Source organism: Epinephelus lanceolatus, chromosome 21, assembly GCF_041903045.1.
Source record: "Epinephelus lanceolatus isolate andai-2023 chromosome 21, ASM4190304v1, whole genome shotgun sequence".
In the NCBI taxonomy this organism is placed as follows: domain Eukaryota; kingdom Metazoa; phylum Chordata; class Actinopteri; order Perciformes; family Serranidae; genus Epinephelus; species Epinephelus lanceolatus.
The window spans coordinates 14,231,759-14,284,441 of NC_135754.1; the positions used below are offsets into that span (position 1 = coordinate 14,231,759).

The following is a 52,683-nucleotide window of genomic DNA, read 5'->3' on the forward strand; positions in this document are numbered from 1 at the left end:
CACTGTCGCAGCTCAAAGATTGGCAAAGCAGCGCACACAATCAGCAAAAGGAATCTGCTTTATTTCCTGTAGAGGAGGAAGGAGCCAGGAGGTGAGCCGAGGACATCGAGAACTCTGTGACCCCTCTTTTATCACCACCACCATGACCACTGCCGCCATTACCACTGGCATGTGTGGTGTGTGTGAGTGTGGTGTGTGTGGACAGCTGGCGTTTGTTTGTGTTTACATCTGAAGAGAAGTGAATTCAGGGAGGCGAAGATAGCAATGGCCGCAGAGCCGAACTCTCTCTTTCAAAAGCTTTTCTGTCTCTTCTCTGTTTCGGCTTTCATCTCTGGCCCCCTCTCACTCCAAAACATCAGACGGACTTCTTAGTTCTCAGACACACAGAGAGAGAGAGAGAGAGAGAGAGGCACGGAAAAAGACAGAGGTTTGTTCAACATGACTTTGTAGTCTGGCTGGGTGACTGTATTAAATCCGCCTGGCTGAGAGGTAGCCAAGCGTGAGATTATGATGCATCCATCTTCCCACTGTCATTATTTAACACACTGCTCTGGTGTCTCTACTTCTCACACACACACCAATGCTCTGACTTTATGTCTACAATATGACTAAAATGTCATATTCAATCAACGCGTAAGCCGATATACTCACGCTACAGTAAACCATGCCGCTTAGGTTGACATACAATATTTATTTAGGTTCACAAAAATGATAAGTTAATTATCAGGTAGTCCACAAATATTGTGGGAATGGTCTCATACAGTCATACAAGTGGGGAAACATACATGAGAAACCATTTAGGAACAGGCCCACCCAGAAATGCTCTGATTTAACCAAATAAAGTATGAAGCATGGAAAAAGGATGAACTCAAACATTAGTCTAAATAATAAAAAAGGAAGTTGCTTATTTATTCATTATTATATCCATAATTTCCCCATTTTTTTTGCTTTTAAAAAAAGACCTTCGGCTATTCAAAATATCTCTTCTCACTTTTCTTGTATCGAATGAAAAATAATTCAAACAGGACGAACTAAAAAAGGGGCAGACCCTGTATTTAAAATATTGCCGTATATCAGGGTCATCCCTGAACTGTCCCTCAGCAGTATCAATGGACCAGGGACCGGTCAAAACTAGAGACCTAAATGTTGTAAAAACCCCTCTGGAGGACAGTATCTGAGGGTGTGTATAGATATATATATGAAAGTAGTCTGTAGTGTCCCCAAATAGCCTGCGGTGGGCTTCCCGAAGCTGCCCCACACCCATTGTCTTCTCTTAGTTTCTCATATCCGACAAAACACGTAGTCTAATTTTACTTTTACAGTGAGACACTGCTGATTTGCTGAGAAACGCTCATCTGTTGCATCTCTATTAGATCTGGGAATGAGACCCACCATCCCGCCCTCGTCTCCAACTCAACCCCCTCCCATAAACATGTCTCAACCTCATGTATGTTTGCTACAAAAGATGTTACACGTTATGAACACATCATGCAAAGTGGCAATTCTGTTTACAAAGATGGAGTAGTCGTGTTTTTTTTCCTCTCTTTTAAATCTGTAGCCGTTTTAGCTGCGTTTGATTCTTTCCCAAAACAAAAAACTGAAGTCCCACCCATATTCAAAACCACCTCCCTTAACCTTTCAACAAAAAACAGAAAAATTAGCATTATAAACGATATTATATTAAACCATGATTTCTCATTTTTCTTGTAATAACCCAAATCTCTAGGAAAAAGAAAGTATACAGTGGACAGCTGTAGTCTGAGTCCAGGTTTAAAACTATGTCAGGAAAAGCCATTGCAGCAAGGATCAGTTAGCATAAACCAGAGTGGCTGCTGCCTTTAAGAAAAAACCTTTAAAAACGTGTCCTGTGGCGGCAACGGTTGGTTTAAGAAGAATCCCTGATTGGCTGAAAGAAGTCAGGTGACCACCAGGTGAGGTAAGAAAAGTCCCACCTTTGACGATGGGGATGACAGTATGGAGGTGTTTTCCTCTAAACGCTAATATGTGTGTGTGTATTTGTGTGTGTGTGTGTGTGTGTGTGTGTGTGTGTGTGTGTGTGTGTGTGTGTGTATACATTTTTGATTAAAAACTGACCACCCGCTCACATGCGTACACACTCACACTCAAGTGCGTGTTGATTTTTGAGTCAATCTCAAAACACTGCATTGCAAGTTCCTCTCTCCTCATGCAGCACAGACAGTTGCAGAAACACAGAACACCAGTGGTGAAAAAACACTGGCTGAAAAGATGGAAAAAAAAAAAAAAAAGAAACTAAACAAAAAATAAACAGAAAATTAAGTTTGCTGCCTTGAATGTCCTTGAACATCACATAGAATCCTTGGGCGTGACAATTTTTTAAAAATTTCTGTTTTTTTTTTAGTTCAATAATATTTCTCTTATCTATGCATTTACTTAGGAAAAACTAACAAAGATTTCAGTTGCTCTCCTCTCTTATTACTATGTGTGTGCGTATCTTTTTTTTTCTATTTTTGTATTGACGTTTGCATTGGTTTTTCTCCTCTTCTTAAATTGTCCAGTTTTTCTTGGTTTGCGTAGTTTCCATCTCTTTCCACATCCATCCGTCTTTTGGGAAAAAGAAAAACCCATTTCTACCCATTATCATCTCCCACCCCTCCCCGCATTCAGCAACCCCCCGTTCTCCTCCCTCCCTGGGGTGGGAAAGGGGGGGGGGCATTTCAGTCCCATGCTGCCCTTCATCTCTCAGCCTCCATCGCTACACTAGCCTTCTGCTCAGCGCCTGCGTGAGGGTTCACGCCCGTGGGCCAGGCGGGGCAGGGCTGCGTGGGGGGCTGCCCCTGAGTCCAGAGTCCCTGTGGAGGTTGCGGCACATTAGGTACGTTTGGTGAGAACCCCCAGTTGCCGACCTGGGGGGGCGGGGGGGAGGTGGCCATGGAGGCGGCCATGGGACTGCCGCCGCTGCTGCTGTTGAAGCTCTCGGACGCCTTCAGCCTGGAGAACATGGTCAACGCGTCCGGGAAGTTGGGGGGCGTCGCTGGTGTGTTGGCTGGGGTGCACATCTGGGGATGAAGAGGGAAAGGCTTTTTTTAACACACATTTCTTAAACATGCCTAGTCCACTTCTACTTCAATTACCAGCTTTGATACAAGGAGTAAAGAAATCAATTTTGATTATCAATGATTTATCAAAATTCATTTTCCCTTAAAAAAATACCCAAAATTCACTGGTTTCTGCTTCATAAATGTAAAACCTGGCTGGTTGCCTTTGTCATTTATGATAGTAGCTGCTCTTTTAGCCGTGGGTTATTTTGTACTTTGAGGATAACAGCAAAATGCAACCTGTCTCGTAGCTGCACCACATTCTGTTTTATTTAGACTGTTACCAGTGGATACAGTGGCATGTTTTTGTTTTCTATAGAGATATCCTTCGGCATAACTGTTGGTTATCACTGTAAAATAATGAGGCTACAAAGACACAACAGAGTGACACAGAAACCTGCTTGATCAAACTCTGATACTGCTGTAGTGGAAAAAACATGTTCTGATTAAACTGAGGCAGTCATCTTCAAGAAAATGGGCTCACTAAAAATAGTGTTACAGTAATATGGTTTTAAGTGTATGCCAATTTCAAGGTTGCACAGAATTCACAGGAAATGGCTGAATTTGCATAAACTGTTGCGATCACAACACTAACTGATCACTTCTGCAATGTACAAAATGAAGTACAGCACATGAGGCAGTTTAAACTGTTTAAAGGCGGACATCACTTTAAAGGAAGCAAACTGTTTTGTATATCTGAGGGAGAATTTAGGGGAATCCCATGCACTCTGTGCTCCCCCAGAGGGTCCTCATGATGACATTACAGTACTTTGTTTACATCCACTTCCTGTTCCAACTATAATACGGCGTCCAATCTGATCTAGCAGGCTACATGAACTTTGTCAGCTAATCTTGCTTTCTAGACACACAAGCAAAAACCACATGTGGAAACACACCATGTCTCCTTGGCTTTAATATATCCCCTGTGCTCTAACCTGCTCCGACCCTGCTTTGTGCCAGCGCTGTTATTGTTCTGCTGCCAGGAGTTCCTTTAGTGGCCCACCCCGAGCACACACCATACACGCCTGTGCCAAAAACAACACTCAACGTACCACCGTGCAGCTAACGGCCCATGTGAACAACATGTTTGGCTGCTCAGAAATAGTAAGCCTTCATCATCGTCACCCTTCTCATACACTGCTCCATGGCCTGCTTCCTCTTCGGCGTCCCCCGTCCGTTTGTGACCAGGAAAACAACAACCTGTTGTATTCCATAGGGAAGCAGAGGTGGAGCCATGTTTTTAGCCTGGAGGCTTGTCATCTAAAAATAAGAGCCTGAGCTGAGAGGCCAACAGGCCAGGCATCTACATGACAAAATAACCCTAAATCACCAGGACACAACAATGGAAAAAAACAGCTTGGCAACTCAAAGGATTGTAAAATGCCTACCTTACACTAGCCGACATTGTAACAACTTTTAAAAGACTAAAGTCTGACAGATTTTCACATCGAAAAACAATGTGAGTTTTTAGTCTGAGACTGCAAGACTTTGCCAAGACTGGGGTTCTTGCAGGGTCATGGTTTGAAAGACTACAACAATGTCCCTTTTGAGTTTATTTCCTATCCTGCTCCAGGTGGAAAAAATTACACTAAACTCCCTTTACGAAATATGACATATTAACAATTCCTTCTGTTTTAGCAAAACGTATGTTGAGAGCATTCGTGTCAGTTTCTGCATCAATATCTGCGTGGAGATCATGGGAATGAGGTGAACTGTTTCAAAGATTAAGATTTCTCACTAAAATAAGTGCCGACTGGTGGATCAGACACACGCCGAATTGAACATGGACTAAAGAGGACTCCACGACTCCACCAGTTCTCAGAGAAATAAGACTTATCCATGTTCTTGCACCTCTCCAGAGTCCCCTCCATGTTTACTGCCTGGTCTGTTGCTTCCTTTTTGGTGCTGGAGAGAGTGCACCTATTGGCTGTTGAGAATCTCATCATTGAACTTCAGTATTTGCATGAGCCAAGACTAAAAACTTATGAAAACATTAAACATGTTTGATTTTTATTGGAACATTAAGATGAGAAAAGGACAGCTCAAACTGGCCACCTCACATCAAACAATCAACTGAGTAAAACCCAGTGAAATCGCTTGACAAGTTGTTTGGTGGAAGGCTGACATAAGATGAAATGTACTTCTGATTCAATTACAACTGGCACTGAAATTAAATCAGCTTTGTTAACCATCTATTGTGCAGTTTGTACGTTCAAACCTACAAGCTGTTACTTAGTAAACCACTGCCTTGTACAGTGATCGTGCCCTTTAATTCTCCCCTGAGCATCTTCAAAGTTAATTTTCTTCCCACACTGCAACACTGTCCAGATAACATTTTCCATTTTCTCCAGATTTAGATTAAATGCTAGGTTGTTTGCTTAAGGGGGTCATTTTCAGGAATTGGGAGTCATCAGCTCCATGAATCAACTATTGGGAACAGCAGCTGCAGTCACACATGATGAGCACTGGAAAAAAAATGTTAACATGCTGAAGAGGGAAAAAAGCTGGAGAACAACATTCCCTTTACTGACAACCAGAACTCAGGCTGACCCGTGGTATCTAATCTACCCTTGGCTCCGACACCCAGGATGCTCAGATTGTGACACGCAGCCTTAGCGCGCAAGCAGCCTTCAGAAAAACAACAGCGGGACAGGAACACCATTCCTCCCTTGTGGGTGTAATCGGACCACTTTGCCCCCTAAAAGTGCTGCGGCTTGCAGGTTAGTCCTGCGACTGTACAGCACGAGGCCGGGCCGGGCCGAGCCGGGCCGAGTTTAGAGGTTCTCAGAGTGGCACACTGTTATGAAAGGTGAGTGTATCCACTGTGGCACACTGTTATGAAAGGTGAGTGTATCCACTGTGCACTCTAACAGGAAACGCTGGCTCATGTCTCTTAAGCTGTTTCCTGCGGTAAAGGGATACCCTGGAATGCTGAAGTGACCTCCACGATCCTTCCTGTTCTTGGTGGGGGGAAGCTACTGGTTGTATTTCTTGGACCTTGTGATCAGTTAAGAGTCTGTGTGACTGGTACACAGGTAGAAAACAATAAATGAGGCCTCCGCGCTTACTGGCCAGGAATTTAATCTGCTGACACATGACCTTTCAGGTTGTCCAGTCAGACCTTTACATCTAACATACTACTATATAAACTCAAACACAGATGAGCAGGTATAAATATACATCTGCAGTCAGCTCAAAGACTATACAATGACTTTTAAATACCTATTTTTTTGGCTTTTGCTCTATATTTAACAGCAGACAAAAACAGGAAAGACTGAAGAGGGAGGCTGACGACAAAACCAACTTCAAACACCGTGTTCTGCGTCTCACAACAGCCCACCTCACACTCCCCACTCATTAAATAACACAACACACCTCTCGAGTGTCGGCATGTGAGAGTGTGTGTGTCTGTCTTTGCAGGGGACCTTGGACAGAGTAAAAGACGCAGACGGCATCGACCCACAGGGAAGAGGATCTGGTCCAAAGACACAGCAGCTGTCTTCTCAGCCGGGCTGTCTGAGTTTGGATCTGTGTGCTTATCGGACTCTTTGCCACTGATGAAAGCTTCAGCTGACCCCAGGCCTGTCAGCATGTATTCAATAATCATCCACATGCATACAAAGAAACACCATATCTTTTAATTTCCAAACAAATGAGACTCTAATAAAGGATATGCAATACATCTGCTGTTATTACAAATCACAAGTGTCATGTTTCAGTATTCAAGCACACACAGCACCAGAGGTAAAAACTTTCCTACACAGAGATTAAAGCCGTTGCTCTGGTGCAGCATACTGAGGAAGCAGGTTACTGTGTGTTTTGCCTTTGTGCGTATTAAGCAGCCTAGTAGCAGATTAACTCTCGCTGCGCTGAGGCAATGACAGAGAAACACTGCACGAGTGGCTGAGGCCGGTGTGTGCAGACTGAGGCTCAAATCCAATTGGCTGCTGGACAACTGACAGGCACGCAAGCTGCAACGTCAAGGTTAATATTTCAGGTGAGAAAATCACTACCTGTGTGCACTGTACATACACACACATATTAATGTTAGGGGTGTCTACACAGGCTTTTGCAGTTGCGTCACACACACAGACACACACAGACACACAGAGACACACACACACACACACACACAGGCAATGCGGGATGTGAACCACGTGTTCGCCGGGAGATATGTGTAGCTCAGTTATGGAATGGGTTACTTGATATGTAAGGAGAGAGGAAGGAAGAAGGATATTTATTTGGTCTAAACTACTTGCTGGATGTTGGTCAAAAGACATGCATACTGTGGGTTCAGTGAGGTGGTTTCTAAAAGTAAAAATACCAACATTTGTCTTTTAAGGTGATTTGTGTTCGCTATGGACTACATGAATACTACACATTTAGGATAATAACAGTAATGCGGTATGCAGTTTAGATCTGTTATTTTACCACATAAAGCGACAGTACACACCAAAATAAAAAATATTAATAAAAATCATAAATATTTTTCCTCTTACCTGCAATGCTGTTTATCGGTCTAGATTGTTTTGGCGCAAGTTTCTAATATAATGGCACTAGATGGCACTGGCCTGTGGTGCTCAAAGTGGCTATGGATACATTTGAAAAACTAAACAGCAATGTCTCTTTCCAGATATCATGACCGGGTTACTCAGAATAGTCCACAGACCTTGTTGTGAACAGTTTCATATAAGAACTATTTTCTGTCTAACAAATTATACCCACCAACTGTATCACTGTGCAGAAGGAAGTGTGCATCTACTCATGGACAAGAAGCTCTTGCTCGTTACAGCGCAAGACGTAAACATTAATGGCGTCCTATACAGCTGACCTGTAATGTTAGCTAGCAGTAGATGCACACTTCCTTCTCTGTGGTGATTTGGTCTTGGCAGGTGTAGTTCAGTAGAAAGACTAGAAAAGCACTCGGAGAGCGCAGACCTCCGCAAAGCAGCTCGGATTTCCCGCCATTTTATTATTATTATTATTATTATCCACTTCGCTTCAACCGATCACTACCAAAATTATCATCTGTTTCTTGTCCCATTATCAACCTTTCCTGAAAATTTAATCAAAATCCGTTCAGAACTTTTTGAGTTATTTTGCAGACAAACAAACAGACCAACGCCGGCGAAAACATAACCTCCTTGGCAGAGGTAAAAATAGTCCCCACATGAAACTGCTAACAAGGCCTGTGGATTAGTTAGTAATTAAGAGTAGTTCCATTATATTGGAGAGAAGGCAGACATCTCTACAGCTGATAGCTCCAACACTTTGCAACTTAAGTCCCGTTTATACAATGATGCAATTTTTTGGAAATGGCACTGACTCCGTTGTCATGTAAACTTGCAATATGCAGTTCCTCTGAAAACGGAGACTTTTCGCACATGCGCATTACGCTTCCAGTCACTTGGCATGCGCGAGAAAGTCGACCATCACAACAACAATGGCGGACTCCCGAGCTCTGCTTGTGCTGCTCACCCTATTGAATTTATCAACGCTTCTCCATCATAGTGTAGATTTACTGTAGCAACTCCACCTCGTCGTCTGTCCACGTTTGTGCAGTTGCCATTTTTTGTTTATACACCGCCACTCTGTAGAAGTAAGCGTAAGCGTCACATCGCCAACTACTGGCCTGGCATGTATACTGCAGCGTTTTTGGTCATTTTTGCCGATCCGTGTGCACGGCGATTGTTATCTAAGCGTTGCCATCTAAACACGGCACTTCTTTCAAAACGAAAATGAGAAACGATTCTGTTTTCAGTGGATCGTTTTCGTGTAAACATGGCCTTACAACAAAACAATCTAGACTGACAAATAGCACGTGAGAGGGAAACTATGAACTGCCCCTTTCATGTTAAACCAGGACAGAATGTCAGTCTGGAAGTAGAAAGGGTGATTTGCTCCATGTGGTGTTGAAATAGAAAAATGACTTTTTCTACTTTTTTTTCTGGGAACTAAGTAATACTGTGTTTAGTAAGACACAAAACAGAAACTGATTTTATAAATATGGCGACACACAATGACTGTTGGCTGTTCACATCTAAAAAAAGTAGCCAGTTACTTAGAAAAAAACCTAATAGATGATAAATGGTGAGGATAAACTTAAACACTGTAGCATTTCTTCTTATATTTGAACATTTTCCCTGAAAAATATGCATGGAAAAAAAGTGGATGAACTGTTACTGGTATCTGATGCATGCATCTGCTATATAGCAGTGTCTTGTAATCTCATATGGGAGGCCAAAATATTTGGTGTTGCACTGAAATAAAACCCTATAAAACTGCACAAGCAGCAACTATGTCTGGCTCCATCATGAACTGGGAGTGCAAATTTACTCTACTGGCTTTAAACATACAGTGAAAAGTAAAACCAAGCAGTATACACAGCTGTTTATTCTGTGGGTGCATCTAAGTTCAATCAGAGATAATGTGAGAGGTCTTGTAAGGTAAACTCATTTTCAAAATTGAGGTTACTGTGACACATTTAATTGTCTCTACTATGAGTTGTAATTTGAGAAGAGTCAGCTCAGTTAACCAAAACAAATGGCTGTCTGTAGGCTTTGTTAGCTAGTTAACAATCCAGCAGGATCGTGTAGGAAAAAAAGATGAATAAAAAAAAAGATCAACTCCCACTCAGAACAGCACAGAAATTTACTGCCATGTTGTTCCTGTTGAGAAAACCAAAACTGTATGTTCAGAAACACAAGCAGATGTTAAAAGCTGTTGTTACTGCGGACCTTAAATATTACAGACTGTGTGTGTGTGTGTGTGTGTGTGTGTGTTTAAGTGCATGCAGAGGCACACAGAGCAGAAAGTGTGTTACAGCAGGGAGGTCTCACCATTTATTCAAGATATACAGATGGAGAGGCAGGGGAAATAACAGACAGCCAGAGCGAGTTTGTGTTCAAAACAGAACCAACAGAGAGGGGTTGCCATGGCGACTGTTGTTATGAGGAAGCAGCACAGATCTCCTGTTGACGGGACGGGGCTGAGGCATGACTGGCTCTGTGGTCACAGCGGCCCGGCCCTCTCTTCAAGCCTGTTTGCCGAGCCCAGCATGAAGAACGCGAGGTTGATGGGCAGCGACCACTCTAAACATGCCTGGCCCAGGCTGCGGCGAGGCTCCACAAACCTTAAACACTCCTTCGTTTGTGTACATGTGTGTGTGTGTGTGTGTTTGTCCACAAACACAGATGAGCTGGAGTTCTTTCCAGTCTAACCAACCGCATTCCTCAGAAATATCGAGTGTGTGTATGTGCCAGGCTGAGAAGAGAAGCTCTCTATCCTCTCGCATGCTTGCGCAGAGGGTCCAGTTACGTCTCGTGACCCCAACTGACCCCCTCATGTAATGTTTACCTCGGTGCTCTCTACCCTCCACCACACACTCACATCCTTATTCGTCTCACTTCAGTCTCTCTGGATGTTTCCGTCCAGCTGTCACAGGAATTTTAAGCCAAATTTTGCACCAAAGGAAATGTGATCTGCTTGTTTCCATTAACTTGGTTGAAGCAAATAAACAGACTTCCTTATTTAGCAAAAATGTTAAATCCAAGTAAAACTGAGCAAGATACTGTTGTCAAGCTCCAGCTAATGCTGGACATTTTTATGTTATTGTTATGATTTATTAATATTTCACAATGTCAAAAGCTAAATCTAATCAAACCCTACATCAATACCTAATTTGTTTCTTAGCTTAACTTGTTTTTTTTTTTTGCCCAAATTAGGCATATTTGATCTGATATTGCTGTAAATATCCAAGATTCTTAAAGACAACTTACGATGGGAACCAACCGTCTTTTTCTCCTGCGTTCCCTCTGCTGTGAACATTAGTATGAACCTATAACGTGTCTGTTTTCTCTCCCTTCTCTATCTTTCTCTCACTTCCCACTCCCTGTCTTCCTCTCCCTCCAGCCTGTGGCTTCACACACTGTAAGTCAGCACTTGCTGCAAACTGTGCTGAGAGATCTGTGAGACATGAGAATCACAGTGAAGCACGCAGACCTTAACTTACTGTTCAGTACGGTGTATAGTATCTGAACAAACTGTCACCAGGACAGGCTGCTTTGTAGCTGAAAAATACTCTACCATAAATGTGATGACATGCAAAATGACACTCATCTTACACCGAAAACAAATACAGGTATGTATGTATCAATTTGTCGACTTGTTACGAGCTAATTCCTGTCCTTTTCAAGATAATAAAATTACTTCAGGGTGTCTACAGGTATCAGAAACATTTTAAAGACCTTTTCAAGATCATTTTTAATCAAATTCAAGACTGATTTTTTGACAAATAATTGCTTCCTTATTCAAGCATTGCAGCTAAGTACAAAGGCTAAGTAGTTTATATTTGGTCCCATGCGAAGGTAGGTTTTATGTAGGAATATGGTTATTAGAGTGAGTTAGATTAATCTACATTTTGGCCAAAGGTAAATGCAAGTGTAAAGCAAACACACAGTTCTCATTCTGACAAACAGAAATTAAACAAAAATGCTAAAAATAAGACTTTTTAAGGACCTGTGACACCCTGATCTGGAGTTCGGGTATTCAAAATAACACATGCTGACTTTAAGAAAATGTTTCTTCACTACAGCAAGTCTGTCAGGCTGTAGAGCTGGGTTGAAAAAAATTGATTTAATCGATTTGAATCAATTTTCCTTTAAATGGCACAAATCCATTCATTAATTAAAAAATCGATCTTTTACTATAACTATTTTCCTCCGTGGACGTGTTGTACAGCCGGTAGCAGACTGCAGCAGCCTGCAATACTATCAACCCAGGTAGTCTCGCGAGATCAGCATTTAGCACCCGAGGTCATGGCGAGAGATGTCGCGAGACGGCCGGACACTGAATGAAAACAGAGCAGTAAACAATAGTGGGAGCGCGTCCACTGAAGGCATGGGTCTACGGTGCATTTTTCTCACTCGCATTTTCCCCTAAAAATATAATGCTAATAATGTACGCATGTTTATTAAATGCACATTAGTTTCACAGAAAAGATTAACTGTAGCCTCAGTTTGTACCTCATACAGATCTGCTGGTAAAGTTAACTTAGCGTTAGCAAGCGTGATAAAAGATGGCAGAGAGGCGACGTTGTGCAAATAAACCAAAGATTTATTAATTTTCTGTAGCAGTAAACACATGGGCCGATAACAAATGTGTTAACTAAGTTAACTATTCTAAAGCTTTACAAGCTATTCAGGGCTGCCGACGATAACATTAACATGACAAACAGCAAGGCTAACGTACTGACGCTACTCAGACACACACACATACCGGACAGCCTCTCAGTCCTTAGCTGCTAACGTTAGCTCATGTACAACACGGGAGCTACCACACAGAAACTTTTACAAAGGGTCATAGTGTGCTTCTAGTGACTGTCAAATCACAAGCGAAGTTGTTTATACTGCGGACACGGAGAGCGGCGTGCCTGATCTCATGGGACAAAGATCCTCTGAGAAGAAAGACGGTTCACTCTGCTCTGGCGCCAGGAACAAACTGGGAGGCAAAGATCCTCTCTGAGGAAGAGGGCTCACTTTGCTGCAGGGTTCACCTACATATATTGTTTGTCTTCTGATACAGTCAATGTGTGCACCACAACCACTGTAGTGTATTGCACAAAAGCTTTATAAGACGGTTACAGGCAACAAATGTGTGGATGTCCTTTGTTTACATTTTTGTAGCCACTTCATTTAAATTGTCTGCCTTGTGATTAGATTTAATTTAAAATATTTATTTTGTATGTGTTGGTCAGGTGATGTTAAATAAAAGTACATGATGACTAATGTACTGCTTTGGGGTCAATTCTTAATGTAAACAGTATTTTTAATAGTAATGCACCAGGTCAGAGGGTTCCTGAAGGTTAAATATACTTCGTTAGTTCTCAGAAAATATCTTAATATCCAAGCAAATTTTGTATCATAATTGAAATATACTTGACTGAATCGATATTGAACTGAACTGAATTGAATTGAATTGAATCGAATCGTGAATCGGATTGAACTGAGTCCTTGAAAATTGAATCGAATCGATCTGGAAAATCTGAATCGATACCCAGCCCTATCAGGCTGTAAAATAACACATGTTGTACAACTGCAAAAACAAGGCAGAGAGTCTGCAGTGATGGCTTGGCTCCTGTGTCTGAGCCACCATACTGTAAAATCTCCATGTTGTCATCTGGTGAACCCCAAAGCAATGTATGGTTTGAGGAATTCAGTATTTTGTTTGCTGTTTATATAATCTATTCAAGTGTTCTTCCCATTATTAGGGACAAATGTGTAGGATAACCTGGAGTCACAGCTCCACATTGTGTTTAACACAGCATTCCTCTCCTTGGCTGCAAAACAACAGGCCACATCATAACCCTAAACTCTGGGAGAAATTTAACTCATTGCTGATGAGTCTTCCTGCTTGTCTTCCAGCAGTGTTACTGGAACTGACCTCATAACACTGGGCAAAGTCAAAAAGGCACTTAATCCAACTGTTCCACTGAACCCGTGATACAGTACATAAGACTATGAATGAGCAGCTCAGGGGTGTAAAGCTGCACAATACTGAAAAAGAACATGGAGGCATAAGTATTCTGGTTGAGAAAAAAAGACAATGGACAGGAGGCACAAACTGCACCTCTTTAAGCTGGTGTTAAGTACTGGATGTGTGGGAGGATGCTTGGGTTTCACCGGCATCAGGTCTGGACTAGTCTTGGATGCACTCACATCATGCATGTTTATATGCATTCAGAAATATTCACCCCCTTTGTTTGGTTTGTTTGGGCATGTGAGAACAATGCCATTCAAACCCTGCAACACTGACAATGCAGGTCTCTGTCCACTTTCAAGAGTGCTGCAATCGAGTATGTGAGACTGGCATGAATCCCACGAAACAATGTTTTATGGGCAAAAGAGGATGAATGTTGACCGAGCCAAGAATTATGAGACAAATGGAGGCTAAACTCGGCCTCCTGTTGATATGAAATGCCTCCACAATGTATCAAATTACTGGCAGGGAGCACAGACAAGTCCGTCATGTTTAGCATGGATTACGGGAACTGGAATTAAATGTTTTGTCAACACGCTTCCAAAATATGTAACCTCAACAGATGACAGTTTACCAAGTCTCTGTCCAATAAACAAGCAACTTTTGAGTCTGTGTGGCATTCAATTACTGGCATTCAGGGCCTGATTTACTTGTAATTTGGCAGTGAACATTTTAATAAACAACAAACAAAGATGCAATGAAATCAACTTCTCCATTTATGGACTGCTCAAAAGACACACTGTAGATGTGACTGCAGTCTAATGCTACTGCTCCTGTACTGTCATTAATGTAATGGTAAGGCTGATTCTGACTGAAGCCTTGTGAGGACTGTGGAAACGAGGACTAGGAGGAGAAAGGAGTAAAAACAGTGAAAGAAATGGGTGAAACCGACAGAAATGCAGATAGGAAAGTGAAGGGGATACAGGCCAAACAGGAGCCAGAGGGAAAGATGGAATAAAGGAGAGAAGGCCGGATGAATAAACCATTGGTGGATTAACTGTTCATGATTCTGCCTGCCTGTTAAATGTTTAAGTAGGGAGCGGTCTTATGGTGTGTATGTGTAGCCTAGCACTGCCTTTTTGTTTGGCAGCAGCAGCTCTGCAGTCGGATCCTGATGCAACCGTGACCTACACACAAGTATGGCAGCTATGCTAACCGTAACAAGGATAATGAGAGATTAATAAATGCTTGGATATTAATAATAACAGATGACCTAAATGTGCATTTGTATGCCTGAAAAAATCCAGATAAATATTTGGATGTTATTAATGATACTTGAAATTGAATTTGAGACTCATTAGACACCAAAAAAAGGCCTGACAGCTTAACAATGAGTTTAAAACTCACTACAAAGCTCTGTAAATGTGACAGAAGCTGCAGATTCAGGTGACTTGCTTTTATCAAAACATCAATTACAGCTGCTTGAAAGCCTTGAACTTTAACAAATTATTTCAAAAACTTCAAATTCACTGTTTCAATAAAAGATATGACCATTTGCTATAAAGTGAGGATTAAATGTTCTCACCCATAGGTCTGGGTGATATGGAGAAAACCAAATATCACACTATTTTTGACCAAATACGTCAATATCAATATTGTGACGATACTGTGGTTGACTAAGTTCAGAAAATTGCATCACATTACTGTAGTGCAACCTTCAAATCCAGGAAACAGTTATGATATTACAACATCCAAAATCTAACACAATATCTTGTCTCATATCAGGATATCGATACTATATCAATACATTTCCCAGCTATACTTATGAAACCACTGATAAAACACAATTAAAACAAACCACTGCTGGCTTAACACACTGACAAACTGATAACACGTTTCCAAATTCAACAAATACTTCTACATATTTCAGACCCCGTGCTGGACTTCAGGTGCTGATTATAAGGAGGGAAAACACTAAACAACATGACCTTCGTCCATCTGTTAGCCAACATCTTCTCCATGCTATGCATTAAAACTGACACTCTTTACACATGTATCAGTAGTAGTGGAGGTAAGCACTAGTAAACGTCACCACTCAACAACAACAACATCAAACTAAAACCAGACAAGCAACTTTGTGTGTTTTTATTATCCCATCACATAGCTCACCAACAGGAGGTGACAGTCAGGTTTGTAAGGGAGTGGCTAGATGTGAGAACTAAATGTTTCCCTCTTGAACTAAAAAAAGGAGGCTGACAGGTGCTACTGAATGTTTCAAGAGGCCGTCCACCCCCTTCTCTCTTCACCCATGACCCCTCACTCCTTCGACTTCACCCAGCATCCAGCAGCTGAGCCCTAACACTGTATCTCTCTATGTTTGAGTTAATATACACACACAGGGACGTGGTTGGATTTACGCTCACGAGGGACTCAGTTGATCATTAGCCAAGCTGCACTCTGTTTTCATGTATATTATCACACTGGATAATATAGGAAGAAGAGTGAAAGCCAAACAGAAGAGCAATGAGAGAAAAAGAGCAGAAACAGAAAGAAAAAGAAAGCAGCAACCGACAGAAGATAGGAGAACTGGGACTGAGCGGAGCGTGTGTTCTGTTTGACCAACTGCACACACTGCACTGCTCACAACAATGGCTAACAGGCTAACAATAGTTGTTCAGTGGCCCACTCATATCTAGAAAAAGGAGTATGGCCTGTCGACTGGTAGCAGTCTGGCAACAGAAACTACTGGGCCAAAGGTCATCGTGAGAGAGAACAAAACACGATGACGATGCAAACACCAGGGTTCAGCTTGTCAAAAGGTACCACTCTTTGGGCAACGCATGCACTGTAGATCAAATTTAGTTTGATCATGCATGCAACCCTTATAGTGGGTTTTCTAATCAGTGTCAGCTTCCAGTTTCAATTTGAAGCACTGAACATAATCACAAAGGAATTTTATCTGAATAATAAAAATTTAGAGATCTAATGTAGGAACTGAAGAGCAGAAGTCAGACAAAGGAGGGTCAAATGGGAACTGGTGAGGAGTCAGGGGTCATGAATGTGAGGCAAGAAAGCAGGAAAGGAATGGAAAACACTGAGGAAGGTGACAGCACAGGAATAGTGGGAATAGGTAGCAGCAGTGAGATGACAAGAGCCTGGCTGCAGCGCTACAGCTAACCTGAGAAAACAGGCCACAGGGACACAATGTGACAACACTCCCTTTATGCAACAGAGAAAGGTTCCCACGTGCTGCTTGTGTTTCCTTCGCCATAGGCCTAACCCCTGCATGTGTGTGTGTGTGTGTGTGTGTGTGTGTGTGTGTGTGTACACTCAGTGACTCCAAGAATCAGTGTGAAACTCAATCTTACTCCAATGCTCATAAACACATCTGGTCCTCGCAGCCATCCCACATGGATTCCCATTCCCGGAGTCCCCTGAGCCAAAGTTCCTGTGTGTGTGTCTGTGCACACGCCTTTGTGTGTGTGTGTGTGTGTGTGTGTGTGTGGTTAGGGTTCTGGGAAGCCGTGCTCCTGGAAACATGTAGGGCAACACGCTGGAACATGCAGTGCACAGGCCAAGCCTCTTCAGATGTGGCTAACTGCTTGGCATGGCTGTGCGACACGCGGGTATAGAAAACCACACACACATATACATATCCAGGCGCAGACGAATGCCCATTAACAACATTAACAGATCTAGACATGATTGAATTTGAGACACAATGCTGCCTGCACACCCAGGGGATTCTAGTGCACACACGTACACCCTCATGAAATCAGACTTAAACATACAAACAATGGGAGAAAGCAAACTGGATTCACCTCATTCTGAACTTAATGAACTTCAGTGAGTAGTGTCTGCAGCCGGACAGGGAGCACCTTGTTTCTTGTGTGTCAGAGACACAAAGCAGCACAGTGTTATTGTATCTTCTACCCAAATACTTCGCATTGCCTTGCTATTAGGCTATTTTACCTTAAGGGACAGTTCACCCACAGATCAGAAATACACATTTTTCCTCTTTCCTGTAGTGCCATTTATTAATCTGGATTGTTTTGCTGTGATTTGACGAATGTTGGAGATATCGGCCGTAGAGATGTCTGCCTTCTCTCAAATATACTGAAACTAGATGCCACTTAGCTTGTGGTGCTCAAACCCAAAAAAGTACGGTGATACGGTTGGCCGGTGTAGGTCAGTAGAAAGAAAATAGTTCCTACATGAAACTGCTCACAACAACGTCTGTGGATTATCTTGAGTAACCAGGTCTTGATTCCTGGAAAGAGACATTGCTGTTGAGTTTTTCAAATGTATTTTTTGGCCCTTTGAGCACCACAAGCTTACTGCCATCAAGTCCCGTTTTATTCAAAAGAAGGCGGACATCTCTACGGCGGGTATCTCCAACACTCTGCAACTCATACCAAACAATCTACACTGATAGAAAGCACTACAGGTAAGAAGAAAAGTATGTATTTTTGATTTTGAGGTTAACTTTCCCTTTAAGTTCTCACCAAACACCCTGGCTTGCTTGTTTCCATTGATGCCTCACTACTATTTAAAAACCATTTAAGTATATTTTATATAGTTTAGTTAGCTTTCCTGCTCCCCTTCAGTGAGATGATAAACGGAAAGAGGCTGAGATAGAGAAATAGGAGCCGACAGTCGCTCATGTTGTCATATCCTGATTTATGAAGGTAATTATACCTCTGCTCTTCTGCCCGGGCACACCACACACTTCAAGATCTCAGCGAAATCTCACATGGATGAGAAAAGTTAGGATTTCTAAAAATCCCTTCCTTAAAGCCACACCCTGACACCAAAACCTAATGTTTGTAGTTACCAGAAACACCCCCTCAAACACACACACACACACTCCTTTTTTCTTCTCCTGGGTGTTTATATTGCCAGGAAACAGCCTTTAAACAACCTCACGCCCACTTTTATCACTGCCCTGCAGTGCCCAATACTATTCAGCTACGTCACTGTACCCAGTCAGTGGTACTGAACGTTGCCCTTCATAAAACCCTAGATTCATTCAACTTGTGCATGATGCTTGTGACCAACAGCAATTACAGCACAATAAAAAACGGTGATCATTCAAACCATGGAGCTGTTTTTTTCATGACTCCGTGAGCTGCAGCATGTAGGCCAGCCTGGGTTGTGCTCAGCAGTAAAAGTTCTTCAAATGGATACAGATGAAGATTATTTACTGCTTTTGCTAATATATTTAGGTAATAAGAAGGTGAAAGCTACATCCACGGAACCTGGACAATATTTTGCAAGAAAGGAAAGAGAAACTGCGGTTAAAAAAGCACCTAGTGTTTCGGGGTGAGAACAGGAGGATGATATACTGTAGGAGTGCAGATATGATTCAAGCAAAGAGGAGAACGTGAAATATTTCTACAGAAGATTATTTTTACTACCCTGACCTATAAAAGGCAACATACTTTAGCATAGAGCCACAGTCCTGACTTTACTGCATGGCTTCCACATGAAGACCTCCCTATCTGCTTTTTAATAGCCATGACTCGAGCAGAAATTACACACATGTGAAGCAGGCTTTGTGGCTTAGTAAGGTCGTTTCTCTGCTTAGTCACATGATGGGGGGGGGGGTCACATGTTTCCAGACAGCAGTGGAAGTCATCCATCTACTTCCTCCTCTGTGGTCACATGAGGATTCATTCACTTTATTGTGGCTGTATGTGCCCCACATGGAGCGATTTTAATCATGGAAACGCTGATATCAGTGTTAAGCGTCAGTGTTTTTTCCTTACAAATTCACTGACACATAGTGTACTACTCTAAGTAGTACAGACAGTTACACTGTGTCCACACTGATCATTTAAGAACCATGATGACTGAAAATATATTTCCCAAAGTTACTCATATGCATCTAGTTCCTAGGAAATCTTTCTATTTAATTTGCTCAGACTTTATATAGGCACTTCATTTAAAAAATGTCTTAAAATTGGTTTGGCACATTCCTAAAAAATATATGTAAACAAAAAAGGGCACGGGTACGAGAATGTGTGCATAATATTTGATAAGAGGGATTAGCATCAAACAGCCAGAAGCAACAGAAATACAACTCTGATATATCGTGTATTCCAAGTAGGAGTGCACATGCCGATGTGCTGTGCTGGAGGTTGTAACCGCTTTGAGATTTACGCTAAAACAAGATGATGAGGACAGGGCATGATAATAAAACTCTCAAACAGGAAACATAAATGGCTAATTGAATTCTCGAGCCTTATGTTTTGCGTCTGTACACAGAAAGAGACAGCTCGCGATGGAGGGAGGAAAGAAGAGTGAGAGAGTGTGTAAACTAAAGACAGAGACAGGGTGCTGTGTTTTTAGTTACACCGACACCTTCTGCTGTGAAAGGGTCCATTTTGGGTCGGTGTGAGCGCTGCATCCTGCAGGAATGTGTGGCGGTTGCCGTGTTAGTCAAGGCAGGGTATGTGTAGAGGAGAAAACTGGGAGTAGACAGCAAGGGGTTGCACACAACTCGAGTTGGATGGAGTTTCAGTGTCTGGGTGTCCATCGTGGAACATACAGTAGATGTAAGCTTTGATAGCTGCAGTCAAAGCACAGACATAAATGGACAATCTGTTCAAGATCCATCATGTGGCTGTGTGGCTCTCACAGAAACAGACGCACTTAACATACACACGCATAGACAACAACAGAGTCCTGAATGCGTGTCTGTACAGAGATTGTAGCTCTTCTACATCATGTGCCAAAGCATGGGCACTCCCCTGGGTCTGGGATTGCTACTAAAAGGAAATAATAATGACATGAGCTTTATCCAAATCCCTCCCGCCTTCACAGCATTATTCAAGACTTCGCTGATGAGTCGGCTAGCTCACCTCATTATATGATATTTGATACAGGGTATAAACCTTTGACATACGATGCACAAATTATGCATTAGCAAAGCACAGGTAAACACAATCAGACCTGACATGGCGCACAACTTTAATGCTTCCTAGTCGGCTACAAATCCTCACCAGACAAGGTTCGTTTGGAAATAACTGTATTTCTCAAACAATAGCGCTTTTGTATCCAAGATAATTTATGTCCCATGATGCCAAAGTTGGATGGAAAAGCAGGGCTTAACAATAAGGACTGTCTGATTGCCAAGGGCAGGTGGAATGACATGTCGGGCTTGTAGAACTGGCCACTTACTTGCCCGTTCAGGCAAGTGGTAAAACACAATTAAAACCCAATGTTTGTTTCAGGATGGAAATAGCTAAGGAGTGAGCCATCTTGCATGCTTATCATCTCTGATTCAGCACTCCAAAGAAATTAAGGGAGGTAAAAGACAAAGTTTATGAGCTGAAGCGCAAAGAAGCATTTCAATTATACTGCAAACAGAAGTTTAGTAGGGTGGTGTTAGATAACGTGGGTGAAACTCCAAGTATGTATTGCGTAGTTTGCTTGCAAGTTTGAGAGCAAGGCAGATAAAATGGGGTCATTTTTCATGCAGTTAACTTAAGTCTTTCATGGTATTTCATTTCATTCTCTGATTCCAGCTAATTTCTGGTTTCTTTACTCCTCTATGACAGTAAACTGAATATGTTTGGGTTATGGACAAGATTGGACATTTGAGGACACCATCTTGGGGTTTGGGAAACACCAACTGACATTTCTCACCATTCTTGGACATTTTATAGACCAAATAACTAATCAATTAATCGCAAAAATCATCATTAGATTAATCAACAATGAAAACAATCGCTAGTAGCAGCCTCAGTATAAAAAAAACCATTAATGGTGAACATTAATGGTGAACTCTGAAAAATGATTTGGTATACCACATTCAACTTTATACACTGTTGGGCTTCAAAAACAACAGCATAAACCAGCTCATTAAACAGTATCCATAAACTAACTGACCTACATGACGTCCTAGCCTGCCTTGCTGCCAAGCCCTGCACATCTACAGGCTATCTGTTGGGGCCCCTAAGGCTGGGGCGAGGCCTCTAGCCAAAATAGCAATCTCAAGGATGAGTTCAGTTTATGTTGTAACACAAAACACTGACGCAACGGCATGTGCGACAGAAATGTAACCTAATGTTCATGCTTAAACTGGAGAGAGAGATAGAGCGAGTGAGAGTGAGAGCAAAGTGGATTAGACCTGTATACCAACGAACACTGTGGCCTGGTAAGCTGCAGGAAGGTTGGACACGCTGCCCTACTGTAGTACTGTTGTGACTCACACACAAACACCCACTCTCTGAATGCACAAAATACAAATGTGGCGCACGTTAAGCTCAGAGACGCATGCATATGCTGCCATATGCAAAAAAAAAAAAAAAAGGGAACGTGAACTTGCGATTATGCAAGAACATGTCGATGTAAAAACGCCACAAACACGCGTAGGTGCTGTGCGTTCTGACTTTCATGATCCAGTGTCTGCAGCAATCAAGCTCAGCCCTATTTGGCAGACAGAACAGAACAGCTCTTGGCGGATTGTTTACTCTCTAAATTAAAGTGAGACATTTCATGAGCTAAATAGAGGAGTGAGATGCTCTTATTTACTGATCAGATGATAAAGAAGGACTGGCTTTCTTCCTTATAATAAAGCTGCTATAAAAGCGATCCAGCCCAGCGTGAGCTGTTTCTATGCTGACTGGCGATACTGCACTACTCGGAGGCTATAAATGCACACAGGCTCTCACACAATGCAATAAAAAAACCAAATCCTCTTTTATCCCTATTTCACTTACTTTCCTCTAGGAAAGCAAAAAAAATGTTTAGCAGCTCCGTGACCATCTTTGCCACACAAACAGTGAACCAAACACAAACAGAGCGTGAGCTTAAAAAATGATCAACAGTTTCATCCAAAAAAATAATAAAAAATATCCCCCCATGTCTCTGTCAGGCTCTTCCAGAGGGCAGCTGTTGCTGGATGCTGCCATGCATGCAGCTGCAAACAAAGGCTTGTGTGCTGCCAAAGTGGGCTGCTGCTAAAAGCCCAAATACTGCTAGCGTTTCATAATGTTCAACCCCTTAGTGTGTATGTGTAGAGTCTCCTGCAGCCTCAACGCCTTCCACTTTACTCTGCTCTCTCCTCTCTACCCCTTAAAGTCCCCAATATGTGTGGTGCTGTGGGCTGCAATAACCCAATCAGGGAAAACAGCCAAATTACCAGAGGCAAATGCAACTGCACGAGGGTCTATTTGTGAGAGGCAGCTGTCCTCTTCCTGGAATTAGACTTCTTTTCAGTCTTACCCAGAAACTGAGGGGCCCTTCCTTCCTTTATGCACTCTGGCTAATACAATGAAAAATGGGCGAATTTCATACATCTACATCTATCTGCCTCCCTCCCTCTTCTTTCGCATACATACACACATAGTCTCTCCCTCTCAGTGTGGCTGCTGCGGCTGCATGCCTGCCTGTGTGTTTATTTCTGGAAGCTCACAACATGGCCGACATGTGCTTTGTTATTGTTAGTACAACATCATCCCTCTTGGCCTATAAGGGCTGTTTATCCTCCCCCATCCCACCCAAAACAACACAGAAGCCTTAAAGAAATACTAGCTTGAATTTAGGGTTTGTTATAATCACATAAACAGAATAAATAGTAAAAGATAAAGTATATAATCATCACCGCCGCTCCTCCTCGCACTCACCATTTGATGATGATGGCCATATGGAATATTTGTTTCTTGAAAAAAGGCACTGAGAGCAGTCTAAAATGAAACACACAAAGAAATGAATGACATTTGGTGACAACGTGTAAGTTAAGAGCATTAAAATAGCTGGGGGCAAAGAATTCAGGCAAACATCGCCTCATTTCTGCTCATGTACATAAAACCCAAACAATACAGCGAGCCTGCGGCGAAGACAAATGAAAGCTAAATCTATATTAGGTCCACCGCAGAATAAACAATCATGTACTCTTGTTGTAGGCTCGTCGATACAACACGGCGGTCATCTTTATTGCATAACAGCACTCGCTGGCCTCGCCTGTACACCGCTGTCATGTGTCGGATTATAGTATTTAATCTAGAGTAAAGTCTAATTGGATATGCTAGCTGTGTGCTTCGCCCCGCTGCGTTACCGTGTACTCCCTGCTGGTTTAGTCTGGCTAAAACACCAACATGTACACTTTAAATACAACAAAAGTTCTGCTTAGTAAGTGGGCCGACTTCTTTGCCACCTCAAGCGGACACATAGCTAACAGTAACGCTTTGTTTTGTGTTTGAATTGCACGAGCTTTAAAAAAGTGTCGCGAGGCAGACAGGGCGAGCTCCGGAGGAAACTAACGGTCGGGCAGACATAAACATAACGTCTAACCGGACCGTGTGGCTAAATAACGTAACCCCCGCCGCCTTTAACACTGAACCCGTATAACTGTCTGTTTCTTTTTACCTCGAACTGCCAATGTGCCGCTTGCAAAAGCTGCTTCGCTTGGTCTGCCGCACAACCCGCCGTCAGGACGAACTGATTAATCATGACTTGATGTTTGAGTTCATCCATTTTCGACGAAGCCCGTGTCCTACTCGCGGCGGCTGGCTCTGGAAACAGACTTTCGGACCCTTTTTTCCTTTCTTTTCTTCACTCTAGTTGTATTCCGTTCCTCTGCCTCAGTCGTCCACCATTACAGCCGGTTGAGCAAACACAAATATTTACTGTAGGAGCGGTGGAGGAAGGAGCACCGCGTGATTGACAGGAGGGCGCAGCCAATCACGGGAGAGCATCGCCGGTGGGATTTGTATGCTGCGAGCGGAGGGTCTCGCATCCGCGTGTGTTTAACCGTCTCACGCGGGGTTATTTTTACACTTAAATAAACGTCAAACGAAACAAAATCATCACAGTGAGTGCGTTTTAAATTTTAGAGCATATGTGGTATTGAATTCACCGCAGAGGAGCAATATGCCCGCTGGAGTAATCTCAGAGAGGGTTTGTTTTGGACTACAACTCCCGTGAGCACGCGCTTTGTTTGTAAAGCTCCAGAAGGCAGACTTTTGTGAATGACGGCCGCTCTCGTCCAATTCCCAGGCGCGCTGTGTCACTATCTTGCCAAATATGGTAAACAAATTCACCATCGCCAATTACATCGCTCGGAGTTAAATTAGGGACAGCCGACAGTCATGGGTGCATATTCAGAAGCGTCGTGTCTGCTCTGCGCACTTCTTCTCATAAACCACTTCTCTGTGTGTGTGTGTGTGTGTGTGTGTGTGTGTGTGTGTGTGTGTGTGTGTGGGTGTGTGTGCGTGTGCGTGTGTGTGCGTGTGTGTGTATCCCATCACTGCCGCAGCTTATCTGCACACATCAGCGCGGACTGCGGCGGTATTACGACCTATTCACATCCCTATTCTCCTTTGTTGCAACAACAGAGTGATTTTCATCTTCCCATCTTCACGCTTGCTCGAGGACACTACGGCAGCTCGGATGTTAGGTGACTCCAACTGAAGCAGGGTTATAATAAGGACGAATGGCACCTCTAAACACCCAGCTTCATCCAGATGGCCATAAGGACGCATATTAACGACTTAATCACCCTCTTACTATAAATTACTGAAATTAATGAGCGTAAAATAATGAATCGTTAAACAAAATAGGGCCATTTATTCTTTTTAATGGCAGTCAGTGATAAAAAGAAAGGAGAATGCACTCGTTTGTCACTTGAAGAAAGACAATGAATGAACAAAAGAATACAACAGAGTTACACTATAATTATGTAATACTTGAAATACACCATTTTGGCTTATCATATTCTGACAAGCCAACAATAAATCCCCCCACGTGGATGGATTAGGGTCAGTAAAGGAAATATCCATGCCTCTGCAGCAGCAGTTTTCGTGCAGGCTGTGTGTAAAATGAGCCCTCTGATATCAACACACACTGCTCAGGATTGTGGGTAACTGTAAACTGTAAACATTCTTTTATCAATGGCATGTTTGTAGGTATGTGAGAGCAGGGAGGGTGAAGGAAAGGGTGGAATGGCGACATCTGCTGGTGAAAGGAGGATTTACTGTAGTTCAACACTGGGTGAAGTTGGGGTCATGGACATCCATGGTGATAAAGTCATGTTTTTACATGACACAGAACCTTGGAGGTTTCCCAGTACATATTTTTATTTTAGTGTGACCTTTTTACCAGCTGATTCTGGTTAACAATCTTCAGCTCTATGTTACTTACAGCTCCCTTGGTGTCATTTATGGGTGCCTGCCATCACTTAACTTAAAACAGGGACAGGGCCGCTGCTGCTCCAGGAACACATTGGAGGAGCCTTCAAACCAGATCAATCTGGAAAAAGACACACATTAAACTTTTGAAGATTACAATCCCTACAAGCAAACTGCATTAGTCAGATTTCCAGTGTTAAACAGTTTAATCAGCCGGGTCACATTAGAGCTGGAGCGATTATTCAGTTTATCAGTTACCCAAGTCAATTGACAACTATTTTGACAGTTGAATAATTGTTTAGGTTATTGATAATAAAGTGATATTTTGATGCTGTCAGAATGAGAATGCGATGTATTGTCACTATAGGTTTTAAAATACAAGGGATTTACTTTGGTGCATTGGTGCATAAGGTAAACATAGTAAGAAAAAAAAAATGAAATTAAAAAGTAAAAACAAGAATTGCAAAAATCAAGAGAAATATATGATAGAACAAAGTTATAATGAAAATGTGAAAATATAAGAATAGGCACATTATATCTCAATTAAAATGAAGGAGAGCAGTAAGTGGTGTTTAGTGCAGAATGTGCAACACTTTTTCAAGGAATATGTAAAGGTTCACTAAAAGACTGCAGTATGTAGTCATACATGTCACAGATGATAATGAATATCTTTGGATCCATGGACTGTTGGTCGGATGAAACATACCATTTGAAGATGTCACCTTAGGCTCTGGAAAGTTACACTCGACACGTTTCACCATTTTCTGACATTTCATTGACAAAACAATTAATAAGTTGCAGCCTACCCTAAATTCGAGTTTGTTCAAAGTTATAAAAATAAAACGAATTTCACACTTTAATAACTGTGAGGCTCAAGTGAGAAGGGAACGTAAACCCAGATATAAAAGGTACTGTGCACCAAATGTCCATTGTCACTCCCACAGTGCATGTCCCCCACAATATGAACAAAAGCCTTTGTGGGCAAGATAAAGGAATAGTTCTGACATTTTGGGGAACATGCCTATACACATTCTTGCTTAGAGTTAGATGAGAAGACTGATGCCACTCTACTAATGTCTGTGCGCTACTTAAAAACTAAGCAATAACTAGCATTTGGCTAGCTTAGCTTGCACGAAAAGTGGTAATAGTAGGGGCAAACTGCTAGCCAGGCGATGTCCAAAGGTAACAAAATTCCATGAGCACCTTCTATTAATTATGTAATTAATATATCCATCCATTTTCATAACCGCTTATCCTCTTGGGGGTCGCAGGGGGGCTGGAGTGTATCCCAGCTGACATTGGGCAAGAGGCAGGGTACACCCTGGACAGGCTGCCAGACTATCACAGGGCTGACACATAGAGACAACCATTCACACCTATGGACAATTTAGAGTCACCAATTAACCTATCCCCAACCTGCATGTCTTTGGACTGTGGGAGGAAGCTGGAGTACCTGGAGGAAACCCAAGCTGACACGGGGAGAACATGCAAACTCTCCACAGAAGGGCTCCCTCCTGGGATTGAACCAGGAACCCTCTTGCTGTGAGGTGACAGTGCTAACCACCACACCACCGTGCAGCCCAGATAATTAATATAGGGTCAATTAATTTATGTAAGTATAAATAAATAAATAAATGTATAAATAATTATTAGAATAAATAAATAAAAGAATAAGAAAATGTGTAAATAAATAATAAACACAGGAATGAATAAATAAATAAATAAATAGGTATAAAATAAATGCATGAATCTATACATAAGTAAAAAATACATAACAAATAAAAAATAAATAGATAAATGTTAAAATAATGACAGATTTAAAAAGATAAATGCATAAATAAATGACCATCGATAATTAAAAACTCCATACATACATATCTTAAATTTACTTCTACATTGTTGTTTATTTCTATATTTTATGTACCTGTACTTATTAATTCCCGTAGTTATTTATACACGTATTTCCTTATTTGTTTATGCATTTATTTATTTGCATATTCATTATTACTGTATTTATTTATTTATTGATATTTAAGTCATGTTTTGTCCTCCATACTAAAGCTGATTGACTGTCTGATTTATTTAAACTTCAGACACAGCTAGTTTAGCTGTTTCTTCCTGATTCCACTCTTTATGCCAAGCTAACCTCCCTAACTAGACTGCTGGTGGTAGCCTCATATTTATCTCGCATATATGAGACTTGTATCAACATTCTCATCTAACTCTTGGAAAGAAAGCAAATAAGCTTATTTGTCCAAAGTGTTGTACCATTCTTTTGGGTATGATTGGGTTTAAAATCTCGTAATATTCCCCTGTTTTGATTCTAGCGAGTCAACATTTAAAATGCTAAATTTTAGAGCTGTAAGGTGAAGCAAATGTGAAGCAAAATGTGGCAAAAATAATACTTGAAACTTAAAGGTAAGAATTCAGAACCTTGTATCTCTGCACATTAGTTTAGACAAAATATCTTATGTTCATCAGTTGGTTCTCCACCCAAATATGTAGCTGTGAGTTGTAGCCAAAGGAATTAAATCCAGGGACTTTGCCATATATTAGAGTTTTCCTGAATTAAATGCCCTCCAAAGGTTAACAGTGCGATTAACAACCCATTAGATGCACTGTAGCCATACTGTATGTGTGCTTAGTCGCTGCCGAAGGACAGCGGGAAGCCTGGCAACAATAAGAACAGCTGTTCAAACATTTGCCCGCCTCACCAGCAACCCCTTTGTCAAGAACCTGAACAAACCTAGAGACATTTTAAAAATCAAGCCTCCTTGATGGGATGCAACAGCTGGCCCGACGTATCCAGGTCCTTCGAGCGCCGCAGCATTGATTTTGTCACTCATCCATCCTCAGTGCCCAACAATAAATGCCAGCTCTTGTCAGCCTCCACACTCCAAATCTTAAGAGCCATCAGTAATGCATGTGGGCCACAGTTCATGTACAATTACTTCTGTAAAGGCTTTCTCCCTCTATATCAGCTGTTGAGAGCCCATGATTGTTTTAGTATGTGGCTCAGACGCCAGATGCTGGTTTTCTTTCAGGAATGGCCGCTTTGTGTGTCCCGCATGTACAGACAGCAGGGACTGAGGTGATTATAAGGTCATAAATTCATATCTTTTCAATCAGATGTCTGGTGCAGTGGAGGCATCTCAAGTGTGTCTGCTAATCAGGGTACTAGGGCCATGACAAGGCCTGTGGTACGGATGTAATTGAAGGAAGGTGCAAAGAGCATGATGCGGTAAGAGATGACTTCTGTTTGTCTGAAATGGGTAGTGGCATTCGCTCTTCAGTCTGAAAATAGAGCAAACACAGGAGGAATATGATGGAAAGGTTTGATTAGACATTTGCAGTCAGACACACACATGGTGCATCCCTTATAGCAATATGGTGAAAACAAACACTGAACACTGGTTCCTATTTGACATGCATCCTACAGAAAATGGTCAGTGCTCTCTACAGGCTGTAAGACGTCTTTTTTGCCTTCAGCGCCTCTTTATTGTCTATTATGGCTTTAGATCAGTGCCTTCATTAGTGGTTTGGCACTGTGGTGCAGCTGCAATGCAGTATTCATCCACTGGGTGGCAGTGTTTCCTCATAAGTCACACATTCACTTGCACATACATGGAATTAATGAGTTGTTACATACTGAACATTGACGCATTTTTATTGTGATAACAACCCATTTTACTTTTATTTCTTGTTTAAAAATCTAAAGTTTAATTATGTTGCTTTTGCTGCACTAGCAGCATGGCAGGGCCCACTTGCAGCGTCACATGGATACTTGACAGGCTTGATGAAACAGACAATCAGTAGCATGTGAAAGCTTAGAGGGGAGCTACGTTCACTTTCAAAATTCATGCGTTATTTGTATGGACTAAGACAGTCCAAAAATATTCTTAAAAATGAACATCTTTCTCTCAAATCTAAAAACTAGAGTGCTAAAACTCAAATTTGTGATGTCATAGGGTATCTGATGATCTGGGGAAGATGTTGTTGATCACTCTGAGCACCTATGTCAGTGGTAGGCAACCTGTTGCTCTTTGGACCCTCTCCAGTGGCCCCCTATTTTACAACATTTAGATTTTAACTTGTCAGTGTTGCAGGCCTAAAGTGATTTTTGCATTCTACAGCTGTAAAAATGTGTAGCCTATACATCAAATTAAAAAACGTTTTACATTTTATCAACTAAAATGTGTGTCATATGTGTACGACCTGGTGCTTTTTCCTCTAAATTTGACTTAACTTTAGTAAAGGGAGCCTCTCTACCAAGGCTAGCTATGGATTCCAAATCTAAAAAAGGGAAAATCTTGGAGGGAAATAGAAGATTTAATAATGTGAGGACAGATTAATTTGCTTTCACCACTAACGCTGTCACATTAAATCACATTATTGAATGCTCATTTAGACATATTCGTAATGTTGTTGGGCTAATTTAGACTCAATAAGCTGTTACCTTTATTCAAATATGTCCAGACTTTTTTTTTTAGCCAATAATGGCTCTTTTAATAGTAAAGGTTGCTGACCCCTGAGAACACTACAGTAGACTAAAGCTCATTTGGGTATGAAAAAGGAAACAAACATTCTGTGAGTCCACTAAATCAGGGTCCTATTAATTGTCTATGGAGACTTATTACCCAATTACATTAAAAGTTTGAGACTTCTCTGGTTTCTGGCTTCAAGAAATAATAACTAATGTTCACAAATACTGATTAAGCTTTCCTCGGCCATGGAAATAACATATTGGAATTTTTAATTTAGGTGGCAATCCTCTTTAACTTCACTATATTTAGACAAGATGATGCTTAATGTGATGCATCATTTTGTTTTATTACATCTCTGCTCTGTATTAAACCGTGCACACCATCACTGATCAGAGGTTAGCTTACAGTGGACTGGATAATGTATCCAACAAGCTGTATTAGCCTATGAGTCACTTAACTGTCTCAAAAGTGTACTTTATTATAGGCATCTTGTGTCTGGACTAAAATATCTGGGTTGAGATCAATTGAAGGGCGAATTTAACCGGAAGATGATCATGTAATTGTACAAAACAGACACTTAACTATTCAATTTGCCGTTTCACGCTTGAAAATAAACAGTAATTACCCACAGTGAAAGGCATGGTAAATACAGGCTTATCAGTTCAATCGGGCTGATTTCCTTGCAGGTGCAGAAGTGCGGGACCTGTGGCGCGTCTTTTCCAGCGCCAGCGGGAGGGAGGGCCGTGACGCGCGCCACACAGGTCACATTTCAGCCTGTTTCCGGGATGAAGACAGAGATTAAAGGCAGAGAAACTGACTGTTCTTACTGCGGCGAACCTGTAGTGCACTTATTCGACATTCAGTTAAGTGCCCCCCCACCCCACCCCACCCTCCTTTGTGTGTGTGAGTGAGCTAGTGAGGGAGAGAGACAGAAACCTGGAGCTGCAAGGAGGATACAGCCAATCAGAAATCCCCTCAGGCGTTTAAAGGGATGGTGGGCAGTCTCTCGGGCTTTATGAGCGACTTCTTTTACAACCTCCGCACATTCTCACGTCTTGACCTCCCACAGACACTCAAGCAGAGCCGAGCAGTTTGGATGAGTAACAGCCCGGTTCGCCTGACGCGGCATGGATGTGTCCTTCTGTCCTGAGCGGCGCGTTTCTTCCTTTGCCTCCGTGTGAGCTGCTGCTGCCTCTGCTGCTGCTGCTGGATGCTACCCGCCCTCCCCCCGCCGCACTTGTTGCGCAGAGAGTGGATGCGCCGCTGAGTCCTTGGAGAGGAGAGGCAGGGACGGACTGCAACAGGTGCACACACAGAATCTCCTCCAACAAGGCTGCACCGGAGGTAGGGAAATTACGCATCACTTGGCAATCTGTAGGATTAATGTGCTTGTGATTTTATGGCCAAACATTTCATCCGTGGTTATTTATTTGCATGTGAGGATGATTTAGTCATTTAATTAGACTGTGTTCTTTTTTTCTGTCACTTCTTTTGAAGGTAAAACAAACTTTAAATGCGGATGTGAAGATCTTCTGCTCGTATCCAGCCCTCACCGTGCGCACAAAGCCAGGATGCCGGTTCTAACGAGCCCCGACATTGCCAACAAGTTTAAGGAGAAGTGGCTGGCGGTGTACCCGGACGATCAGGTCACCGGGTCCGACTCGGTCCCCCTGGACGACAGCCTCACCAGCCTTCACTGGCTCCAGAATTTCTCCATCCTCAACGCGGATCCGGAGCGACCAAACGGAGCCGGACCGGGCTGCCCGTCCTCCCAGCAGCACCTGTTTCTCAAACGTCTCGGCTTCCCTAGAGGAGGCACCGACTCTCCGTCCAGCCCGCCGGCCGGTGACACCGCCGCCACTGGGATGCCTTTGTACCTTGGGAGCCCCGTCACCTCCGGCAGCGACTCCACCGCTGTGCCGCGGTTCGCCAACTGCGCGCATCCGGGGAACGGCTACCTGCAGCTCCCCATCCAGGCCAGTCCGCCCGTGGAGGTCGACTACAAAACCAACCCTAAAGTCAAACCGCCCTATTCCTACGCGTCTCTCATCTGCATGGCCATGCAGGCCAGCAAGCAGCCCAAAGTGACTCTGTCCACCATCTATAACTGGATAACGGAGAATTTCTGCTACTACAGACACGCGGAGCCCAGCTGGCAGGTAACCGAGACCGGCTTAACTCTCCTTCTATTATTGATGAGTCAGGTGAATGGCGAGGTGAGGGAGAGAGGGGAGCAATTGATCCCAGTGTCACCATCAGGCAGCAGGCCTTTCTTTGATCAGTGTAGGGAAACAAAAAACATCAGATGTACATTATAAATCCTCCAGCATGCCCCCCCACCCCGATTTTTCAATTCCACAGGAGTCTAATTTCAGCCTTTAATGATTTCCATGACAAGTGTTTCTTAATGCAAGAGTCTCAGAAATTTCCATCTTCCATGAGAGTGCTCATACAGGGTTTTTGTCTGAGGGGAATGGTGATGGGGTAGAGAAAGCACTCTAAGTGTGTGTGTGTGCATGTGTGTGTGTGTGTGTGTGTTAATGAGGGCTCCTGAGAGAGATGGCAGCTAAGCACAGCTGATCATGTTTGAAATGCACAGAGCTGCCGGTTTACTAGAAAGCCTCATTAGGTACATTTGCTTTATACAAACAACAACAAAACAAAGCTCCCACCCCCCCTTCCTTCTCTTGTCTCATCTCCCTCACAAAGACAAACTGGCACAATCAGTTTTTGCATGACAAATTTGCTCAATGAGATCATGTTAAATAACCTTTTTTTTTTTTTTTTTGGTCTTTGTCGCAGAACTCCATTCGTCACAACCTGTCCCTCAACAAGTGTTTCAAAAAGGTCCCCAGACAGAAGGACGAGCCGGGGAAGGGAGGCTTCTGGCAGATTGATCCGCAGTATGCAGATATGTTCGTCAATGGCATTTTCAAACGCAGGAGGATGTCTGCTAGCAGCTACAACAGCAGCAGCAGCAGCGGTGGCAACCACAGACAGAGCAAACTAGTTCAGGGTTACCACAGCACCCAAAATGGCTGCCCCTACCAAGGCAGCAAGCGGAAGCACCTGCCCTCTAAGAACAAGGCGATGAGGGCGACTGAGTCCCCTCTTTTAGCGACAGAGGCCCACAAAGCCGACATCCTCAGGGGGGACTTTGACCTGGCGTCCGTGTTCGACGATGTCCTCAGCGGGAACTGTAGCACCTTTGAGGATTTGGACATCAACACGGCGCTGAGCTCCCTTGGCTGCGAGATGGAGGTGTCCCTGCAGGGGAGGCAGCACTCGGCGGGGCTGGGGAGGTGGTGCGGCGGAGGGGACGCAATGGGTCCGAGCCAGCACCTTAACCACCACCAGTCCTACGGTTACATGGAGCTGAGCGGAGCAGCCATGGATTGCACGGTCAACATGGGAGAGCTCCACGTGCCGCTGCAGCAGCAGCAGCATCCTCAGCAGCAGCTGGACCAGGATCAGCTGCTCCAAAGCCACCACCACCTGCCGCAGTTTGACGAGCACTCGGCGCTGTTTTCGGAGCAGCCTGACGAAGCGGTGCTGCAGCCTTGGGAGGAAATCAAAGAAGAGGCGCAGGCCATTCCTCTGACTCTGGATCAGGGCTTCAGCCTGTGCGAAGGATTCTTCACAGAGATGCAGCCATGGGAACGAGTGGAGGCCTATCTGTGACTTTTGACCTCACTGACTCCTAATTATCTGCATCCAATGACCTGAACATGTCTGATTACTCAGACCTATATCACCCACACAAGGATAAGTGGTTAGAACTACAACTACTACTTCTGCTTTCCCTCCAATCATTCTGCAATACACAGCATCTGTAATTTATTTTTCTGTTAAAACACAAACACAATAATGTCAAACCTTTCTTGAACTTGAACTGTGAAGTTAATCAAGATTTCCTTAACAAAAGACATTGATCTGACTATAAAGATTGTTGGGCAACATGATTAGGGATTATTTCCTGGCACAGACTCCCTTTTCTTCCGGAGGGTGTCAGGTGATTGACAGCGGTGCGTAACATGACACAACACTGATATATCAGGCACAATGAAACGATGAGAGAAACTTTTATAAACCAAATTAAAGTTTCATATGGACTGCCGGGGATTATCGCACTCTGTAGAATGAATGGCAGCAAAGGTTTTGACGAGACTACATGCAGCCTTTAAGTTGGATTTTTTTGGAACTATCCCAGCTCAAATGCCAGCTGGCAATAAGAGAATGTGTTCAAACGAGTGCAGCTATTTGTCGCTCTGGAGTTTTGACGAAATGCTAGTCTCGCTCACCAGACCTTTCTCAAGAAAAGAAAGGTCTGGCTGGGCCGACTCTCACTTTGAGATTGAAGAAAAAACGCTCCGGCTGCTTGTACTTCTTTCAACCAATCATAATCGTTCTGGGCGGTGCCACAGCAACGGTGCGCTTGCAAAAATATTGCTGGGGGGAAACAGGTTTGGTGTAACACGCCCACAAAAATATCGGCTACAGGACGCGAACCATGGCAGAAAAATGGCTACGTCCCCGCAAGATCAAACACCACAAAAGTTAGTAAAGGACGTGTTGAAAACGGTTGAAAACTGCTACACAACCGGAGGTGGTAGGGTGGGACTTCAGCGGGTGGCTCGTTCCGCCCAATGAGAGGCTGATCTCTGCAGCAAACTTCCGCCCACTCAGACTAACGAAATGCCAACAGAAGCAAAGCGAAGAAAACCCAACTCGCCTCCTTTCAAAGCACTCTCCACAAATAAGCACAGTCACTATGGGACTGAGAAGACATGCAGGATTCTATTTTGCTACATTAGCATTAATTTTACTAACGTGCAGTGAAATTAGCCATTCATCAAGTTACCAGAGCAGGACTTTAAACTCATGGTCTGAGGTTAGAAATCAGTCATGTATGACTCTGTTATATAGTCAGTTTAATATATATTCACTAAAGTATATAGCATGAAGCTAGGCAGGAATATTTGCCATTTGTATACAGTTACAAGAGGAGCAGACCTGGAAATTATCAGTCATGAAAATCAAACATTATGCACTTTGATAGGCAGCAGTTTTAGGAAAGTGAGACAGCTTTTATTTCCAGGATGTTTAGTTTGATTTTTTTTATCGTATTAAGATGTTTTCTAAGAGTTTACTGACCATAATGAAAGTGATGCATATGCTGTAATTGTCCATATCAGTTTGTTTTTGAACAATTAATTCAACATTGCAATAAGTCGACTGGGCAAGTTTTTCTTTCTTTGCTTAAATATTCTGTTTTTCTTTCTGAATATATACAAAACTGGGCGTTTGTTGATTATATTTCGCCAAATTTGTTGATAAGGAATATGCAGTTCAATGGTGTTTCTGTGTTGATTAGTAAGAAAAAAAAATCTGTTTTCTGTCACTGGGTGATGGATTTGTCCTTATTGATTATTTTGGTGTACGTCTTTTTTTTTATTTGTATTGTTTGCTCTCACAAAAATTCTAAATGTGTTTGAGAATATAATAAGTCTGTTGGTTTGAGGGGACAAATGATGAGCAGATACACAAAACTCAACGCTTAAAGGCCAGATTTTCTTATTGTATCATATTGATCGAGTTTGATACGAGCTCTATAATCTTAACTGTTATTTTCATTTGTACTTTTTTAAAGCTGTTTAAAAATGCAATCATGCCTTGATGCAATAAATGGTGTCAATTAAAGAAAGAACAATAACAAAAATGTGTATTGTTTATTTGTCATTGTGAAATTTCAGCAATTAAAACAGCCACACATGTTGTAGTGCAGTAAAAAGCTGTGCGTGTTTGCAATGAAGAGATAAAAGATCTATAAGAGTTTATCATTAATCAGCACAGACAGGTCTGGATTTGGTATTTGAAACATACAGGGGGTCCATATAATAGCACAGACAGCTCTTATGTAATGTAATCTAATACACGAGACAATCGCAAATTGTACGTATATTAGCATGAGCTTTGATTGTAGAAATTGTTTTAGCGCAGTGTGTTCAGGTCTATAATAATCTTTGAGACAACAATACTTATTACTGAAAATGGATTAAGGAGCATTTCTCACTTTTCAAAAGTCACAGTGTCACATTCATGCTAGCAGCTCCATGATGCTAAATGCTAACATCAATGCTAATATGCTCACAATGGCAGCTATAACATGTTGATGCCATCGTGCCACCATCTTAGTTTAGCATTTTAGCATGTTAATAATTGCTTATTAGGACTAAACACTTGTGTACAACAATATTTGCCCCACTACCCCGAGATACCGAAAGTCCTTCGCTTGGGGCGCTAACTCTCGCCCAACCCAGAGGGGGCAATCTCGGGTTTTGTTCACGAGTGAGGGTAAAATGGAGTGTGAGCTGGATTGGGGGTTTGGTGCCGTGGCTGCACCAGCCTGTAGTGGTGAAGAGGGAGCTGAGCCAGAAGGCAAAGCTTTTGATTTACTGGTCCAAACCCTCACCTATGGTCATAAGCTTTCTGTAGTCACTAAAAGAATGAGATTGCAGATACAAGCACCCGAAATGAGTTTCCACCTAAGGATGGCTGGGCTCAGCCTTCGAGATAAGGTAAGGAGGTCAGACATCCAGAGGGAGCTCTGGATGGATGGAATATAATAAGCAACAATCAATTAGTTCAAGAATAAAAAAGTATCAAGACTATTGCTGCGTTCCAGACAACTCGGAACTTGAATATTTCTGACTTCCTACCAGAAAAAGTACATTGGAATGCCACTCAAAGTCGTCCTTTGAGTCGTACTTGTAAACTTGGGCCAAATCCGTCTACCCTGCCTCCATGAAGAAGCAATTGTTTGACATCACACAACAGTGGCAGCACCCATGGATGCACACATTGTAAAAGGCAAACCATTAACTTAAATGTCTATATATCTATATATTAGATACATAAAAGTGCTGTAAAATAAAGTGTATAATGGCACCTGTCGCCTCATAATCGTTTTCCTCTATTTTGTTATATGCAAGGGGGCCAAACTGCTGAGAGTTCAATTGTGTGCATAATTGCCAAAGAAACATCATATTTTTTGTGTAAGTTTGGCATCATGCACATGGAACGCATGGAGGGCAGAAGCTGGAAATTCCAACTTGGAAATTCCAACCTCCAACTCTGACTTTAAAGCAGCATAAGAGTTCTTAGAGGTGGAGACAGAGCCTTGTCTTTGGCTAGATGCTAACATCACCATGCTAACATACTCACAGCGACAGTCAAATATGTTTAGCATGTATAGTGGTTACCATGTTCACCATCTTAGGTTAGCATGTTGCCATGCTAACATTTGCTAATTAGCACAAAACATGAAGTCTAGTATTTATTTAGTATAATCATAAACCAACCTACAGGGCAAATTAAAATTTTGGCCTGATGAAGGAAGATAAAGGTCAGGGGATCAAAGTTATTACAATTTATCCTCTGGAGACCATGAATGGGTGAACCAAATTTATTAAAAATTTAATTTAATGGCAATCCCTTAAATAGCTGTAAAGACATTTCGCTTAAAACCACAAATGTCAACCTTGTGGTGGCATTAGAGAAAAAGTCAGGGGATCTATGAATGTCTTTTCAAAATTTCATGGCAATCCATCAAACAGTTATCACATGTCTGTCTGAACCAAAGTGATGGAATGACCAAAGGCCAGATTTTGCCATCCAAAGAACCACGCTGCTAGCATGGATAAAAAATAACATGAAGAAACATGAAAAAAGGATTTAAAAGTTAACAAAGTTTTAGTGATGAAAGAAATAACATAAATAAATAAATATCAGATCAGAAGCAGCGAAGAAACGCAAAAGATCACAAAGGCCCAGAGTATCGTCCTCAGGCAGGATGCCCAACACTGTGGAGCCCTGAGTTCACAAACATACAGATTTCTGTCTGAGGACGCCGAGGTTCATGGGGGGCCACAAGTTCAAAAAGATAAAACAACTGCACAAAGTACAACGTAGGCATGTAATGAGTTTGACTGTGTGCTCAGAATCAAACCAGTTTAATAAGAGGACAAGCAACTATGATCAACTCCAATGAATGCAGTGAAACGAGATGCCTTATCTCTCCACGGGTCGACCCTGCATCTATCAGAGTGCCCCCAACAAAACAGACACATCTCATAGCTGTTAGAAAACGCCCTCAAAACTCACCACCACATCTCACCTCACCTTTTTCCATGATTTCGGTTGCATGCCTTGTATGAAAATGTGCTTTTCCACTTCAAATCTCTTTTTAATTGAAATTGTTGGAGGAAAAAAGGGAGAAATGCGGCTTATCCCTGTCCCTCTGGCTCGCGGCTCCCAGCGGCGACAGGTCATGTGTGGAGATCTCCAGGAATGGGTGGAATAACTCAGATTCCTAAAAACAGCAGGGACTACGGCCTGATTCGAGGCTTGAGGCTTGTGACCACTGGCCACCATGCATGCAGAAAATCACTCCAGCTGATAGAGAGGCTGATCCTGTGACAGTTGCAGGTCATTTAATACCAGTTAAAGCTCAGAGGTGATTTCTGTTTGCAGAGGAAATGTGCAGCAAGTTGGAGAAGCAACATCAGTGTCACTATCATGCTCAAGTTGAAGGCTAGAGAGTCAAGCTTTGTCCCCAAACATGTGTGTGAACTTTCACATTTGTCTCTGTTTGTCTGTGTGAACATGTCCTAGTGTGCGGTTACATTATATGCCTATAATGTTTGTGTTGGTCCACAGGCTTCTTTTGTCTGCACTCCTGCTGATGTGTGCGCTGCCTGCTGGGTGTGTGTGTACACGGCTGCGATCGGAGCCCCGTGGTGGCCCAGATAACACTATCTCTGTGGAGCCAGAGCCCTGTGGTTCTATTCAGCACTGTGGATGAGAGGCTGGGACTGCCCAGCACGCGGACCTGCTCAAAGAAGGAGGAACAAGCTGGGCTGTCACTGTAGGCTAACCTGGCTTATAATGGTTTATAACCTCCTCCTTGGTGCCCCTCTGGGGGGCTCTGCATCATGTGTGCGTTTGTGTGTGAGCCTGGGAGGCTTACACTGAGGAGGGCAAGAGACAAGAAGAGGGTGTATTTGGTGTTTTATTGCCATCATGGCACCCTCTGGACTGCTCCTGATTAGAGTCAGGCATAAACATGGTCAACCAGCTTTGCTAAAGAAGCGCCCTTCCCAGCGTGACATAGACAGAGGGTTCAACTTCCCATTTATTGGGGATAGCCACCGAGCTATTCTTTAAGGGGTGCAGCTAATAGAAGACACATGATGGGGGTCCCTCAGTAATTAGATCCTTCATTGTGGCACAAAGCAAAAAGTGGCAGCAGGAAAACGCCCTAAGCCTGTTTTATAGCCCCTCAGGAACCCCTGAGAGTGAGTGATTACACATACAAATAAGTGTTAGATCACACTGATAAATGTAATTTCCTCATGAACCTTCAGCTGCAGTAACCTTCACCTCTCCGAACTGGCGGGAAATTGTTGTCCTTCTCTTGTTTCCAAGCCCTCATCACATATTGATAAGGGAAAAAGACTGGGATGATATTCAGCGGTCCGACTATCCATTAATGCCTGTCCAGACTGGCCTGACACAAGAGCATGGATGGATTACTGAACGGGCCTACCGGACAACCAGGGATTCAAAGTGTCAGGGGCTCCACCAGGCCTTCACTTGCAAAATGTCACTCAAATTAACACGTACTGATCAGGAAGAGACTTTTAATGATCACAAGGAGACACAAAAAGACCACAAAGTGATGCCGAGGAACTGCAAGGAGTCGCAAAAACACTACAACAGGCAAAACAACGACAAAGAGACAAAAAACGACCAAAAAGACACACAACGACCTAAAAGAGAGAAAAACAACCAAAAAAGACACGCAATGATCTAAAAGAGACAAAAAACAACCAAAGGAGACATGCAATGAGCCCAAAGAGACAAAAAATGACCAGAGAAGACACACAATGACCACAAAAAGACAAAAAATGACTGAAAAGATACACAATGGCCTAAAAGAGACAAAAAATGACCAAAAAGACACACTATGACCTCAGAGACAAAAAATGACCTCAAAGACACACAATGACTTCAGAGACAAAGAATGAATAAAAAATACACACAATGACCTCAAAGACACAATTTTTTTTTTTTTTTTACCAAAAAGACACACAATGACCTCAAAGAGACAAAAATGACCAAAAAGACACACTATGACCTCAGAGACAGAAAATGACCAAAAACGACACACAATGACCTCAAAGAACCAAAAAAATTACCAAAAAGACACACAAGGACCTCAAAGAGACAAAAAAATTTACCAAAAAGACACACAATGACATCAGAGACAAAGAATGAATACAAAATACACACAATGACCTCAAAGACACAATTTTTTTTTTTTGTTTTACCAAAAAGACACACGATGGCCTCAGAGACAAAAAATGACCAAAAAAAGACACACAATGACCTCAAAGAGACAAAAAATTTACCAAAAAGACACACGATGGCCTCAGAGACAAAAAATGACCAAAAAAGACACACAAGGACCTCAAAGAGACAAAAATTGACCAAAAAAGACACGCAATGGCCTCAAAGAGACAAAAAAATTACCAAAAGACACACAAGGACCTCAAAGAGAAAAAAGCAGACCAAAAACACCTCAGATATGTGGAATCATATTGCTGGCATACCAGAAAAAATGAAAGAAAGATCAGCATCAGGGAATAACGTGAAAAGTTTCCAGTCATAACACGATGTTTTCCACGTATTTACAAGCTATTTTCATGTTATAACAAAATACTTTCCTGTCATTATGTGTAACAAGAAAAAAAAGAGACTTTTCTTTTATAACAATATACTGTTTATCTTCTTATAATGTGTAAATGTTTGTTTTAACGAGATAAACAGTGTATTGTTATAACAAGAAAATAATTCTTATTTCACAAGAAAAGTTTCTTGTTATACATGATGAGTTTGTATGATGTTATAGCATGGAAATATTTTGTGCGTGAAAAACATCTTGTTATAACAGAAAACTAACTACATTATAACCTGGTGCTGGTCTTATTTTGTCCTGGTATGGCAGCAATATGATTCCATATATCTGAGGTCTTTTTTGTTGTTTTTTGTCTCTTTGAGGTCACTGTGTGAGGTTTTTTTTTTGGTAGTTTTATCTCTTTGTTGTTTTGCCTGTTGTAGTTATTTGCAGTTCCTTGGCATCACGTTGTGGTCTTTTTGTGTCTTTTTGTGATTCTCTGTCCGTTCCCATACCACCATATTATACAGTATGCCAGAAAAAGATTTAGTATGTCCTAATACATAGAATGTGAAATGAAGTATCCCAAAAATACCAGGATGTTCTACTACATCTGGTCCAATTTTGCAGTTTTTACAGTTTTTTTTCCACAATCCTCTGCCCAGCGGATGATACATCACATCTACTGAGCCGCTAACAGATGATGGCTTGACAGCTGTCAGAAGTCGCAATGACAGATGACAGCGCATTCAAGTAACTGATGACCAGTCGAATAGTAATAATAGGAATATTGACTGTTTAGAGAACAAAATAATCATAAATATTAAAAAAAAAAGAGGCTATAACAATAAAAAAAAATGAAAGAACTGCAGATGTCATTTCATTGTCCAAAATGATGGACAAACTATGTTAGAGTCAACAATCTGTGCAGTTATAACTTTCAAGTTAAACTACACACATTGCAAAGTAACAACAGCGGAGCTCTCCGGGTTGATCTCCGTCTCTGGAGAACTCGGTGAGTGGCGTTTGTTTTATCTCCAAGGCAATGGATATAAAAGCAAGAGGGTCAAAGTTCAGGGCGTAATGTTATGAGATAGTAGTATGTCCCGACTGTGTGCATACTGCATACAACAGTAGGTACTTTTCAAGGGCAGCTGGAGTACCTACTGAAAGTTATTAAAAAGTACGCGATTCAGAACGCAACGCATGTAAAGTCTCTTCCTGGGTGGTATATGTAGATATTTTCATGCTATAACGTCATACAAACTCATCATGTATAACAAGAAACTTCATTTGTCAAACAAGAGAAATTTTTCTTGTTATAACCATATACCATTTTCTTTTGTTATAACATGAAAAATCACTTTTTTTCCTGAGAAAACTGTCTTGTTATAATTTTTTTATGGCATAGCAGCAATACATTTCCATATAAAGAGACACACAATGACCTAAAAGAGACAAAAGCAACTGCAAAGAGACACAAAACAACCACAGGGCGACACAAAATGACCACACAGACATACAAAACCACAAAAAGCAGCAAAACCACCTCACTGTGTCTGGTGGTGGGGCCTTTTGCGTGTCTGTGCACAAGGTCCCATTTTCTCATAATCCGCCCCGTGCACAAGAGGAGGGACTTAGGCAGGAAATACACCTAAATAGTCTTTCCAACAGGCTGTTGTTTATGTATGAAATGCTAATGAGCTTCCCATTTAGACTGCCTGTTTCATTTTGAAAGGAACTGCGGATGGTAAATTAGAATAAAAGGACTGAGGTGAAGCATGGTGAGGGGTTTTCTTTCATTTACAGAGATTAGGGTTGTACCTACTTGCATAATTGGTCAAAGTGCGCACACAGCCATGTTTACATACAATAAGAATGGGATCATTGCTCTAAGAACTGAATGTTTCCCAGCATTATCCACAGAAGCCTCATCGGTGGCGTTTTTATTTGTCCAGAGGAGCCTTTATTCTCCTGATGACTAATGAAGACTGGATCTCCAATTTGCCAACGCCACGTGAACACACACAGAAACCCTCTAGATTTTGTTGTCTGTTTTGATGTGCTAATTTTATTTATTTGGGTCATGTAGCGCAGACAAATGCAGGTGTGCAAATGAGTGCAACTGCACACACACAGACGGCAATTAGGAATACATATAGAGGTTACTTAAGGCAAAAGAGGCTCTATTCACCCTTATAGGAGTATTCAGGGCTTATGTGTTTCATAGGTTTTCTTCCTGGCCTGTTTCTGTAACCACTCTCTCCAGAGATATAGCTGAAACTGTGGAACATACACTCAGGATTAGGCTCTCGCTGTAGGATGCAAAAACATCACAAACCATTTCCATTACATCTGTAATGCTCCTAAGTACTCCGAGTGCTTTTCTCACGAGGTTCTTGACCTTTACGTTTTTCTTGTATCCCACAGAGTAGACTTTCACTGACTGCCTCTCAGTGACAGTGCTGCTGCTGGTTAAGATAAGGCGAGTGAGGCCAACCTTGGGGAAAAGACACTCAGTGGAGCGCAGAGCACACTGCTCATCTTCTCCAAAGGCATCACTCAGTCTGTCAATCATAGGGATCATCTGACTCTGAGCGTTGGCCACTCCTGTACAATGCTGCTTTGTGTGTGTGTGTGTGTGTGTGTGTGTGTGTGTGTGTGCGTGTGTTAAACTCAATTTCCACTGGGAAGATGATGGGTGTCATATGTCCTATTGTGTCCCATTAGCTATTAGCATGTGATATTTCAACGTACAGTAACTGCTTCATTATAAGGTGTCGTGTTTTCAGTACCATGCATATAACATTGCATTGTGCCTGTGGGTGCCAGTTGTCTTGCATCAAATGAAATCACATTACATATAATGATATTTGATATGTGGTTTTTATTCACCTGTGCACTTTGCATGTTGTGTCGTGACCTCCAGCATGCATTGGGGTGATTTGCAGCCAAGTGTGAAGCTGTCAGGATGAGAGTTAGCACATCCAAATCTGAGGCCATGGTTCTCTGCTGGAAAACGGTAGATTGCCCCCTCTGGGTTGGGAGTGAGTTACTGCCCCAAGCAAGAGAGTTCAAGTATCTTGGAGCCTTGTTAATGACTGGGGGTAGAATGAAGCATGAGATGGATTGGCTGTTAGGCGTAGCGTCTGCAGTGACGCAGGCGCTGTGTCAGACCGTCGTGGTGAAGAGAGAGCTGAGCCAGAGGGCGAAGCTCTTGATTTACTGGTCCATCTACGTCCCAACCCTCACCTGTGGTCATTTGCTTTTGATGACCAAAAGAATGAGGTCTCAGATACAAGTGGCCGATATGAGATTCCTCCAAGGAATGGCTGGAGCTCGGAGTAGAGCCGCTGCTCCTTCATGTCGAAAGGGGTCAGTTGAGGTGGTATGGGCATCTTATCAGGATGCCTCCTGGGCGCCTTCCATTAGAGGTCTTATGGGCACATCCAAGTGGTAGGAGGCCCCAGGGCAGACCCAGAACACGCTGGAAGGATTACATATCTCGTCTGGCCTGGGAACCCTTCGGAGTGCCCCAGGAGGAGCTGGAAAGTGTTGCTGCGGACTAGTTCAAAGTGGATCTGGGGAATTAAGTGTCCACTTGCTGGGAATGAATAGTGCTAACGTTAGATGGTTCAAGAAGTGAAGAGAAATGAATTGATTCATGACACACTTTTTGAAAAAACTTTTTCATCTATGGGCTCGGTTGAAGGAATCAAGTATTTTTGAGACAAAAGATTGAAGTCCAAGTAATGTCAAAGGTCACTGGTGTTAAAGGTCCAGTGTGTAGGATGCTGGGGCATCTATTGGCAGAAATGAAATATATTATTTAAAACTTTGTTTTCCTTAGTTTATAATCACCCGAAAATAGGAACTGCTGTGTGTCTGTTACCTGAATGAGCGGTTTGTATCACATGCAGAGCAGGTCCTCCTCCACATAGTCTGCCATATTATTCCAACAGTAGCCCAGAACAAACAAACCAAACACCTGCTCTGGGTAGGGCCATTTGCATTTTTGTGTTGGACACCATAGTCGTTCTACACACTTGGGATGTAGAAGTTTCAGTTTTGCAAGCTCACAGCTAGATGACACTTAATCCTATACACTAGACCTTTAAAGTTCAATTTGACTTGCAAGACCTTTTGGTTTCGTCAAATTTGTAACTCAAGTCCAACTCAAGTCCAGGTCATGTGACTTTTAGTCCACACATCTGAATCTTACAGAGTCATATCATCGTTTCATGTTATGTACTGTTATGTTTTATGCTGTGGTGCAGCATGTTAAGTCTACATGGCTACCATTTTAATCCTCTTAAGCCTGATTTATGGTTCTACGTTAAAGCAACGCCGTCGTGAACCCTTCGAACTTCTCCGTCACTCCATTTCGTCGCGGTGCAATTCACCGCCAGAGCGGTAGTGGGCTGTGTTCCTTTCCTGAATGGTTATCGTCGTCTCTAGTTGATTCTTTGTTTAGCTTCCGGCATGTTAATACTGCAACATCTACATCGCAACAGAAGATGTTTAAAGATGGCGGGGATGGCGCAATCTGGAAATACGGAACCAGAAATGCGTTGCTACCAAGCAAACCAATCACAGCCCTCTCGGTCTGCACTGGGTCTGCGTTGCCTCAACGTGTAGTTACATTTTTTGGGAGATGCACGTCAGGCTACGCTGGGGGGCTACAGTGAGCCTCCTGCGTAGCCACATACCCTGCGACGTAGGTACGTCGTCGATTTAACGCAGGACCATAAATCAGGCTTTAGTTCTTAGATTTTCTCTTAAGTGGCAAAGTACATTTCTTTTTCTTTTTTTCTTTTAAAATATGAGAGCAGTGTAACAATACAGCAAATATACAAGAAAAAGAACAGGAACAGCAAAAGAAGAAAACAAAACATTGGCTCTAACACAAAAAAGGGGGAAAAAGTTACCACTCAAGTTACAGGGTATTGACGTATGACTCCATGGCACAGTTAACCATTCATTTTAGTCCTTTAATCAGACTAATGACCAGTTGCCAGATTTTCTGAAAGAGTCTCTCTCTGTTTGACAGAGTGAATCTAATGTAAAATGTAATGTAAAACATTACTTAATTCCTTCAGCCACATATCAAATGTTGGGACCTTCTCAAATATCCAAAATTGAAGCAGCTATTTTCTCACTGGCAGTGTGGTTAGAGAGATGGCCTGAACTTTATACCTATCCTTCACTCTACCTGACTCAACCACCCCAAACAGTGTGGTTAAAGGGACAGGGGGAAACTCCCTCTTAAATCCCTTATCAAAAAAAAATCTGACCCTGAAACATTTGCAACCTATGGCATTGCAGGAATTGGTGAGGCAGTTCCTTGATCTTTCGAACATTTCACACAGAGGGGTGAAGCATCTTTGAAATTTTTTTGTAGACTAGTGGTAGATAAGTGCAATGAGAACTTTGAATTTCACTCCTTTCCCCAGGTTAGCCTTGAACAGACAGCTTGCTGTTGGTCAACGATGTAAATGTGTGTGTCAAAGTTCACCAAAGTCTGGCATGACTGAGGCTTAAGACTAGGCATTCCTCTTATCATTCGACTGGAAGCTCTCCAAATGAAGAACGTGGATACACTTGTAGTGCAAAATGTAAGTATTCCTGACAAAATGTTATGGATAAATAAAAGAGGAGCAACCTGTGTGTATCAGCATGTGTGTTCTGTTGGCTTGTGTGCGAGTGTATGTGTGCATCTTGGCATCTGCTGCTTGGTCACTGAAAGACATTCTTGCCCCGTGCCTTCGGTCTCTGTGGTCGCAGGGAGCGGCTGATTGTCCCACAGGCCGACAGGAGGAGGGCACACAGCTGCCACACACACACACACACACACACACACACACACACACACAAAACACACATAGCATAGAGAGAATTACACACACAGACTCGAGCTAGTCACAGATTACTCAGACACACAGATACAACTGCACAAACCCTCACACTGTCAAACGCTTGCACACACTCATGCCCACACATAGAGGGCTAGCCAGAGGGCAGCGTGTCAGGAGGGTGAGCATGGACGAGAGTGTGGAGAGTGAGCCAGGACAGCGCTGGAGCTCGGCCACTCACACAGCATCAATCTCTGTGCCAAGGAGCAGAGCAGAAAACAAGTCTGGACCAACCTCCTCAATCTGGCCTGCTGCTCTGCCTGATTCCTGGCCAGAAAACTCCTGGTCAGATCGCTGTTGAGCTCCAGAATTCATGGTCACAAAGAATCTCGCCAGGTTCGAGTTATGATGTGCAACTTTTTGTCCACGGCTGAATGTTACATTCAGACTGCAGGCAAATCAGATTTGTTTTTCAAAGCAGATTTTAAGACAGACGGTCCGCACTGTTATTTGCAAGTAATCAGATCAGATTTGTATGTCCAGACATCATCAACCTATGTGCATGAGTTTGTGGTAACGACGTAGGCATTACAGCTACACTGGTGACACTGCTTTCCAGCACATTTCACCCCCCCAAACACTGTTAAGTCCAATGTGTGCCACCAGAGCACCTCAACTGAGATGCATTGATAGAAATCTTATTAGAATCACAATTCAGACTTTTTTAAAAAACAACCATAATACAATCTGGACATGCCAAAAATCAGGCTTAGACTGGCAGCCTGAACAGTGCTATCTTGTCTGACTTGTTGGTCATCTAGATCAATGAAACTTCTATTTTGTCTACATCCTTATCAGGTGAAGTAATGTTCCCTTCATCGACATCACACATCATGTTCAAAACGTGTTCATTTCAACTGATTTTAAAGTGGATGTTAAAACTACACAAGAGTGGATATTGTTACAATAATGTTTTCATATAATTGAATCATCAGTGCCTACTTTGGTTTGGTTTGGATTCGTACTTCTACCACTTGGAATGGCAGAAGCGGGATGTGTCAACAATTTATCTCTTACTTTGAGCTATGTCAACCATTTATCCATATGTTTTACCAATTTGAACCATTTATCAATTACTTTTAGAAATTTGAACAATGTATCCATATCTTTTAGCTCTAAGTATGCATCCATATCTTTTAGCTATAACCATTTATCCGTATCTTTTAGCTTTTACTATTCATCCGTATCTTTCAGCTATTTCAATCATTTATCAATAACTTTTTGCTATTTCAACCCATTCTCAATAACTTTTAGCTACTCCAGCCATTTATCCATAACTTCTAGCAATCTGAACCATTTATCAATTACTTTTAGCAATTTGAATGTATCCATATCTTTTAGCTATAACTATTTTTGAACCATTTATCAATTACTTTTAGCAATTTGAATGTATCCATATCTTTTAGCTATAACTATTTTTGAACCATTTATCAATTACTTTTAGCTATTTGAACAATGTATCCATATCTTTTAGCTTTAACTATCTATCCATATCTTTTAGCTATTTCAACCATTTATCAATAACTTCTAGCTACTTCAACCATTTAAGCCTGATTTATGGTCCTGCGTTAAATCAACAACATCGCTATGTCATAGAGTATGTGGCTACGCAGAAGGCTCGCCGTAGCCCCCGGCGTAGCCTGACGTGTACCTCCCCAAAAATGTAACTACACGTCGAGGCGACGCAGACCCAGTGCAGACCGAGAGGGCTGTGATTGGTTTGCTTGGTAGCAACGCATTTCCGGTTCCGTATTTCCAGATTGCACCATCCCCGCCATCTTTAAACATCTTCTGTTGCGATGTAGATGTTGCAGTATTAAGGCCCATTTATGCTCAACGTTCAATACGGATACGAATACGGACGGAGCCATCTGTCCGTGCCCCCCCTGACCGGAAAAGCCGGAAGCTAAACAAAGAATCAACTAGAGACGACGATAACCATTCAGGAAAGGAACGCAGCCTCCTACCGCTCTGGCAGTGAATTGCACCACGACAAAATGGAGTGACGGAGAAGTTCGAAGGGTTCACGACGGCGTCACGGCAATGACGTAGGTACGACGTAGGTACGCTGCAAGACCATAAATCAGGCTTTATCCATAACTTTTAGCAATTTGAATTTATCAATAACGTTTAGCTATTTTGGGACTTATCAATAACTTCTAGCTACTTCAACCATTTATCCATAACTTTTAGCAATTTGAACCATTTATCAATAACTTTAGCTATTTTGGGACTTACCAATAACTTCTAGCTATCCCAACCATTTATCTTTTAGCAATTTGAACCATTTATCCATAGCTTTTAGTTATTTTTGGGATTTACCAATAACTTAGCTTTTTGAACCATTTATCAATACCTTAAATATTTATCTATAACTTTTAGCTATTTAAACCATCTATCTTTTACTTTCAGCTATCAATTTCACTCTTTTATTGATGTTTTTTTTTTGTTTTGTTTTTTGTTTTGTTTTTCCAAAAATTGCTATGGCTGTTTTGTCTTTATTAGATGGACAGATTTTGGGTGAAAGTGGGGGGGGGGGGGGGGGGGTCACGCAGCAAAGGGCCACAGGCTGGAATTGAACTGTGGCTGCTGCTGCAAGGACATAGCCTTTGTACTAGGGATGTCTACTCTACCCGGTGAGCTACTGAGTGTCCCTTACTGATGATTTTTAAGCAGCTATTTAAAGCGTTTATCTATTATTTTTAGCTAACTATTTCAACTCTTCCCACTTGCTAACTACTGATAGTTTTAATGCGATCTCAGTGGCAACACTGACTTTAAGGTGTTACTAGGTGGGTGGGAGGTGTGTACGGTGCAGTCGGCCTATTAACTGTTGACCTACTGATTACTGTGGGAGTGCACTTACTAAAGATCAGCAAAGATCATCCAATTTTAAATCCTTAAATGTTTATTTTTTTTATTTCTTAATCAATTCATAATTGTTCTTCTTTTTTCTCCAAATTAACAGAGCTACTCACACAATCTTTCCCACGTATCCCCTGGCAACTGCAGATGTGCCCCCTGGGGTACAAGTACCCTGGGTTGGGACTGACTGATCTAAATGAAGTGTGTGTTTTAACCATAAACTGCATATATTTCACAAGACTGAATAAATCAACATGCTACCCGCAGTCAGCCATCAGTCAGACCTTGGATTCAGAGAAAAGTCTTTTACTACTTCACCATCAGCATTTCATTTTTCCCACAAGGCTGCTTACCAAAGACGGAAAAAGTCAAGGATTTTCACAGAGAAGCAAAGACACAGAAATGAGACAGTCAAAGGATGTGTTTGCACTTGAAGGCTTCATTCATCTGTTGTCTGTCTGTCTGTCTGTGCCATACATGAGTATGTGCATCCATCGATGCTTGTGCATCTTTGACAGCAGTACAAGGTTGTGTGCAGGTGTGTGTGTCCTTCCACCCCAACCTACTATCCAGGATCTCTTTAAGCCACTAGACTGCCTCTACCACCCCTTCCTCTAGACACACACACATACATAGACACAGACAGACACACAGTTCTTCCATTCTCCTCCCAGTGTCTGCGCGCGGCTGAGGGCTCTTATTTGATTAGCTGCGATTTGCTTTGTGAAGCAGTGGAGCATTTGGCTCACTGGGGGAGCTGTACACAGCACACATACACTTTCATGGACGCATGCAGAGGTTCTCAGACAAAACACACACAAAGACACACACAGGATACATGCACATATGTGCATTTCGTACCCAACTTTTCCTCAGGATTACCCAAACCTTGTCTCCTTTCTTTATCTGTCAGCAATGACCAGAATTCCTAATTGAAACTCATATGAGCTTGCATGGTTCACAAATTAATATCCTGACAACAAAAATATGTTCTTCAAACGTGGACTGACATGTGATGGTGACAGCCTTAAACAGTGTCTAGTGACCAACCAATGTCTATTTACTGGCCATGACCTCATCCCAGCCTTCTCAGGAAATCACCTCTGATTACATAAGTATGACTGCAGAGCGACACCCAATCTGCCGGGCCTTAGTTGCACTAACTACCGCCTTCAATAATGGATGCGAGGTCAATGTGTTGGTGAGGGTGCGTGTCTTTGAGAGGTGCGTGAAAAAGACACAGCACAATCAGTGGCTGTCATTGTGTCAATGTCAGACTCCCTATGCCTTTGTGTTCTCTTCATTCATCAGGGAAGATGCACACAGGTGACAGATTAAAAGAAACCAATGTCAAGTGTTTGAGTACAGTGTTGAGTCAGGAGAGAAGAGGAGTGGAATAAAAGAGATGATATCTCAGCTCTGCTGCTGGCTCTGATACTTTTTTAAATGGTCCACCGTCCAAGCCCAACAATGACTGATGAAACTAATAAGGATGAGAAATATAATGAATTTGAAAATGTATTTTCTGATACCATGCAAGAAAATCTCAAATTAATCCCAAATCTCCATTTTTCCACATGGCAGGTGGCCCAGGAACAGTCATGTGTGGTCAAGCTTGTTTAAGATCCTTACACACAGAAATGTTTCAATGTTTGAAACACAAGTCTTATGACCCAAATGTAAGTAAAGTCTAATTACAAGAGACATGACTGTATGTTAGTCTAGATTCAGCAGCAAAGCCAAAGCCAAGAACATTTCAATATCCAACTGACCAACAATTTATTTCGGATGTGAACAAGGATGGCAAAAAGGATGATTTTGACACAACAGAAATTTTGGCCAAAGCTTGGGACGGGCTAGTGCTATTTATCAAACTATCTTGTTTTTGTGAGTTGCTGAGTGTTGGCGATATCAGCCGTAGAGATGTCTGCCTTCTCTTCAATATAATGGAACTAGATGGCACTCGGCTTGTGGTACTCACAGCACCAAGAAATTACATTTTTAAAACTCGACAGCAATGTCTCTTTCCAGAAATCGGTTACTCAAGATAGTCCACAGACAGAGCAGCTTCATGAAAGAACTTTTTTTTTTTCTTCAGAAGGAAGCGTGCATCTACTCATGGAGCAGAGGCTCAAGCTTGTGACAGCACGAGATGTAAACATTAACAGCGTCCTCTTCAGCTAAACGTAAGCTAGCTCAGTGTCGCTAGGTGAGCTAGCAGTAGATGCATGCTTCCTTGTGCGCAGTGATAGTTGGTGGGTGTAGTGCTGAAGAAAGAAAATAGTTCCTACATAAAATTGCTCACAGCGAGGTCTGTGGATTATCTTGAGTAACCTGATCATGATTTCTGAAAAAAGACATTGCTGTTGAGTTTTCGAAATGTATTTTTTGGCACTTTGAGCACCCCAAGCTGAGTGCCATAGTTCCATTACATTGGAGAGAAGGCAGACATCTCTACAGCCGAAATATCTCCAACACTTGGCAACTCACACCAAAACAATCTAGACTGATAAAGAGCACTAAATGTAGGCAGAAAAAATATGTATTTTTGATTCTGGCATCAACTGTCCATTTGAATTCCTTAAAAACTGGATCTGTGAGCTGACCCATAAGATGTACAAAAAGTGATCCTCTAAATACCTGACATATCTGGCTTTTTTTCCCTTTATTCCCCTCGGGTAATTCCCATCTCTTACCCATGTCTTCTGCAATGACAAGCAGAAATTTCCCCTCCCTTATGTTCCATGTTCTCTTCTCCAGCTCTCCTGTCTCTCTCCTACACCCCTCCACCATCCACCACAAGGGGTTAATTAAAACTGATTGGGTCCTCTGAGACCACACCTGCCTCTGACAGGTAAGGTATCAGGCTCATGTGAGCCGTGTGTATTTGTGTCTGTGTGTGACTGTGCGAATATGTGCTTAGCACATCAGTCTGTTAGCACATCATGTGCTCTGCTGCTCTGAGTTCAAAGCAGTCCCATTAGAGCTTGATGATAG

General features: G+C 42.2%; 2 protein-coding genes across 2 annotated transcripts; one reads left to right on the forward strand and one right to left on the reverse strand.

The window, feature by feature from the left end:
• Positions 1–2,537: 2,537 nt before the first annotated feature.
• ubald1a (UBA-like domain containing 1a) lies at positions 2,538–24,180 on the reverse strand. The gene is made up of 3 exons (XM_033612201.2): positions 23,928–24,180; positions 23,186–23,245; positions 2,538–3,038 (listed from the first exon to the last, which is right to left on the reverse strand). The coding sequence occupies exons 1-3, from the start codon at positions 24,033–24,035 to the stop codon at positions 2,715–2,717; spliced, it is 492 nt and encodes a 163-aa protein (XP_033468092.2). The 5' UTR covers positions 24,036–24,180; the 3' UTR covers positions 2,538–2,714.
• A 6,946-nt stretch (positions 24,181–31,126) lies between these two features.
• foxj1b (forkhead box J1b) lies at positions 31,127–35,856 on the forward strand. Its single transcript, XM_033610908.2, has 3 exons — positions 31,127–31,515; positions 31,669–32,330; positions 32,974–35,856. Exons 2-3 carry the CDS (start codon positions 31,743–31,745, stop codon positions 33,850–33,852), a joined length of 1,467 nt encoding a protein of 488 aa, XP_033466799.2. The 5' UTR covers positions 31,127–31,515; positions 31,669–31,742; the 3' UTR covers positions 33,853–35,856.
• The last annotated feature ends 16,827 nt before the right edge of the window (positions 35,857–52,683 follow it).

What these genes read in the sequence shown, in the direction of transcription:
- foxj1b (XM_033610908.2), top strand. Translation starts at nt 31,743, where the DNA reads ATGCCGGTTCTAACGAGCCCCGACATTGCCAACAAGTTTAAGGAGAAG. An exon ending in ACGCGGAGCCCAGCTGGCAG is followed by an intron (nt 32,331 to 32,973) that starts GTAACCGAGACC and finishes TCTTTGTCGCAG; the next exon opens with AACTCCATTCGTCACAACCT.
- ubald1a (XM_033612201.2), bottom strand. Translation starts at nt 24,035, where the DNA reads ATGGATGAACTCAAACATCAAGTCATGATTAATCAGTTCGTCCTGACG. An exon ending in CGGCACATTGGCAGTTCGAG is followed by an intron (nt 23,246 to 23,927) that starts GTAAAAAGAAAC and finishes GTTTCATTTTAG; the next exon opens with ACTGCTCTCAGTGCCTTTTT. An exon ending in ATGGCCATCATCATCAAATG is followed by an intron (nt 3,039 to 23,185) that starts GTGAGTGCGAGG and finishes CTTCATCCCCAG; the next exon opens with ATGTGCACCCCAGCCAACAC.